The sequence below is a fragment of the Labrus mixtus genome, chromosome 10 (genome assembly GCF_963584025.1).
Source record: "Labrus mixtus chromosome 10, fLabMix1.1, whole genome shotgun sequence".
NCBI lineage: Eukaryota > Metazoa > Chordata > Actinopteri > Labriformes > Labridae > Labrus > Labrus mixtus.
In genome coordinates, this window is record NC_083621.1 from 2,942,412 (window position 1) to 3,014,500 (window position 72,089).

Below are 72,089 nucleotides of genomic sequence, written 5' to 3' on the forward strand. Positions count from 1 at the left end.
AATCATCCTGAACTGTATTGCATCCATCGCTCTGTGATTCATGGAGCTATGGAGCCCTCACTGCACGTCCATCTGCCTCTAAACACCACACAGACACTGCCATAAATAACACGTTTGCGCCCATCACGTGAATGAGAGCATTTCTTCTCCCCTGCCGTGACGTTTCAGCGTTTAGCAGCCGCTCTTCTGTGGCTCACAGTGGCTGTGTCTTTAGTCAGTGGAGGCGGGGAGCGGCTGTCCACGGTGCTGATGGGAGGACTGATGATGCTCTCGGGCTCTGTGCAGCCGCTACTGCGCATGTTGCATGACAGGTACACGCAAGCCTCCATCTTGGGCTTCCCGAGCTGAGGCGAAAGGGCAGCAGCCATATATACACAGTAATTCCAAAAATAACAACAAAACGGGGCGCGGCAATAAAAAAAAAAAAAGGAAAGAAAGAAAGAAAATTGGCAAATTGCCGAGATGTAACTTTTGTATTTTCTTCAACAAATAGCTTTAGAGGCGAACTGAGCGCGCAAGCAGAATGGAAGAGAAAGACAGCGACTGGTCTGGAAGCCTCTTTTAACGACACTTACACAGTCAGCTTTACTCGGTCTACTTTCCTGAGGATTTGACAGGTGACAAAGCCGAAAGGTAAGTGGGACTTGGTGAGGGAGGGGGGGGGGGGGGGTGTCTTTTTGATTAACGACTTCCGCGTTTTTTTTTTATGTTCGTAATGTGAGCGCTTGTGTGGCGCGCTCTTATGTTCTGGCATCTTCTTCCTGCATCCCCCCTCCCCGCGTCATGGTGGTCGCTCGCTTGCTTCACTGTGTTTTTCTATCTTTTTCTACCCTCTGCTTCTGCTCTCCTCGGGCTCGGGATGAAGCTGTGGTTCGAGTGTCACTTACTTTTCTCTTGTTCCAAACAGACCTGGAGCAGCCACAGGTTGTGAGAGCCCCGGTAGTCCGCTTGTTTGGCTGTGTTTTCTAATGGACACGCTGATAGGTGAAGCGCAGAGGAGGCCTATCCTTGTGGTTTAAAGCATCTGATAAGATCTAGGACGGTCTACAATAAGCGGATCAGGTTATAAAGAGAAAATAACGGGAAATCCACATTATTTACTCCGTGCTTTTTCCACTTTCAATTCCATTTTAAGGAAAAACAGTCATTTACCTCCATCTGATAGCATTGTTTTTCATGGAGCTGCATGTTCATGGTGCAGAATCTATCCGAGGAAGCTGTGTGTGCACACAGCAGAATTGCTTATTGACCTCGCACCCTAGGCTGCTTGAGTCACAGTCAGCCAGCACCCCACAAAGGCTCTGCACAGCTTTAACATCCCCGGGAGTAAAACATGGGCAAGGGGCAATGTTCTCCAGTGGTGGCAAAGAGTTGAGTCAGGAAGTGTCATGGTCAATTGAGATTCTTGTGCAGAGAAATATATATATATTTCTTTTTTCAGTCTCTGCTGAACCCACATTTCTCTGCACAGAGATCGGGTTTAAAAAGTGTGTGCATGATGTTCCTCTTAAAGTTTTCAGAAGTGAATTCAGTGATGTGCAGTGTGTGAGATTCATTGCAACCCCGACATTAAACTTAAATCATCCGATATATGTTAGGTCCTTCATACTAGGGGTCGACCGATAATGGTTCTTCAGGGCCGATACAGACAACGGTTATTAGTAGTCCATGAGACCGATACCTGGTATTTGGGACAAAAATGTAGAATTTGGAATATTACAAACTCAAACACAAGACTAGTGGCACCCAGGTTTCAGTGTTTATTGGCTATTACTTGCGGGTATTCAAGCCAATCAGATAGCGTTGTGGGCGGGACAATAGGTGAGACAGGGTGGTGAGTGTAAACAAACCAAGAGGTAAAGACACACCTGCAGTGAAGCCAAAGTCGTGCACTTTTTAATTAATTGTTTAGATGTGCAATCAGTAAAATAAAATGGTGATACATGATCGGCCAAAAGCTGAATATCGGCCCTCGATAATCGGCCAGGCTACAACGTTTGTTATTTTAATGAACCTATTTATTGATGTTTTTATATAAACAAAATATAAGTATTCGTGATTTGATTCTACATCATCAAAAAATGCACAAGACCCATAATTAACCCTTTTGACCCTGGAAGCTGTAGCACAATTAATCGAACAGTTTCTCACATGATAGTCAAGAAGAAGAAGAAGAAGAAGAAAAAATTGGTTTTCTTCAGCACTTTTTCATGTTCATGCAAAGTCATGAGATCTACCTCGTTAGTCTCCAAAAAAGAATACACATTTAAAAATATAAAATCACAGCCATAATGTCAGCCTTCGAGGCGACCCATTACAAAACAAATCTTGAATAGTGAGACCTCAAGATGTGAGATAATTCACAGTGGGAAAGCAGAAGACAAATTGTTGGTGCCAAAACCTTTTCTATGTTTTTTTTCTTGTGAAATGCTTAAGATGTTTAGGTCTTTAAAGCCATGAAAACTATGAAAAACTTTTCAAACATTGCCGATTACGAGACAAAGTGTTGGAATGGGACATTGTTTGCTTTTAAGGGAGCACAAATCCCAAAAGTTTGGGAAACAGTGCCATGATGAGCTGCATGTCTATTCCATCTGGCAGATTATAAACAGTAGGATCAATACTTTAAAATTATGTTGTAATACAGTTCATTGAATCTCTTCATTTACATGCTTTTCATGAACACAGCCCGAGTCTTCCTCGTCAGGAACACTGGAGATGGGAGATGTCATGTAGAGAAATGCTGGAGGAAAGATGAGAATCGCAGGTCAGATAAGAAATGAGCTGGTCAGCTGCCAAGTTAAACATCCCCCTTGACTCCAGCTGCTGCCACACGATACGTCTTGGTCAGCGCTGACGATGCATGTTGGCCGCTTTTGTCCTGCATGATGGAAACACTGACCGACCTCCCGTTAAAAAAAACTAAAATTGATTAAACTATGTTGACTTAGGTGTTTGCATGCAGACAAAAGGAGCTGAGCGGAGCTATGGAAATGATTTCCAGCGGAGAAAATGATGATCAATGTGCAGGCGAGGAGCAGTCAGGGAGTTACTGGGCCAAGGCGAAGAGACAGAGAGAGAGAGAGAGAGAGAGAGAGAGAGAGAGAGAGAGAGAGAGAGGGAGTCTAGACAATAAACTGCTTCATTTGATATACTGTCCTGCTGCTGGCTGGGCGGGGAGGAGCAGACAGTTGGCTTTGCTGGAGGTTTTGGTGTCCCGGTGTAACAAAAGGGCAACACTCTTCCTAGGTGGGGGGATGAATCACACAGGTAGTTTGGCTGCTGGCTGATTAATGTCACCGCCTGTGTATAGAAGTGTTCATTTATGTAATGTAGGTATTGTGGTGCTACTGTTGGACTTTCAATGTTCTAACAAGAGAGTTATCTCCTGCATTTTAGTGTTTGTGGTGTGAGAAACAATTGACCCCTAAAGGCCCTGACACTCCTAGGAGATAGTCGCTCTAGTTTTTGCCGTGTGTCGGTTGCTTCCCGTCGGCCCTTGTCTGTCTTTTTTTTGGGCCGATTTGACATGTTGAATCGGCGTCGGCCGTCGGTGAGGGGAATCTTTCTGATTGACTGTTGGGAGGTTTCATTTCTCTCCAGCTCTCAGGTTCAGTAAAGCCCCTTGAGCATGCCGCTGTAGTCTCCACGCTTTCACCCATTAGTGCGGTTTCTCCTTATTTGTCTCCTCCTCCTCTTCTTTTCTTTTTCCACTAAAAGACCAAGGGCTGACAACACCAGCGCCATTTTCAACTTTTTATCAGACCTTATTCTCCATTAGTAGACTACCTATAATACGAGTGGTGACCGACAGCGGTATCAGAACAACGGACTACTGCCCCCTGTTGGCATGGAGGGTTATTTCCTCTCAAGCATGTGCAGAACATACGTGGTGGTTGGCCGTCGGCTGTAGTCTTTGCAGTGTGTTCTAGAGCAACTTTTTGGCCAGGACGTGAGGTGAAGCCACAGGCAGCTTCTGCTTGGTGTGTCAGGGCCTTAACAGCCTCCAGCATTGATCAAACTATATTATGCATTTTAAAAAGATCACGATAAACAACTTAGGCCATGAAGAGCTGCACGCAGACACAATATTAAGTCTTTTCTCTGCAGCGTCTAGACAGCTATATTAGAGGTAATATTTCTTTCAGAGGTCACATTCACCTGACCGTTCCCGAATAGCCGTCGTTACTCCGCTGCACTGATTGGTTTATGCTTGAACTCGCACAGCTTCATAAAACCTCGTCAGATTGACTCATTAGCATTTTATACATTTACCTTATGTGATCCATAGAGAAAAAGGAAAACATTATGTCAGGTTGGTAAGTGGATAGGTCTCAATGTGCAGGATATGAAGTGGGCTGTATTTGCTCCCACTGAGGGCAGAGCTTAAGTAGCCACTTTCTCCTGTCTCCATATGCAAATGAAAGCTGTGATTTGTTGAACGTGACGAGGAAACAGGTCACTACGGGTTATTAAATTGCGCACCATTAAGTGTCTGTAATTCCAATGCTACACATCGACCTCTTCATTTAAACTGTTTGCTTTTTCGTCCTCCGCAGGCTCCACTCACACCAGAATGGGAATCAAGACGCTTACCATCTTTCTGCTCGTCCTCTCGCTTTGTGTGGAGGGAGCGTCTGCCAAAGAAAAGGGAACAAAGAAGGGGAAGAAGAAAGGGAAGCAGGTTTACTGTCCGTCGTAAGTATGGGATTTACAACACTCTCTAGCACGTACAAAAGAGAACGTTTTTATTGTACTTAAGTCATTGTTTTCTTCTATGATAAGGACAAAATGATATTGCTGAATTGATTGAACTTCACAGTTTTCAAGGTGGGTCTCTGCTCTCTCCGCTTTTTACTGTCTGAAATACGTGACTGGTGTTCTCATGATGTTATATTTACTGCAAGACTCAACTTGTTTGAAAGTGTTCCTGCCCAGCGATGCGGTGCGGCACTATAAAGCTGAAGGATTCACAAGACACAAATTGATAAAGAAAAGAGAAAATCGATGCAGCAGACGATGTAACATCCTGAATTTCAGCCCCTAAATGTTCCGTCCCCACAATCCAACCATTGATTTAGATTTTTTAACAGACTCTACTTGTCGGGAACCAATGTGTTGACCCGAGCTAGTATTACGAGCTTCCTGTTCTGAATTTGTATTTTCAAGTTCAAGTAGACATGGCAATGACATCACCAAACTTGTTTGACATGGCTCTTGAGCAATAGATGATATTGAGTAACTCTACGGTATAACTGGAAGAGACAAGTACATATCAGTAAAATAGCCAGACCTAGCTTGCATACTGCTGAGTAGATGCGGGGGTAAAGTTCAGTTAATCACCTCCGGGATGAAATCGTTTAAAAAAATAGTTTAAATTGGTAACCAGAGCAATGCATAACCACATTTAGCACAGGTATGTGGACTTTACCATGCAGGGACGACTGAGGGGTGGCGGTGCTAGCACTGCTAATGTTAGCCACACTCTGCAAACTAAGGGCGTTTTTCACACCCGTAGTTCGTTTGCTCTGGTCTGATTCATGGACCAATGTTTTATATTGTTGCATGATTACCTCAAGATTGGTCTGTATTCACATGGGGACCTGTAAAGGTGGATTCTGTTGAACCCATGTATGATAACAGAATGTACATGAATGTGTCCTGACATGCCTCTCGACTGTACATTGTCTCTTTGCAGAACAGAGGTGCACACTCCACTTCCTTAAATGGTAACAAATGTCCTGACAGTGAAGCTTCCTGAAATGAGCGAGAAACTGTTTGATGTAGTTCAAGTATTGGCAAGTGTAAGCTCTATGACATGTTTCGTGTGTGAGTGCTGTGGATGCCTTTGTGGATCAAGGGAACCACTTGGTTCCAGTTTAGCTGTTGTGCTCGAGGTTGTCAGAAGGGTCTGGTAAAAGAGAGGGAAAAAAGAGGTTTAGTGGATAAGAATTATGTGCTTCGCTTTGATCAGAGGAAACCGCAGAACATACACACACTGCGCTGCATTCCTGCGGAGCACTTTAACTCATCCTCAGTGCATGATAAAGTTTACATAATGATATGTAAAGTGCTTTGAGAAGGGGGAATTCTTTGGCAGGAGAATTCATTGCCACCCACGAGGACGCTTTCTCCTTTTGCCTCCTGCCAGATCCTGGTTTCCCCTTTCCCTCTCTCTGTCCCATTGTTTTTTCATCAGTCAACCTCAGACAACAAATGATGTCTGGCACAATGCCTCTGAAAGCCACCACTTTGTGTTCTGCTGGTGATTTTCAGCAGACAGCTGCTTTTTGCCACGCTGCAGGATGGTTCAATGGAAATCCTCGCTCTGGTTTCAATAATAGCGGAAATACACTGAAAAGAATACGCTGTTTGTCATGACAAGTTAAATACTCTCTCCCACCCACATGGCAGATCTATTGACTCGTCTTTACAAGATTTTTCTAAAGACAAATACAAGAACACATGAAATATGTTTGTCTTTGGAAAGAAAGTTGAAGACTATCAAGAAAGTATATATTTTCATCATAGTTGGATTACAGATTAAGTGAGTCACCAGTTTATCATCAAACAACACAAAACCAACTTCCTTAAACAAGCTAGCCTCAGCTGTGTTTGCATAGTTCGCCAATGTTAGCATGCTAACACGCTAGAATGGTGAACATGTAAACATAACAAGTGAGTAAACATGTTGAGGGGTTTCCAAACGTTGCCATGCCAAGGATCCACATACAGCATCCCCCTCTGGTGTAGACCCCCTTCAGCTTATTTTCATTAATTCCTTTTACTTTACGATACATCAGCGTTACGTCATAGTTACAGTTTTTGACAATATTATTAATTTTTTTTTTTGTTGCGTTGTTTTATGCTATTGAAAGATTTTCATAGATAAAGAGAGCACACATTTGGATATGCAGTGATCCATAAAATCTACAAAAAAACATAAATCAAGTTTAGTCAGTTTTGTGCCAATTGAATGTTCTGGTATTTAAAACAAGAAGTGTCTCATGACATGGTATCCCCCAAACCAGCGGTGCTTGTGGAGGGGAATACTGTAAAAAAAGGTGGAGGAAAACTAAATCCCAAAAATCATTGGTATTAATGATCCAGGTCCAGGCACTCAGGATGGTTTGAAAACGACACACTTGTCAGTTACATTTGAAATATTTTTAGCGCAATTAATAAAAAGACCTTTTATACTTTTCAAACCATCCTGCCTGGACCTGGATCTTTTCTACCAATGTCTTTTGGTTTTTAGTTTTCCTCCACCTTTTTTAAGAAGGGTCTTGATTTGGGGGATGCCTGCGACGTCTGTTTCTGTTGCCATGTATCAACATATTGTGTTTGATTTTCATTAATATTACAAATCTGGTTTTATGACAACTCACTTCCAAATGTAAAAGCCTCATTTTCTTTGTGACTTTGTCCTCCGGGGGTTGAAGTTTAATCAAAGAGTGCACTGAGGAGACGTGTGTACTGTACATCTGCTCTGTTCATCTGCCAGGAATTTGACCTGCTAATGTAATCGTGCCTTCAGTTGCCTCTCTGTCTTTTTTCTGTTTTCTCCCCCACTGCAGACAGCTGTCACCGGAGGATCTGGCTCGAGTCCCTGCCAATTCCACCAGTAACATCTTGAACAGGTTACTGATCACCTATGATCCCAGAATAAGGCCCAACTTCAAAGGCACGTCTCGTTCCCTCCTCATCTGTCACTGTCTACGTTTCATTTACATTTCTGCTGCGGCGCTGTCATGATAATTAAGGGAACAAGTAAACTATGAATATTCACCTCCAGATTGATTCCACTAAGATGGTGCAGGAATCTACTGGTGCTTGAGACATGAATGAAAATGAATTTCCTCTGATGCATGCTATTGCATACATGAGATGTAGGAAAGCAGAGTTACAATAAGCAGATGTTCACAGTTTTACTGTCTCAGCTCAAAGACGGCTCAACATGGTGTAGATTGATGCACAGTCATAATTTAAAACCTCCGACTTTAAACGGTCGTAAGTCTTAGCAAACAGCATACGGTGGGAAATTTGTGTTTTAGAGCTTTCGGGGAAACTATTGCTGCTTTATATTCCATGAAACTCATTTAGATTCATACACTTAAAGGCAGGATTGGTAATTTCCTCCAGATACTCTTTTTAAGATTTTGGTTCAAATTGTCTTTAGGTCCTGACAGAAATTACTAACTCCAATCTGATGAACCAATCAGACGCCTCCCCGTCTCCCTGATTGTTCTCTACCCCTTGTGTGCACTAGCCCACACTCAAAGCGCGTCACCGATGACGCATTGGCTTAATTCTTCAAGAACGGCGGTTTCCGCTTGATCAGCACTCATAGACAGCCTTCTGTCCATCAGGTTGCTTGTTCAGAACCAAGCAGCAATCCTCTTGTACTCATGTACTTTCACATGCAGAAGTGCCAAATCCTGCAGTTTGTCGAGCGTCCACTAGAGGCTGGTTCCACAACAGGCAAAAAATAAGTTTTTACAGCATGAACAAACATGTTTACAGCCTGGTACTAAACACTAAATAGGTCTGATTAGTTATTGTCATCACTGGCACACACTGTGCGGGGGGTGATTTATTTTAAATGTCTGCATTTTGATTTCAAAAACGATACGTGTGATCCATAGTTAGGCGTGCAGCTGACATGATTGACAGGTGGGTGCGATGTAACGGTTCATCAAGAGGCTTAAAACCCGCCTCAGCTCCAGCTCTCAGTCTGTCGTTAGGTTGACTGAAAGTTAGACTGAGACAGGATTTCCAACATGGCGGCTGCTGCTGATGAGCCCCCTGCAGGAACAGATGGCTGACGTAGCTCAGGCTTCAAACATTAATATTTACAGTTTATGGTCAGAACTAGACATTTAATAGTAAATGTAATTGTTATGAAGCCTTCTGTTTTAGGAAAAGAAGAAACAGGTTGATTTATTAGGGTTCTTCTCGTTGATGGTATTTGATATCCTGGAGCCATCAGCGATACCTGATACTGTATTTAAGGTTGTATCACAGGCATTTGTGATACCTAATGATGTCGGTAGCTGAACATGATAATGCTCAAAAAAATTTTGCCTTTAAAATCTGCAAGTTTCTTTTATTCTTTACTGTCTACCAATATCAATCTTCACAGTGTGTAAATGTCAAACTGTAAGGAGTGATCAAGAAAGAGCCATAAAAATAACAAAGAGGAGTTTGCCAACCTCTCAGTACGCCTGACTGATGGTCTAAGCAGTCTCCAGGTACACCCTCAGTTACTTTCCATGCTTTGGCACTTGGCAGCAGTAAGCTGTAAGCGGGGACTCTGGATGTTTGATGTGTTTCGAGCTGAATCAACTCCCTCATCGACAGCCTGCAAAACGGTGCAGCGGCCAAACATCTGCTCTTGATTTCAGGGTGGGCCGAGCTCTCCGTCCATTAACATCCATGTCATAATCTCCCAAATTACATCCTCGACTGTGCCGTGTGCGTTGCTCTGCCCAGGCCTATAAAACAGTGAGCGGCTTTTATCGCCCATATAGGGAGTTAAGCTAACACCAGAAGTGTTTCTTGAATATTTGTACGCTTGGTTTCACTAATGCATGGAATATGTGATCCATATGCGACCTCCACATTATTCACATTTATTTTGTGAAATGCTTGATGGGGTTTTATCCTGTGAAACTCCTGAGCCCCCAGTAAACACCTCAAAGGGAATTATTTATTCAAAGCAGGTTTGAGCTGACTGCATTCATCAGGGCTTTTAGAAGTTTATGTGTAAAGCTGAGTGCAGAGAGACTTCAGTGTATATGTTTACAGTGTTAGCTTAGCGGAGGAGATGAGATGGGGTTTTTTTTAGAACTTGGCAATGTTGATGAAGACTTTCACAAATCCTGGTCAGCAACACAATCAGTTTAACCACCAGGTACAGTTTGAAGTTTAGACTTGCAGGGCTTTGGGGACACTCACATGTAAGCATGGTAGCATTTCATTCTCATTACAAACACACTTTTAAACACCCCTGGACTCAAGACTACAATCTATTCTTCCCCGTTTTTTCAAATGCAGGAATTCCCGTGGAGGACCGAGTGAACATTTTCATCAACAGTTTTGGCTCCATCCAAGAGACGACCATGGTAAGAATTCACTTCCCATTCCACTTTAGCCACCCAGTATTTGGTAATCAATACTTCTGCCAATCAGAGGCAGAGGATCAGAGCTGAAGAACTGCTTTGTCACACAAGTTTGAGGAAGAAAGCCAGAGCATGCTTTGTAGACGGTATCAGACCATTTAACTGAGAATCATTATGAAGACTGGGTTTTTCATGCCTCATTTATCTGATGGCTTAATTGCTGATAAAGAAGCTCAGCTTGAATGCGAGAGAACCGATTAAAGTCAAGGACGGCGCGGGGTCGACTCTTGATCATTAGGAAACAACACAGAGAAGATTCCTGAAGGTTTCTAATAAACACGGCTTAGCAGTGTGTTTAAAGTCAAAGCAGCTGGGCGGAGACGACAACACACCATGCGTTTCTCTCAGTAAATGTTCCTTAATTGTGTGATAAGATAATGGCCAGTAATGCAGAGTGACAGAATCCAGAGGTTGATTTGATTCTGCCTCATCGACTCGTCTATGCAGCTCAGTTTTACGGGTGGCCATCTGGAGAGTTTAATTCTGACCGACCTGAACTCTCACAGAATCAGTGAAAGAACAGGAACAGAACAAGACTGCGACATGTTTCTAGGAAGTCATTCATGACCTCCCTGAATCCTGTAAGGAGTAGTGTAAACACAGAGGACACTTATTCATTCTTAACTTCTAAAATACTTAAATATGAACAGTACAATGTGTGGGCTTTAGCCAGCTAACGGAGGATTTATCAGAAAAAAACTGACCGGACCTGAAAATCGAAAGCCTTCATTGTTGACGACGTTGTAGTCTTTGAAATGAAACAAACTATGGGTCTTGAATATTTGTATTGTCTTAATTGAATTGACTGGCAGATCATTAAAGGGATACCGTGTGCGTCTGTCTGCAGTTGTGCAGGGTGCTGGCATGTGATGTGATCTCGGGCATTAGAATCGTTCCTGAAGTGCTTTACTGTCATTTTGCAGACCTTGTGTAATGAATACATCGGGTAAAGCTATGCAGGGGGTTGTAGAATCCAAAGTTTGCCCAACGTGTGCATTCAATGAAGACAGGACAGGCTTAATGTCTTGCTGCTCCATAGACAGTAGAGCTTTACATTACCGAAACTAAGAGCTAGCTATGTTAGCAGCGCAACAGATTCGCCAGGATCGTCACACCTGATGCAGCATCGTTGTAGGAGGGTGGAAAGGATGCATGTAAGAAAATGTCAGTAGCAGGTTCAGCGTGCTCAAACTGGCTGCTGGTGAACATTTACTGAGGCTGAAAGAAAGTAGGTTTTGAACAGATTTTTCTAACCCCCCCTTACTGTTGACTGACTTTTGCCCATTGGCCAGTAATGTGTTGTGCACTGATTTGTCTATTTGTTGTGTTGCATCAGTTTGATAATGGCAAGCTTGATTACATAACTGCTGATTCAGGGAAGAGTTTTTTTTATTTGTCTGAAGAAGTCACCTGTTGCTCAAACGTGACAGAAAATGTCGGCAGTGTGGGAGTCTTACACCTTCTCTGGGAAGGATCAGCAACATGCATGTCAAGCATGCTCCAGTGATCGTTCAGGAGGAGGGGGATCACTAACAACAGTTTAAATACATCAGATCTTATAGAGATTTATGAAGAAGTCTTGAGAAAAACATCAATATCAGAATGGCCCCGCGTGACGGTAGTTCAGCAGTATAAAAAGGCGGTGTTAAAAATAATGGAACAAATGATTTTTAAGATTAGATAAAAGACTTTGATTTTTAAAGATGAATAACTATTTTAATATTCAAAAATCAGAATCAGAATCAGAAAAAAAATCTTGAGTCATCCCTAATTAGGAGCACAAAAGAGAAACTGAAGACAGAAACCAGACGGGGTAATAAAAGATAAGATCTAGAAAAGCAACAGCAAAGAGCCAAGAGTGAGATCGGGATAATGGACTCTCTGGTGGCAGCCTCTGTCTCCCCTCTTCCACCCAGAGGACACCCAACGAGAGACAGAGAGAGAATAAAAGTGACCAAGCTTCTGTGTGAACCCGGGAGGAGATGAAAGAGACAGCTGCTCACCTCTGCCTCTCAATTAATCACTCCGTGGGGTTTCTGATCCCAGGAAAGCCTCTCCCTTCATTTACACCTCCCTCGGCCGAACACCACCCTCACTGTTAGTTAACACCTCTGTTTCCACTTCATGATTGTTTTCATCAGGAGGCGACGTCTAATCTGATGCTATAAAGTGGAATAAATTGCGAGTACTTTACTGCTTCTCAAATTGTGTTTCCCTCGTTGATTTAAAGCGAGAGTCCGTATTAAATCTCTCCAGAATCGAATGCAGGACAGGCAGCTTGAAAGTGAGCCAGAGGGAAGATACATTTCCTCGTCTGTTTTTTTTTTTTTTTTTTTAGACAGGCGAAAGTGTGGGAATAGGCCTACGTCTGTGTCAGACAGGGGGAGAGCCGGCAGCAGCAGCAGCTCATCATGCTGTCGCTTCAGGACTAGCTGAACACGCTGTAGTCTAAGATTAGCTTCTGGAGACTTGACAGCTTCCTCTCCAAAAAAAAAAGAGACGTCAACATTTTGACCACTGCTCCCCCTTACGGAGATGTTCACTGGCAGGGACATAAAGCACCTCTTCATTTATAAACAATCCTGAGACCTTTGTGTACAGAATGATGTCTGCTGAGATTTTGAAATAGTTACTGTCTATTTATAATGCTTCAAGGATTTTGGTGCATCAGCATGTACCACCCAAAAAGCACGAGACAAATGTTTATTTTCTGCATTTTTTGCCATGAAAGGGATCCATGTTTGTGTCCTGGATGAAAACTGTCTCATATTTAGTTTCATGTGAGACTCATAGTGTTGTAATCAAGACCACAGTAACCGAGACCAAGACATCCCAAGACCAGAGTGATCCAAGACAGAGACAAGACCAAGACATTTAGGGATCGAGACAAGACCAAGACCAAGACCAAGACATTTAGGGATCGAGACAAGACCAAGACCAAGACCAAGACCAAGACATTTAGGGATCGAGACAAGACCAAGACCAAGACCAAGACCAAGACATTTAGGGATCGAGACAAAACTAAAACCAACGCAGGGCGAGACCGAGTCAAGACCAAGAACATAAATACCAATGAAAAATCATCAACTTGTATGCAGCAGGCGTGTCACTCACTTAGTCACACCGGGAAGTTTGCAGACGTGACCAGGGGATAAAAATCAAACTACAAATGTATTGAAGTGAATTGTTCTCTTGGAAAGAGGCGTCATCCTTCTAATCACACACTTCTATAAACAGTGGTGGTCCTGACCGGTCTGGATTAAAAATCCAGAGTCTGGTCCAGACCGAGAGCGAGACAAGACCGAATAAAAATGTTTTCATTCCCAGACCGAGACCGAGTCCTTCAAAAAGCATTTCGAGTAATACATCAATAGAGAATCTTGCCTTTAAAATGTGCACAATGCTGGGCCTCACTTCGTGGCAAAAACAGTCAAATGAAACTTCAAAACTCCCTAAGATTCTAACTCCCAATTTCCACATGCTATGCACTACGCCGCCATTCGCTGACACTCTAGTCAATGACTGAGTTTCTAAAGTGGGCGCCGCGGGCCGTCTCCGGAGCGTGCCAGTAGCGCCACTGCGCTCTGCTCGTTTTTTGCTGGTTCTGTGGCAATAAAGTCAACAACTCTGAAAACTGACAACTATGATCCTATGGGACTTCACAACATCAAGAAAACTGTCTGTTCTCTTTGTTTTTATTAAACGATCCTTAAAGGCAGCACTTCCATCATTCAGATTCTTCTACATGATCAATTGAAAGCACATCCATGAGTAGAAACTTAACGTACCCACTGATTTAGAGAACATGTTGTTGTGGCTCCAGAGGAAGAGTTTTAGTGTGAAAGTTTGCAGAAAAAAAAAACAAGACCATTACGTGTCTGGCTGTACTCGTTTGCAGTTGAACTTCAAACATGTATACATACAAAGCCAGCCCAGTCCAGTGGGTAGCAGGATACAGTTCTTTAGATAAAAGGTGATGAGCCATCAATAAAATAAATCACACATTCTTTCATGAAGAACAGATGATCTATGAATCCACATTTAGGTCACTTGGCCGTCCCTCAATCTCAAAGTTGGCTGTAACACAAAGACTTTTCCAGTAGGAATATTATTTTTGCCAAATGCGTGCACCATGTTGCCAAGGATACCGTCCAATAGAGTGGGCTTTCTGTGGCCTTGTGTCCCACAGGGGGCTCATAACATAGTTCATCGTATGTATGTTGGAGGTTCACTGAGTTGTGGAAAATAAGTTGTGGAAGCAGCTTGTTCAGTATGGATGTATATCCAGAGGTGTAGTAGTGACTGAAGAAATGGGAATACTATTTTTTTTTCAAGTGTCCCCGCCGAGAAACGGCCTCCGTTATAAGATAAGATTTAAATTTCAGTTTTCACACTCTGTAGTCATGCAACACACACATAGGCTGAAGTATATATACGCACATGCACACAAACAGGATCCTATGGACATGCACTAATGGAGAGAAGCCAGAGTGACGGAGACACAGCGCTGCCCACCTGAGCTGGTGGTGGGGAGGGGCTTTGGTGCCTTGCTCAAGGGCACCTCAGCGAGGTGATCTGGCACCTCTCCAGCTACCAGACCAACTTCCGGCGACCCTCTGGTTCCCAACCCAAGTCCCTACAGACTGAGCTACTGCCGCCTGTGACATGTACTGTGACATGTAAGACTACTCTTGCATAGTCAGTATGTACGAGCCAATCAGAGACAGAGTAGGGAGGGTTATCACTTCACCATCCGAGGAAAACAAAATGCAGCATCCTACTGATCAACCATTGGTTTGAATGAGAGGAGATTTAGAATTGGGTGTACAGTGGGCTGACTGTTTTGTTGCATACATGAAGTCTCCTTTATTCTATATTTCTCCCCATGAAATCGTCAGGGTTGTCTGTCTTTGCATGTGCATGTTATCATGGTCCATTATCAGCCCTGTGTAGCCTCAGTATACGAGGAAAGTTGCGCTAATTGTGATGTGGAAATACAGACAAATGTTGATTTCAAGCAGACCCCATCGTACATCGGGGAAAAAAAGAACCATTATTATGAAGATTATGAACAATGAAGGGATGGATGGTGGAAGTTAATCCCTCACCCAGAAGCACGCACGCACACACCAGCACCTACACCCCCGAATACAGCTGGTATTTTGGCGGCTTTATTTGACATGTCATCCATCTTCACACCCTGCATTAACAGTCCTTCCTCACACCTGGTCCCAGAACAGCTTGAGGCACGCCATCAAAGCGCCCCCACCAAAAAAAAAAAAAGAAAATCCCTAAAGCCTCACTGAGTTATATTTTCCCACCAAGAAGAATGTGAAAATGTTGCTAATAAGCTCTCTAATGAGGCGTTGGCCGTATCACATGTTGCCGTGGTGATAGCGTTTGACCCTCGGTCTGAGCAGTTTTCTGTGTGTGTCGACGTCCTTCAGAAGAGATGTCACGAGTGTTTCGGGTGCAGCTGTAAAATGTCACTCAGCATCTTCAAGTGCTCTGTTGAAATTGTTGTTGAACTGTTTGCTGTGAGAAAACTCACTTGTCACTGCTTGTCAATGACTTTAAAAAAAACATCTTGAAAGATGAAGAAAATGTAGCTTGTCAATTAGTTTGAACTGTGGTATCCTGAAACAAGTTGTGGTAAAAAGCAGCATAGGAAACCTTTTGTTTTCACTCCTTGGTTTTTAACTGGACAAAAAACAATGCAAGAAAAGTATCTTAAACTTAAGTAGGGATAAAAATGCAACGAGTTCATGAGAACAAAAAAGTTGCCTTTCTTATACATGTATTTTTGAGCTATTTGTGCCTTTTATTGTAGAGACAGGACAGTGGATTTAGTCTGAAATCAAGGAGAGCGAGAGAGAGAGTAAGGAATCACATATGGGAAAAGAGCCACAGGTCAGATTCAAAACCGGGCTGTCCACTTAGAGGACTATAGCCTCCAACATTTGGCTCACGCACTACGCTACCAGCGCCCAGAAAGAGGCCATTTTAAAAGTCTGATTGGGCAACTCCAGTTCTGTGTATGACAAATCACAGTTAACTGTAAATACAGTCAATCGGTGAATTCCTCAAAGTATGCTGAGATCATAAAGGTAAAGGTTCTCATGCTCACTGAAACCTTCCAGCAGTGTCTACTTCTGTCTAAGTCAGCAGCAGCTTTAAATCATCCTTGCTGCATGTTGGGGGCTGTATTCTCTGGCTCAAATAAATATGGCCTCATGTTTAAGTCCAAAATATTTCAACACATAACATCCTCTGCACCTTCAAGATGCCATCATCTCTGTTCTTAGCGTAGTCGTGGAGCTATTTTGTAAAAAAAAAAAAAAAAAAAGCAAAGGTAGAGGGCTATTACGACATCCAGTTTGATATAGGATACGATATGAAATCACAGACACTCTTTATTGTCCCTTTGGAGACATTTGTCTTGGCCTCCAGTGTTGCACACATTTAGCTTCCTCTACAGTTCAACCAGTCACTGAAAACAACAGAAACAAACAATCAGAATGTAAACAAAGAAGCACTTACAGATGGAAACTACAAACAACATAGATTGCATATTACCCATAGTGCACAAGATTTGCATAAAAAACAAAAACATATATAAAAAGATAAGAACAGGGGGCGCCATTAGCAGAGTGGTTAGTGTAGGCACCCCATGTATGGAGGCTGTACTCCTCCAAGCGGGCAGCCCGGGTTCAAATCCGACATGTGGCTCCTTTCATGCATGTCAGTCCCCACGCTCTCTCTCCCCCATTTCCAACTCTGTCAACTGTCCTGTCAATATAATAAAGGCATGTAAAGCCCAAAAAACAATCAGCTGTTTCTGTCTTGTTTCTGTGATAAAATAATAACAGATTTGACATCTTCCTCTAAGAGGCACATGTAACATCTGGAACAACATCAGGGCATCTTTGACATCCATTTATTTAACTCATATAAGGTTAGAAATCCATAAACACTCCCTTCAAAGCTTCATGTAAAATGGGACTAAGAAGTAGTCATACAGAGACTGTCCTTTAGTTCATGTATACTCAAAGCAAACAACTTGTGCCCAAAAATTTAAAATGAAACCAACAACAGATCTAAACCATGTTGTCTTTGTATGTTTATGTAACAGGACTACAGAGTCAACATCTTCCTGCGACAGCGGTGGAACGATCCCCGGCTGAAGCTCCCTCAGGACTTCAAGTCGGATTCTCTCACCGTCGATCCAAAGATGTTCAAATGTCTCTGGAAACCCGACCTGTTCTTCGCCAACGAGAAGAGTGCAAACTTCCACGACGTCACGCAGGAGAACATCCTCCTCTTCATTTTCCGTAATGGAGACGTCCTCATCAGTATGAGGTAATGGACGTCAATGATGCCAACAAAAGCCTTGTCAACAGCCATTATGGCATGTTTGGGACTTTTACAAAAAAATACTACAGGTGATTAAAAGACCAATGAAATGTGCTAAACTTGTTGTTTGTCCAAGCAGTAAATGTTCCAGGAAAATGTCACATAACTGTTTTTTATAATAAACCATTACTTTACTTTTTTGTCAGGTAGTGACAGGTCTCTTTCCACATGAAATCTATTTATATAATTGCTCCAAGGGGAAATTTGAGAGACATGCTTCTCACACATATAGTCCCAAATGACACCCATGCACAAACAGGACCTGTGGACATGCATTAGTGGAGAGATGTCAGAGTGGGAGCACACCAGAGCTGTTTGGGGGCTCAGTGCCTTGCTCAAGGGCACCTCAGCAGTACTTGGGTAGGGACCTGGCACCTCTCGAGCCACCAGACCAACTTCCATTTTTTTGTCTGCACCGGGACTTCGACTGGGAATCCTCCGGTTCTTAAGTCCCTACAGAATATACATTTTATTTGGAGCCATACAGCTAGGAACATGTCCTGACCTGTCAAGTCTATGGATGTCACTAATGTATTACTCTCCCTCCCTGTGTGTGTGCTAGGATCTGTTGCTGTTAGGAGATCAGTGAGGGTTTATTTAGATTGCTAAAGATGGAAGGGAGATGAAGTTTCAAATGCAGTTTGAATGGTTAAAATCTGTCACTGCTGAGATTTGGATGTTTAAACTCAAGTTAACTCTCTTGAAGACAAAGTTTTCAAGAAGTATAACAGTATATATAACATTAGCTTACTGTGGGTGATTTCAACATATTGATCCAGAGGGAAAAACAGGGAACCATTGATAAGAACATGATTCTCCTCCTATCATTACTATGTGTGTAGCATAGTGAGCGTGAGAACATATGACCCAGGAAACGTAGATACAATCCCCAAACTACAAAGCTACATGGATACAAACTGTGACAGACGTTTTCAGTACACAGCAGTGAGACCAGTTACTAAAATTACAAATCCTAAATCGACACATTTCTTCGATCTTGATTAACCAATAAGTTGACTGCTCATGGCAAACACCACCATCTGTTCCAGGTCAATAAAGAGGCTGAATGAATGCAGTCCCATGTGAAACCAAATGGCTATTGAACGGCATCATCAGCAAAGCAAAGCGTGCCCAATGTAGCTTTCAACGCTTGTTTAAAGGAGATTAAAGAAAAGCATTATAGCAGTCAAGCCCCAGGTGCACAGGACCATCACCCACAGACCTTGATATGATAACGTAATAATTAATCGTTTGTGTTTAATGACCCTGCAAACCTGCAACTTTTAACAATTCCTGCACATGACTCTCCGGGGTTCATTTCTTCTTTTTTCACTTGCTGGGTCAAACTTCATTAACGCTGAGTGAAATCTTGAAAGCCAATGAGACTGTTTACATGCATAGCATTCGATCAATACACTTTTTCATGTTCAAAGGGGCCTAAATGGTAACTTCTTGGGGCGACATATACATCGTGCTCTGAGATGATCCTGGTGAATTTGTCTTTCACTTTGAGTGTAACATCATTTGTTTATCCCCGCACAAATGCATCTCTAGTAAAAAGAGACATCTGGGTAAACCCTTCAATCCCATGAGATTTCACGACTGAACTAGAGTCATGCAAACAAGGTCTGAGTGTAAGACTGACTGGATATAAGAGGGGGAAATTATAATTCAATTATATCTGTCTGCGTCCTCCTCCAGGTTGTCCATCACCCTTTCTTGTACATGCATAGCATAAGATCAATACACTTCATCTTCCATGGGACTACAAATACCCTCTAGGTTTCAATCACCCCTAGAGAGAGAAAAAAAAGCAGAGCATAATAAAAAGCTGAAATTGTGATTTTTCTTCATCCTCCTCCAGGTTGTCCGTCACCCTTTCTTGTCCGCTGGATCTGACGTTGTTCCCCATGGACACACAGAGGTGTAAAATGCAACTAGAGAGCTGTGAGTTTTTCCTTAAATGATATCACCTTACACCCCATCATCAGTTAAAGTGCAACTTGAATGACATTGCATTGCTCTTGTCTGCTACAGCATCTGTATCTGTTTGTAAGCTGTAAATGGTAAATGGACTTGAGCTTGTATAATCTGACTACTCAAAGCACTTTTACACTGCAGGTCACACCTACACATTCACACACTGATGACATAGGCTGCTATCAGAAGTAACTTATCCCATTCATATGTACTACTACTACTACTACGCCGCCCACACTGTATTCTGAAGGTTAGCTTGTTGAACTCACAACCAAACATTTACAGTTGATAAGAAAACGGCTAATGTGATACTGCAGGCTAGCTGTTAATTAGCTGCTCAGCTACATCACTTAAAATATCATGGGACTGTGCCTGTTAAAGCCACTTTGGTTTGTTTAAAGTTTGTATGGTCTTCAATACCACCAACAACACACTGTGGGGGTAGACGTGGCTGTGGCTCAGTGGTGGAGTCTGTCGTCTCTCAACCAGAAGGTCAAGGGTTTCAAACCCCAGCTCCTGCAGCCACATGTCCGATGTGTCCTTTGTGCAAGATGGAATGACCTAATACTGATGGACACTTAGCAGCCTCTACCATCAGTGTGTTAATGTGTAGGTGTGACCTGCGGTGTAAAAGCACACACATTTATGTTATCAACAGCTAAGTTTGCTAGCTAGTATGGTCTCGGTTTTTTACACCGTCAAAATATAGCAAACTACTTACAGCATTCAGGTGACTTTTCATGCTTGTTGTGCCACCAAGGTAGGCCAGTTTCAAATTGCATATTTGGCACACTGCCTTTGTGTGTGTTCCCCACATTGTGTACCAATGCTTGTGCTCGTGCATGAACTGTATCGTGCAGAAGCACACCTCTTCCAAGCATGCCAGGGCCAAGGAAGTGTACCGTGCTTGAGCACAGATCGGAGGTCTCACACTAGTCAAACAAACTGAACTTTGAGGTTAAAGCGTGCTTAGGCATGGTACGGATTGTCTACTGCTTCATGTGTAGGCTACAGTAGTACTTGTTTACTTCGTCCCTTGTTCCCCTAAGGTGTAACACCAGCTCCGTGGCACCCTGCTGTCATTTAAACACACCAACATGCACCTCCAGTCTCTCTGTTTATCATGTCTGCCTAAAGTCCTCTTTTCTGCCTTTTATTATACAAATGTATTAACAACATATTTAACACACCGTGAAACATTATTCCTGACACCAAAGGGAGACTGGACTTTTAACCCGTCTTCTTGTTAGTATGAGGAAGATACAGTATTAATGTGTTGGGAATCCATTTGTTGTTTTTTATAAAATAGTTGTTTTGGGGGTAAATGAAAGCTGTTTGCTTGTGTTTAGAAGCCATTTTCAGTGGCGGGCACTTAGAGCAGTGGAATAAATCATCATATTTTAAGGCTGTTGTGAAAGTCTCGCAGCTAATTGAGCTCGACTGTAGTTATTGCATCTTGTTTACAAAGCAGTTTGGACCTAAATAAGCAAAATAACTTCAAGCCATTCCCACTAATGCTAAAGCTGACGGCTGAGACTTAATGCTTTCTGCTCGTCTGTGTGCGTTTATATCATGTTGTAAGTTCCTGTTTATGAGTGTGATAAACATGCGAGCAGATACTGTGGGCTTTTATATGAATATAAACATGCATGTGTGAGCACGCTCCTTTGGTTTACACGCTATATTTGCATGTATGTGTGTGTGGGAGTGTTTCACTTTCTGTGTCGGTTTGTGATTCTTTCGTTCAGTTGGATACACCACGGACGACCTGCAGTTCATGTGGCAGACGGGAGACCCCGTGCAAATGGACGCCATCGCTCTGCCACAGTTTGACATCAGACAAGAAGATATTGATTACGGGAACTGCACAAAATTCTATGAAGGAACAGGTACGGGTCCTTGTTGTAATTTTAATTATTTGGAGGTCTTTTAAGTTTTCTGCAGGAGGTTATAAACCTCAAAGTTCCTGACAGGAGTGAATAATACTATATTACTGATTTAATGTGTATTAGGGGGGTTTCACATTAGGGACCCGGGCCCGGATCTGAGTACGCGGGATCCCAAAGTCTGGTTCATCTGATCAGTGTGAACACAAACATACCGTACCGTACTTGGGTACTGTGCCCGAGTCCGCTTGAAGAGGTGGTCTCGGGTACAATTCATGTGTGCTTGAGTACTGTCCTCGGGAGATGTGAACGCAACTGTGCTCAAACAAGGAAGTGGACCGCCATAAGACGCGATTCTAAACGGCTCCTGTCGCTTCAAAATCCGTTGTATCCACGCAGCACGGGCCCGTTTCATCCTCTGAGCTGCACGGTAGATGTGGAAGTAGGAAGAGGGTCGTTGTTGGCGTCTCAGAAATAACAAAAACATCCACAGTTAGCAGGATGGACTCAGTCTATGCTCAGTCTGTGAATGGTTGCCATGGTTGCTTCTTCTTCTTTCTGCTTTTTGGCAGATTTGCAAACCAACTATGTGCAATCTGCCACCTGCTGCATCGGACTGTGTTCATACTCAAGTGTACTCGTGTAATGAACACTGTTACTAATGTGAATGTAGACCAGCGGGGGAGAGGGGGTGGGGGGGGCATTGTGCTTGGTACGAAACAGTCATGCCTAATGTGAACAGGTGAGATTCCTTGCAAAATGGTGATGTACCATCTTGTAATGTTAACACACGGAACGCCACCACCCCGTAACGCAGTGTCATGAGGTCGTTTCAGAGGCCACTGTGAGATCAAGTTGTCCTTCCCATAATTTCCATCAAAGACTATTTTTAAGGCTCATCAAAGTTTTGACTTCTATTCATTTTTTTGGCTTCTCTATCTTCCATTCATTAATAATTCTTTCTGGAAAGTGAACATTATGTTCTGGATCGGCTCAAAGCTTTGAAAAATGATCTTGGACACCAGAAGTAAGTCCACATGCCCGGTGCTTGTCCTGATTATTAATAACTTGGCCAAGAAGTTGATGTTTTCACTTCATCATCGAGTTTGTTTTTCAAGTCAAGACATTTCAAAATCTGTCTTTGGACACAACTACAAACCTTTTTTATTTGTTATCTTGATCTTGTTGTCACATCAATTGACGGACGGGCCGTGTTTTTGAACTGTGTTGATTTGTTTTCTTTTCCATTGTTGCCATCGTACCCGCGGTTCTCGAGGTCTGAGTTAGGATGTCAGCGGTGGATGATTGGCCTTTTTGTTAAGCTACGAGTATTTGGGTTCAGTTGATTGAAAGATGGAATCTTTCAGTCAGATCCTGGAAGCAACAAACACGCTTCAAGTGCACGTTCTTATCTGACTCCAGGTAACCATCTGTCTATCTTTCTTTCTGGTAAAGGCCGGAGGATTATTACACCTCAATCCTGGCTTTGTTCAGAGAAATTAGATTGAAACGTCTTGATAAAGAAAGTGTGCACTGTGGATTATATTGCAGAGGGGGGCAATGCCCAGACAAAGTTGTTCTTGGATCATTTAATCAACTTAAATTGATTTTGAAATTCTGAAGAACTCCCAAAAAATGTTCCTCTCTGCTCTTATACAAAAGAGAGCTAAAAAAAAACACAGCACATAAGACCAGACTTAGTGCTAAAACTCCATATCAGTTATATCTACTTAGATTTAAGACTATTATGAGGGTTAAGTGTGGACAAACAAACATTGGTAGTTCTGTGGTAAGATTCAGCCCACAGTTACATAAAATATCTATAAAAAAAATAAGAAACACATGAATAAAAAACTTGCCTTTGGTTAGAAATTAATCCACGCATACATTAAGAAATTAAAGCTGCCCTGTGTAAACTTCTGTAAACAAATACAAGCTAGTATTACATTCAGTGTAACTCACTAAAAAAGCAAAGTGTGTCCTTCAGGTCCAACAAAGCTAAACACATTTCTGTCCACATCTGCAAAGCAGCATTAGATTTTTAACTAGAGCATTGTTTCCATCCAGAGGAATCTGATATCCTATGTACTACAGGTAGCGTATTGCATCACTTCCTGTTCTGTTCTCCGCTGCTGCAGTGTTGTTCTGTGCTGATTGACAGAGCTAAAGCTTCATTGTTCATTTTTCTCCCAAGTTCCTTACAATTGTTGTTTCTAAAAAACTGTACGTTTTGAAGTTATCAAAGAGCACTCTTGCTCTCTAGCGACTAATCTGCTAAACAGTTTCCCTTATTTTAACTACCTACTCTCAGGCTAGCTTAGCATTTAGCTTCATTTACGATGGCTTCTTTTTCTGCCTCTCCCTCTCTTGTGTTCTCTTTTGCTCTATGTGTCAGATGTTTAGTTACTCCTCGTCCTCCTTTACTGGTAATGGTACATGTAAGAAATGTAGTTTATATGTGTTAAATTGTGTATAAATTAAGTTTATATCTAATAAACCTGGACCATTAAACACGCTGCACTGGCCACATTCTCCACATATTGGTGGGGCTAAATTATATTCATAAAATAAAAAGGAATATAAAACGTTGAATGAGTCTTTGAACTGAGCCATCCACACATTCAGACCAATATGAGTACCAAAAACAGCAGAGAAATACAAATGAATGGAAAAACCTCTATCAGCCAACAGAGTCGGTATGACCTTAGTGCTCTCACACTTTGGAGGCTCAACACTGGCAATGAGTCAGCCTTTTTAACAGGTTGTCATGGCAACTTTGCCAGACACAAAGATCCCCTCTGTGTGCGAACGGTGGGAGCCGGCTCTGCGACACAGGCGAACCCTTATATGCTGTATTAAGCTCACTGCAGAGATCCCTGGGCTGGTTAAATATGACTTCAGCTCATCTACTCCACCAGTTCAGACTCACAGAGCAGAAACACAACGCGGCTGTAGGAGGTCTGAAGGGTATCGGTGCTTTCTCCATACTGGTGTAAAGCCGACTAATGGAAACCGTATTTCCAGCAGAGATGGATTGGAAAGAATTTATCATTTCTGAATGTTGCACTGTTGAAAGAGACATGCTCCAGTCTACTTAAAGTCATACATGATCATGGAATCAGAGATTTCTGGGGTGCTGGTCTGGGTGCTGAACAGGTCCCACAGCATTAAGTTAGCCAAATTGATGTTGAAGGCCGCCTGCCCATTGACCTTTCTCTTTCATTATCATCTCTTTTTCTTTTACAAATGTTGTGTTCAGCTTCGCTTGGCTTTGCACTCACACAGAAGAAGGTAGATACAAAAAAACATTTGCTCACACGACTTGATTATTGATTTATCATGTTGCCTTTGTTCTATACCTCGGTATCTGTTTAATTCAGAATATATTGCTTTGGCTTCTGAGAAATAAACTAAAAAATGCCAACATTGCATACAATTCATTCAATGACTACATTAAGTTATTTACAGCTGTTTGGCTAAAATGCTTGTTGTACCACTGGCAATAACTCATGAACGACCCAACATTTTCCACAGCCCTTCCCATGCTGCCAAGCTTGCACAAATGCATTCATTTGAGTCGACGTGAGTTTGTCGGGACTTAGATGAACTTAGAAGAAGCCCCACTTTGTGATTCCAGTGCTGGATATACCAATGCCTACCTCTCATCTTTAAATCTTAAGACTAACTGGATGACTAACTTTGGTTATTTAATGGTGTTTGAACTTGTTCTTCTTGCAGGGTACTACACTTGTGTGGAGGTCATCTTCACTCTCAGGCGACAGGTTGGCTTCTACATGATGGGTGTTTACGCCCCAACCCTGCTCATCGTAGTCCTCTCCTGGCTGTCCTTCTGGATCAACCCTGATGCCAGTGCCGCCAGGGTACCTTTGGGTACGGATGACTTAATCAATCCCACAATCTGCCACTGACGTTTACCAATCCATTTGATCTGTAGATAGTCCTTCTGGTGTTCAACCAGGGCAGATAGAGTGTATGGTTGGTGGGATAAAACAAAAGGTGTATGAAAGAGTGTGGATGCTATGGCGGTAAGGAAGTGTGAAAAGTATTGTTGTAAAAAGCCATGGGGAAAAGAAAATGGTCGATAAAACGAAAACCATAGTAGGATTTATGGTTTTTTAAGGATCACTGACACTGTGGCCCCAATCATCTCCATCACGACATTATCAATCACTTTGACATCCTGAAGGACTTTTATCTATCAAGCATGGAACCATGTCCAGTGTTGTTGTATGAGTGATAAATCACTTCATATAGCTAGTTTATTTTTTTAGTCATTGGAGTGTCTGAAATCACACTTGTTGACTACTCACTTCTCCATTCATAAGGAGTTCTCTATAGTGGACCACATAGTGAACTGTCCATCACAATAAAGACACCACTGTCTGTCCACTGAGCTGCAGATGATCGCGGATGGAAACAAGCAGTTGGACGATGGCTGTTCTCTTAGCAATGTGGCTCCTGTACTTTCTGATCACAACTTCCTGTTTCCAACTCCATGTTTTTTTTCTTAAAGGGACCGCTACTTGTCATAGAAAATAACTACTACCTAGAAAAAATATTAGGAACTGAACTACGGTTACAGAATAATGACACTATTCTCCATCGTGACAACCACTGATAATGACTTCACTGCGGATGCACGTTTAAAAGGTGCAGCCGAGGATCAATAATACGGTAAATAATGGCAAAAATGTAATTAATAACTAATATTATATTGAGCGTATTTTCTTAAAATAATCAAATATAATACTAAAAGCTTTGCACCGCAATGCATGATGGTACATATTGCTTGATTAGTGACCATTGGTTGCATCCTTCTTTTCACAGTGCATTATGGGTAACAACAGATTCCACTACATAGGGTATAATAATCCTCACTCATAATTAAGACAGCACAAAAAATGTCGACTGCCCTATAGTTCACTATATGATGAGTGGTGGGTGATTTCAGGACCACCCTTGGACTTAACCCTAATAGGTTTGGTGTTCATGTCGGTCATTAACACACTCAGTCATATCTAATAACCAAGTGTCTAAAATATATCATACTGCCCCTTTGGGTTTGGTTTACTAGCTAGCCACTTTGCTGTTCATCTATGTTTTCATGCCTGTTAGTCACAGACACAGTTTTCCAAACTTTAACAAACTTTTTTATAGTCAAGTTTAAATCATGCAGGGACAAGGCTTTGCTAATGAAAGGAAAATGACATCAGGCTCTTGTCTCTCTGGTAAATCCTTATGCAAATCACTGTGGGCATCAAGGGTTTTTCAGGAGACAGGGAGAGCCAGTTGACACTCAGGGGGCCAACGAGGCACACCTGATCCTTTTAACCCAATTAATGAAGAATATGCTGAGGGGCATGAGGAGCAGGGCTGTTTTTCCCTCAACCACAGAGGAGCACAATTTGCCCGAACTGAAATAGGTCGAGCTAGATAACTGGACTGTGAGCCTGAGGGGATGCTGAAAGGGTTTGGGACTACTCCATGTTGAAATTGCAGGTATAAAACAGATTTCCAGTGTCCCTCTCACTTTCAGTTTTCACTTCACCTTGCATGATGGATAAGGGGAACAAACCTCTTAAACAAGGTTCATAAGCTAGTTGGAAAAAATGTCCATTCCACCTCCTACTTCTCCTCCTCCCCGATAACTAAACCTGTGTGTAATATGTCAGTGTCATCCACATACAGCATCACACGGGCACCATTGTGTGTGCAGGGCTGCATGGCTAAGATAATCAATTTTTTATCCCAAACCAGTCTTCCACCACCTCCTTTCTCTCCATCCTCCCTCCAGTTGTTTATCACCACTTTCATCCCATCATCACTCCGATTCCTCCTGGAAGCCTCCTCTGACTCCTCTCTAAATGGGATCAGTCCAGGTCAGTCGACACCCAGGTGTGGGCCTACTCTCATTTATTGCTCTGTGCTGTGCATGTGTGTGTGTTTCCCTGTGTTAACTGGGAGTCTGTGTTTTTATGTGCTTACTGTTTTCTTTCCAGATAGAGGAAATATTAAAGGTAACCCCAACAATGGTTTACAATTGCATTACAGAAACAGTCTGAATCAAAGAGCAAGTTTATACATGCAGCTGAGTGTGTCATAGGGGAACAAGGGAAACAAAGCTATTTCAGTATCGCCACCTTTCATGTTTCCCTCTGTTCATACATAATAGGTGGGTTTCAGACTTGACGACGCTCTCTTTAACGCTCTGTTCCAGAGAGGAAGGAGCCGTCTTGATTAGAAATCCTGAACCCTGTATGAACTCTTCCTTGATGAGTGACCATAATGAGGCGTGGAGACAAACCCCATCGGTCATCTCTTTGTATTTATTATCTCTCTAAAGAATCATTACAGTAGGTGAGGGGAGTGAAGCCCGTCATTTGTGGTCATAAAACCCTCAGAGGAGTCATTGGAGTTTCTCTGATGTAGCCGGCGCCTGTGCAGGTCAGAGGGGATCGCTAACCTGTAATCGTGTTAGCAATCAGAGATAAAAACAATTTACATTCACGATCATTAGAGACTGTCTGAGCTCTTGGAGATGACCTGATATAAGAGGTAAAGAACGGTCATGGAGTTGTAGTTGTAGTCCTCTCTGCATGGATCGGATTCTGTGCAGTTTTTGTTAAATATTTAAAGATACATTTGGTCAGTATCTCGAGCTCTAAGTAGGAAATTAACCAATTTTTTCTCCAATCAGTGGATGGATTATTGGCTCCTTCACAGTGGAAACAAACATTTAGCCGACACAATAAAGACTGACCAAAGTTAGCGGCATATGTTGGCGATTATCGTAACACCATCAGAACTATCTGGAGCTGGATAATGATCAACAATACTCCAAAATGCATCCAAAGCACCAACGATCCAAAACTGGAACATACAGTTATTGGGGATGACATTGAATCACTGGTCCAAGTTGTTGTTGTCCAGTGTAAGTCATTCAGATAGTCAGATAGTCTTTAGTTTTTTCCTGTATCTCTGCTCCTGTTTGGATTAGAACTAGCACATTTTGGTAAATTTCTCTTTGGCTTCTGTTTGTTCATACCAATCAACACCATACGATATGATACCATAGCATAGGATACACTTCATCATCCCCTTAGGGAAATGTGTCCTGGACTCCAGGGCTGCTCACATATAGCTGCCTCCACAGTAGACCCAGTTATTAAAGAACATGCTTAAATTCCTCTCTTGCATTGTTTCAAAAACCACCCAGAGAAACTACTGGTGTTGGTGGTAGTAGTATGAAAAATATCACAGACAGCGATTGAAGTTAGAATTGTGTGTTTCACATCCAGCTTCCTCTTACTTTATGACTGATAAGGTCACTTGTCTCCTCTCCTTGTAAAGGCATCCTCTCAGTGCTCTCCCTGTCCTCCGAGTGCACCTCGCTGGCTTCAGAGCTGCCCAAAGTGTCCTACGTCAAGGCCATCGACATCTGGCTCATCGCCTGCCTGCTGTTTGGTTTTGCCTCGCTGGTGGAGTACGCCGTGGTTCAAGTGATGCTCAACAGCCCTAAGCGTATCGAAGCGGAGAAGATTAAGATGGCAGCCAAGGATAAAGCTGCGGGAAAGATTCCTGCTACCAAGAACAACACGGTCAACGGGACGGGAGGGACGCCACTTCATGTCAGCACCTTACATGTCAGTACATCTGCTTTGATAACTTTTGTATATGTTTGCGTGTCTTTATTAGTGGACTATAACGATAGCTGTCTGTATGCGCTCAAGCAAACCTGCTCTTTTAAGATAAATAGTTATGTCAAACACACCACAACATTTCATTGCTGGTGCTTTTTTGGACACTTTGTGTTCACTTTGCAGTTTGACATGAATAAAAAGTACCATCTAATCTACAGTAACTTTAGCCCCGTTTCCACCAAGCGGTCCGGTTCAGTTGTGTTTGGTACAGTACGCCTTCATTGATCTTTCCACTGTCAACCAATTGGGAATGAAACCAAAATAACCAATCCGTACGGTCCAATTATTTTGCTACCCTTCTTTTGGGTTACTAGGTATACTGATCCTAGCCTGAAGGCTGGAGCGAGACGCACTGCAGTTGGTTGATTGGTCTAAACAATCTTCACTTCCTGTTTGACAGTGTTTAAATACCCCGTGGATTTCAAGGCTGTTGTTTTTTTTGCGACTAACGTCAGTCGGTAGCACCGCCCCGTGGACGACCTCGGAGGTGCAGACCTCTGCTGGACGTCCTCCATTGTTGCCCTTTGGTTAAAGGTTGAACATTGAACTTATTGTCGACTACACTGTGTCTCACTGCTCATGATGTTTACTGCTAAGACTTCTACTACTTTTACATAGTTGAAGCAGCTTTCACCATCGGGCTTACACCCCGCCTACCTATTGAGGGTACTGTTGGCTGTGGAAACGCAAGCAAGGTCAGGGTTTACGGTACCAAACTTTACAGAACCAAACCAGACCGCTTGGTGGAAACAGGGCTATACTGTACTATGACAAAATGCATATTTCAGATCTGACATCAGGCAGGTATTTAACAGCGAGGCATACAGATCTTATTTACATTCAAAACACGCCAAATTAGCGATTCATTTGTGGAAAGAATAATTCCTTCAGTTTCAATAGGGTCCTCGCTCCGAGGTCGGTGCTCGGGTCTTAATTAGGAAGGATTTAGAAATTTTAAAAATGGTGGCTGTCATGTTGGGTTTTGACTATGGGTGCAAGAGGATTTTATGTAGGTTACTTTTAAATTTCTAGGCGGCACCCATGAGATATTTAGCCAAAACACTTCCACACGTAAATTTCACTTACTCTTGAACTTTTTGCAAAATTTGGTGAGTTTTCAAGCATGTTAAAGCCCCCAAATAATCTGTGCAAAGAATAATTCCTTCAGTTTCAATAGGGTCCTCGCTTCTAAAAATGTAGAGAAGTCTGGATCACACACTAACAAAGCTCGGACAGAACTCAAGTCAGACACTCACAGGAACATCGGGCATGCTGTAAGTCGTCAGCTCTTCCAACTGTTGGCCTAATTGGAATTAATTTATCTCTAGCTCTGTTAGTCAGGAGCACATTTGAGTTTAGAGGATTACGTTATTCCATTGAGGTTTAATGGGTTTTCTTGTCAAAACCAAATCGAAATAATGAAGCCTTAATGAGCTTAATGACTTCAGTGAGTAAGCAGCCATAGTCTGATTAGATCCTGTTCACCCTGCAGGCCTTCAGGGACGTTGATGAAAGGGATTTTTGGATGACATTAAACTACATCCTTCTGTTGATAGATCTAATAAGCACCGGTTGTCCACTGGGATAGCATGCAGAGTGCAGATGGGCTTCAAGACCCGGGCATAAGAGAACATCCAAATTAGGCAACACTGTAAAGCACAAAGTACATCTAAATTTGGCTCCGAAGACCGGCCTTTTTTCTCTTAAAATAACAGTCGTTGTTTCTGTCCAAGCTTCAGGATCAAACAGATCCTTTACTGGGTTTTCAAAGTGGAATCAGTTTTCAATCCAACAATCCTAAAGGGCCTCATTTAAATGTTTCACACAGTGAAGGTGACGCCATGCTTTCATTGCTACTGTTTACACACACACACACACTTTTATGCATCCAACAGAAGTCGGACAAAGTAGAGAATTCAGAGGGCTCTTGTATAATTGTAGAGTCAGAAAAGTCTCTACACTGATTTGTGCAGTTTGGTCGACCTATAAAGAATCTAAAAAGAAAAGACATTAAATGTTAACCAAGCACAAACAAACAGGGATTGTTGTTTTGTGTCAATACTCAGTTCTTACCTGAGTCTGAGCTTTCTTGTCAGAGAAACTCAAAAAATATATTTTTGACATTTCAAATGAGACTTTAGCATTAAACAGAGGTATTGAAAAAGCTGCACAAAGTCAATATAAATAGTCAGCAGTGGCTGTTTGTTGTTGTGGTGTAAAGCTATCATTGCATCTGTACCTCTCTCTAATCCATCTCAAGCATACACAATAGACTCAAATATATATGTAGCTGGGGGAGGGGGCTTCTCTCTCCTCCCAGCATATCCTGTACCTCCTGTCCTATCCAATAAAGACAAAAAAGGCCCCAAAAATAGCTTAAAAGTGAAGTCTACTGAACAAACCAGACTGCTATCCAATAATTAAGACATGAAAGAACTCTTAGGCACTCTCTCTTTTAAACAATTAAAGAGCCTTTATTTTCATGGCATGGTCGTGAAGAAGATTTGATGCCAAACACGTCAAAGTTTGCTTCAAGAGCTACAGGACAATGCCATGAAAATAAAAAGCAATTTCAGTTTTAAAAGAGAGACTTGAAGTGTTGTTTTCTATGACTGCATGTTTCCCTATCCAGAGTGACTAAAACTAACACTGCTTTGAGTCCAGGAAGTGCTCCTTCCTGTGTATTTAAAGATAACGGTTCGATTAGTATTTGGATGATCATCATTTTTAGTCTCGGCTCTGTGCGCAGTAATCCCACTCTGCTCCTCATCAGTTCAGATTTTAAGAACTTTGTTGAGGCTGCACATCCTCAGGGGCAGCCGGCGGCACGCTCACAGACTTATCGTGTCCTGGTGCATGGATTCCAGATAGTAGTAGATAAATGCACTGCTGCAGACTGTTTTTAGTCCATCCTGTTCACCCTCATCTCTTTAACACCCAGGTGGCCGAGACTCGCTGCAAGAAGGTGTGCACCTCCAAATCGGACCTGCGGACCAACGACTTCAGCATCGTGGGCTCGCTCCCGCGGGACTTTGAGCTGTCGAACTTTGACTGCTATGGGAAGCCGATCGATTTGGGCGCCGGTGCTGGCAAATCCCAGTCGAAGAAAAACAAGAAACCCCCTCCTCCGAAACCTGTGATCCCCTCGGCGGCCAAACGAGTCGACCTGTACGCCCGAGCCCTCTTCCCCTTCACCTTCCTCTTCTTTAACGTCATTTACTGGTCCGTATACTTGTGATTACCTTGAAATTACCTTGTATTTTTAACCCTTAAAACATCACACACGTGGGTGCTTTGATGATCTGAATATTTTACAAAAGTTTTACTTAAAAGTGAATATTGAAAAATGAATAAAAAATATACTATGAATTATTATTATTACACTTTATATGAGAAGATCCACTCATCATTGTATCAAAATGATCACAACTTTCTTTTCCTTAAGTGGAAATATAGCATCTTGTATTGAAAAACTTGATTTATTGATAATGGTACTCGAGAGGCTCCTACAGGATTGCAGATATAGCTGTTGTGATGAATGGTGTGTAGACAAATCCACTAAGATTGATTGAGTAACGAGCGAGCAGAAGACGCACAGATCTATAAAAGAGCATTTGTAAATAGCTTTTTTCATTTCCTGCCCTTGCAGAGCAGGAGTTTGTCCTAAAGTTCTATGAGTTAAAGCATAGTTTATTTACGCTCTAAGTGTATTTTTTGCATGTTTTAAAAAAAAAAGCATGCATATGAAGATAAAGCCTTTAAAAAAAAGTAAATATATGAAGTAATTAGATTGATTATTCTTATGAGTTGCTCTTGAGAAGATGAAGAGGATTATGTGAAACACTGTTTCCCAGCACAGATGGTCATGTGACACTGCCGCACTTCTTAACTCATGTGATGTTTGCAACACTCTGCTCCTGTCCAGATGGTCATGTGACACTGCCAATCCCATCAAACTGTAACTTTTGACATCCTCCACCTTGTGTAAATGGGTCGCCCGTGAGGGGCGGCCATGTTTGTGAAATTTACAAGCAAAGAATTAAATGACTTTTCACCGGTTGTTGTGACTGAAAGTGGATTTGTGACGTTAAAAGGAATAAGTCGGAGTGCAGCTTTGACTGACTAAAGCTGTGTCCGACTAACATGACTTAAAATCAGCCACAAAGTCAGTAAAGTAGCTGCCTTGTTCTCTGTGTTGTTCTCCAATGAACGGACACAGACCCTCTTTTTTTAATTTCAAATCCGCCTGTCTTGTTTAGTTTAGTTTATTTGTTTATTGGAATAAGGGACAGTGTAGTCTCAGAAGAGAAGAGATGCTTTGTACCAGATTTAGCTAACTAGCTTATTTCCATCTGGTGTCCCTGGTTCAGATGGCAAGAGTAACACACACCCACACATTCACACACACACACACACACACACACACACACACACTAATAATTGGTTTCAACGTAGGTCCCACCTCTGACAGGGTTTATAGCCACACCTCACAGTTTAGGATTTTTGGGATTGCAACTGGGGTGGCTAATCAGATTCTAGGGGGGGGCCCATGCCTCCCCTGGCCACCCCTCTGGACACGCCCCTGAAGAGGAGAGGGACCATCAGCCCTCAGTTCAAGAGGCGGCATCCGCAATGGTAAGGTGGTGCATTGGTGCAGGGATCCAGATATTGGGGACCCCCACTGTCTGGGTGGTCATGGCTATATAACATAGCATTTGTGAAGGCCCCATATATCCACACACATCTGTATATTTTGATGCTGTTTTACTTAAAATCGACCCTCAGCATCTTCTCTGCTCGACCCACATGTACCCTGCACATCACACAACAACATAGCTGGATCCTCCTCGGAGTCTTGACCTCTTCTAATCTACCAAACCAGGTCATTTATTATTCATGCAAACCTGCTCAGGGGAGAATGACCCCTGACTACCATTGCAAGACTTCTCATATGAAATCTGTCTCTGGCTTAATGATGCAAGATAGACGCTGATCTAACGCCATGACAACAAAGGGTTAAATATGAATAAGGTTTGAGACACATTGGCCTCAGGATTGCATAAGGAGCAGAGAGCTAAATTGTCATTGTGAGGGTTTTATTTTGGTGAGCACAGAAAACAAAACTCTCTCTCTCTCTCTCTCTACCTCTGCTCTCCATCTCTCTCTCTCTCTCTCTCCGTTGCTGCCATGGTTACAGACGTGGGAATGAATTTTTGTCTGTCACTATAAACACCTGCCTCAGACACAAAATGTGAGTCAGACTGAACCAGGCTCGAGTGAATAAGGCCTCAAACATCACAGATCAGACATGAGTCATCGCCAGAAGTTTTTGTTTTTTTAATAGGTTTATGAAAAATACATTTACATGAGGTTCTTTTTGAGCGACCTAAAGACTGATTTCAGCTCTGACTGGACCTCCAAGGAGAGAGATTCTGCGCCACAGTGCCCTCTAAAGGCCAGATCAATATTTGTTGGATGTAATAAGGGAGTGAAATACACTCCTGGGAGAAAAAACAGATGAAGGAGCAGGCTGTGTGTAAAGAAGGATAATGGTACAGCCAGAAATGATTTGTGTTATATGATCTAAATACAAAATAATTCAAACTTAGAAACAATTTGAATAAGTCTAAAGAAGAGAAAATTATGTTACTACCTTGTTATATCTGTTATCTAATGTATGTTTTTAACTTCCTCAACTACTGACAGATAGTTGTGTTATTGTTGTCAAGGGATACGAAAAATAGCCTAATAATAAACTTCATCCTATTTCTTTTTGGAAGATTTGTTGCTTTGTAAATAGTGTTGTTTGGTTTACTCACAAAATCACATTTTTACTTTTTTTTTTGTTGGGTCATATTTTTACTATTTAATTAACATCTTTAAATTTTCTCCAGGGGCGGTTCTAGAGTCTGTTGGGGCCCTTTGCAAAGATCAATTGGGGGGCCCTCAAACCAGAGTTCAGCATGTAACAAGAGTGAGTGCTGTCAGATGGGGCCCCCTTTTTGCAAAATGTGTACATTTTCCGGCAAATAAACCTTAAAGTTCAGAGTTTAAAATGACATTTAATTCTTAATTTTAACCTGAAGAAGCTATAAAGTGATGAAAATCATATTAGTGATAAAAATCTATTTACATTTCCTGTTTTGATCTGACGAGTTATGGATACAAGAAATATTTCAATATGCATCGGCTAAAAGAGAACTGATGATGAAGGAAAAATAATTCACAGCACCATGACGGTGGATTTCTTAAAAACACACTCTTGTCACGAGTATGAGTCGTGTGTGTGTGTGTGTGTGTGTGTGTGTGTGTGTGTGTGTGCGTGCGTGCGTGCGTGCGTGCGTGTGTGTGTGTGCGTGTTTGTGTGTGTGTGTGTGTGTTTGTGTCCGCCCCCACATCTCAGCACCCTGCTAGTATCTCCGTGCAGCAACCTATATCACACAGGGTGCTTTCTAATCCAACACGACCTCTCACGACGCCACCCGGCCCGGCGAGAAGAGCACCCTGACAGTCAGCCAATGATTAGTGGAGGAACAGTGGGGGAGGAGAGGCCACAGGGTTTATTGGAAGCTCGTTTACTGTGAACAAGGTTTTCACACGTCACTGCTGTGCTTTTAGATCCTTACCCTCAAGTCCCAGAAATAGATAAGGACAGAGTAAACCTTTTCGTTTTCTCAGTAAAAAGCAGAATAATACACCTCTTTAAATGAAATGATCTTATCAGAAAAAAAAAAAAAGGATTTCTCGATTAACGTGGCTTAAAAGCATCACATCATGATGTGATGTGTGTATTTCAGAAACTACAAATGTAAGTCAACATCCAATGAAAAACGGGCTCTGCATAGGAGGAGGTTTGAAGTAATGGGGTGTCCCATTTGATCTCGAAAGTCGGAATTTCCAAGATGACAGTCGGATACGTCATCCAGAAAGCTGCCTGAAGTCAGAACTCTGACTTGGGAACTCTGAGGAACTTCAGTAACCCGAGCTCAAAATGTATTTATTGGAATGATCCACAGCCACCCCAATCGATTTACGTTTACATTCCCCGGCGCAAATTGCGTCTTCACATTGACTTATGTATGGTTTTGCAATGTGCAAGGAATTTGCTTCACCTTGGTCCAAACACACCATTACCTGTCCCTAACAGCAAACTGAGTCAGCAAACTGTAGCAGGTGGAGCACAGAAAATTGTTTCAACGGAAGTACAAAACTAAAGGAAGAATGTGCGACGTTTTACACATAAATAAGCAGGAATCCTGTGTGAATGTGTCTCTGAGTCATGACTGTCTACAATGAGGGAGAAGCTCGAGTCCTGCTGGCTGTGTTGTTGTCAGAGCCGTGTTTACATGGACGGGACGGCCGGCTCCTCCCCTTGTGTATAAAAGCTGTTTTAGTCAAGAACTAGAGAGAAGAAGAAGAACATACTCACTGATTATTTGGATGTTAGTAAGAGTTTTTAGATCACGCTCATTCTGTCAATTTATGTGCTCTATGGAGCTACAAGCTAACTAAAGAGCGCAAACATTAGCATGCTAACACAACAATGCAGGACACAGTTGATTGCAGCTCGAGCAAAGGACAATTTTGTGTGCTTAATGGTGCTTAAATATGGTGCGCTCTAATTGATAACTCCTCCATGTGAATACGAGTGTAGAGGGGTTGGAGGTGTGTCTCTGGAGGAGAGCGGAGGCTTCAGTATGGAGGAGGTGTGGCCAATACGGAAGTTTTTTTTGGTTTCATGCTGGCGCTCAAGGGCGACATCTACTGGATCAAAAAGTCGCCGATTATTCCTTTAAGACTGCCAGAGTAAGACTCGTTATTTGGAGAACAATAAAACAATGTGGTTTGATTTCCTTTGTATGACTTTGAATAACAAATCTACGGGTCCAGAGAGTCCTACAGGTCTTTAGGTACCTTTGTATCTGTTGGCTGTTTTTTTCTTCTTTCTTTTTTTGTGTTAACTCCCTGTCAGGTTATTACAGTTTCATCAGGACACATTCACGGTTTTATCTGAAACCTGACACACAACAAGTTATTTTTTGTGTGCCAGTGTGGATTTTTCGGCCGGCCACTATTTTCACTTCACCTCCGAGGCTGTGTGGCATTTTGTTGGCAGCTTTTTTGGCGTAGCTCGAAATGAGAAAGTTGGAAAAGTGTGGAGGATGCTATTTCTCTGTCGGAGGTCAAGGTGGAGAGGAGCTCTCTCATTTGGACTGAAACAATCTGTAAAATAACCGTGACCCTGGGTCCTGTCATTGCAGTTAGTTCTGCCCCAAACAGAGAAGAGATAGAATGGAGACAGACAGGGTGATGAATTGGTGAAGGTGAACTAACATCAGGTCTGAGAAGCCTGACAGTGGAGGACACAGAGGAGAGCGGACATGGAGAATGGAACAGAGGGACCATAAAGACCCCCCTTTTAAAATGTTACATGTTCAACCTTCAGATCTAATTAGATGTTCAATAATTAAATCTTTTTTTTATGCATCCTTTATTTCCAAACAGAAACCACAAGGCAGAAAGAGTTCCAGAGGACGCATCATTAGTAGGAGAATGAGGGGAATTAAAATAACTGGAGGAAGGGGAATAAACAACGCAGACAACTGGAAACTATTTAACTGATGAGCAAATATATCTGAATTAAGGATGTCAAAATGTTCGTTACTCTAACACTACCACAAGTTCTAAAACAACACAATCTCAAGTTTTTGAATGATTTAGTTCCAAGCATTGGTTCCCAACGGTCTGCAAACCCCTATAGGGAGGGGCGACAAAAATATCAGAGGGGGGGCGAGGCTTTCTCTGCTTTGAGGTTTCCAAAAATTCGATTTTCACATGTTAACTTAAACCACGATGATCACTCGTTTTTCATAGAAATGTCTTTTTGTAAGAAGTGTTTGTAGGCATATGTTGGGAGTTATCAGTGAAAACCATTTAAAATGTGTATTGATTTTTGACAGATTGCTTTCTGTTTATGGGGTAACTGGGGGGGCTTAGCTTTTCTTAGGTACAAGCAGCTGGAGCTCCAAGAAAAAAGGTTGGGAACCACTGTCTTAAAGTACCAACCTGTAATAAAAGCTGCAGATCTTCAGTCAGATTTTGAACCAAAAGGCGCCACAAGCGAAATGTTTCCAACATGTGTGTGAAAGTCAAACAGTGTGCAGGAGCATGGATGCATTTTTGGGTTATCATAAACAAAATGTACCCTACTATAGGATGCCTTGGACTTCTATTTTCTGTCGCCGTGGTATCAAATCAGGTACGGATCTCATTTGATTTTAAGAATTGCACATAAGTTTAAAATTCTGGTATTGTGACAACTCTTCACTAAAAACGTTGCCGGATAATTTATCACATATTCCTTGATCTATGGAGCCCACTTTGAGAAAGAAACATCGACTAGTAATGCTTAAAAAATAATAAAGTGAAATCTGCTCCATTTAATTGTTCTAATAGAAGTGGTAAACTAATAATGGCGTTTACAGCTACAGACACAAATTCTAAAGCCAACTCCAAATCCGTCTGTAAAACTTTGGGTTTGTAAAATGAAAAAATAACTTCCTTTGAGACTTTTATTACTTTTAAAACATAGAGTGTGTTTTATGTTATTAGCTCTGGACCTTTGATCTAATCCTGGGCTGAGACTGTGTGCTCGAGGTCAGATATAAGAGGAGCTTGGTTCCACGTTGGTACAAATGTGATGCTCCTGACGTAAGCTGATGCAGCCAGAGTGTCCGCTCTCAGCACTCTTTGTGACCTTGGGCTCGATCCCTGCAGGTTTTAACTCCACCAGAAACTCTTCTAATGGCAGTAAACGCTTAGCTTAGCAACTTATGTGTGTCCGAAGGCCTTGTTACGTATTCACATCGCCTCTTTACTTTGTGCTCGATCAGCCTCTGAGACACTGTCACGTCAGCAGAGGCTGTAAGTCACACACACACACGGCTGTTTTCAATTTCCTGATCGACTAAAAAACGCAGAGCGAAACATGGAGACCTTGTCCACATAATGTTCTGGGAACATGGAAAATATTCATGATCAGTCATGCTGTTGATCTGACATAATCTGTATGAACACATATTTACATTTGCAAAATTTCAGACAAGAGTGTTGGTGTTGGGAGTGACCTGGTCCCTGTTTGTAATCAGAGTACAATCATCAACGAGTGTTTCAGAGCGCCATGTTGAGATTAAAGATTGAAAGTCTTCATCGTCCCTGTGTGTGGTCGAGATGGCGGCTGACCTTGTGGAACTTTCTGAAAAGAATCAAAGCAGAAGAAAAACATGACTCAGCTGTGAAGTCTTTGAAATGATTCCTCACATCATTGTAAGATGAAACATTCTGATTCATTCTTGAAGAGTTCCTCTCGGCCTTGTATTTTTTTGCATCCTAATTGGATTGAGTGTTCGTCTCATTTCAATTAGTTTTTTGATACAAACATGTAGGGTGGTAGATCTCTTGAGAGACGCTACAAACCCAATTTTTTGAAGGTTGGACTAAACATGGAAGATCATTTAAAAAATGTGGCATGAAGCATGACTTGATAAGAGAAAGACGTTTAGGAAATTGACTTCCTGTTAGGCCGCTTAATCGACCTCTGTATCTTGGGCCCATACCCTGAATATTTATGACATGAAACTATAGTGGTTGATTCATGCTAAACGTCTCATTGCTCTCCATTAGAAAAACATGTCATGCCCCCACATCTGCATTTGGCTCAAAGAGGTGTCATCATGTCTTCCACTGGGCAAATTAACGTAGAGCCTAATCCACATGTAGGCAGGTATTGTTTTTTTTATTTTAAATGACGGTTGAGATGTTGTCATATGCACTCTGTAACTAAAATGTGTTGGATCAACACAACGACAGTAAAGTGCTTTGTTGCACTAAACTTCTAAGTCCTCCCTTTGTAAGTCCCTTCAGGAAAAAACACCAACTATAAAAAAAAATAACTATTTGAGAAACAGCAAGAATTGAAATGCTTTCCAGGAAGCAGCCTCGCAGGATTCCTGGAAAACACAAACTTTAAAGGTTAAACATTTCTCAAAAGGTCACTGACTCGGTTTCAAAGTGTTGCATTTCCAGTAGGACCGAGTGTTTCCATCAGCACGTCTAAGATCTCTCTCTCTCTCTCTCTCTCTGGTGTTTTATTTCAATAAATTAAGTGAAAGGTAAACACCCACCCACAGCGGCGTCGTGATTTGATAACGAGATCCTCAAATTTCAATCCTAAAAAGTCATTAGAATGCTCTCCTGCGTTGTGATGGTTAAATCATCTCGGGGCCTGCACATTCAGAACATTACAGAACGTACTGTTGGAGATAATCAGACTGAAATTACATTTCAATCCAGCTGCAGCAGAGTGAATCCATGCATGACATGAACCTTTCAGGCAGGGTCAAACAGATGAACGTCTGTGACACACAAACAGCTGAACATGTCGTTTACTCGATCACACGCGGGACTTCAAACAGGAAGAGCGCCATAAAGCGAAGGGTTCAAATGTGCTTGTTCATGTAGGGAGCAACAGGTCGTCTCAGCCTGTTGTTCGGGGTAATGTACACTACAGTACGTTTTAGCGTCTGAAATCAGGGCCACAGTTTAAACGACAACATCTCCAGAATTTAGCTTAACTACTAGCAGCATTTCATTGAGCATGTCCATGATTTCCACATCATTTAGCTTCCCTGAAGAACGGGCACCGATCAGAGTGAGAATAGAGTCAGTCAGTTTGTACAGTTCCATCTCGTTGCTAATGTAAGCTCGTGATTCTATTAAAAAGAAGTTCAACTGAGGCATGCCTTGAGGCATGTGACACTTTGAGTCTGCAAACAATAACACGATTATTCTTTTCCAATGTTGGCACAAAGATCAAAATGTGTGTGTCTTTGTCTTGGTTTTTTTGGGTCGCTCACTTTGACACAAAGCACCAACGAAACAAATATGTGATTTTTAATTATGAGGACAATTGTTAAGTACTTTTTTCCTGTGACCAACACTTTAAAACAAATCTAATCAAACCATGAAAACAATGTCCTAATGTATAAGCAGTAGAAACTGGTTGTTAAGCAACCAGTTGTTTTTTTAATTAAGATTTATTTTTTTATTTTTATGCCTCTATAAGAGAGACAGGACAGTGAATAAAGTCGATTATCAGGGAAAGAGAGAGAGTGGGGAATGACATTCAGTAAAGGAGCCACAGGTTGGATTTGAACCCATGTCACCCACTTCAGCCTCTGCACACGGGGCTCGTAAAACCTACCATTTAGCCACCAGCGCCCTAATATTTCAGAGCGTTTAACACACTAAACCATGACACGACCTTTGAGGTCATCCAGACTGAATCTCCTGGCTGTACCACCCTTGAAACTCAAAAGTAAAGGTGACTTCTCCTTCTCTGTTTTAGATCCCTGACTCTGGTTTTAAAAATGCCTGAAAAGCCACTTTTTTAACTTTTCAGACAACTCACACCTTTGTTTTCTGTATGTTTCTGTATGAGTCCATGCATCCTTTTTTAGTATTTTTTAAATTGCTACTTAGAGTGATTTTCTGTTAATTTTTCAGAACTACTAGGATTCTTGTTGTCATTTGTTGTATATGTTGTTGATGCTGTAAAGCACTTTGTAACCTGGGTTTAGAAAGGAGCTAAATAAATACATTTATTAGTAGTAGTAGAAGCAGTAGTAACAGTAGTAGTCGTAATCCTCAGAGAGGTAAAGAAGTCTTTGTCGAGCAGCCATGTGTTACATGTGTGGTGCTGTCCATGGTGCTGAAATCAAACAAACACTGTTGCCATCTATCTGCATCTTCCTTCGACTCCGGCTCCCTCTCAGCCTCATTAGTTCACTCTCAGGCTGCTATCTCACAGCGTCCAATGATTAATACAGGTCTGTCTGTGCGAGCTGAGATATGCATGTCATAAAAGCGAGGGACGGGAATGCCATTTATTTCCTGTTGGCTGTGAGGCAGCTCTCCTCCATTTAACCCGGTTAAGAATGGCAGATACAGCCGGCCGTGGATTTGCATTGAATCTGTATGCAGAGGGAGGGAAATAAGCGGTAGATCAAAGTTAAAGAGGAGATTCACTTGATGGTTATTCCTGCAGGGCTTGAGTGATGGCCTCCAGCTGATGCACTTGATGAGTTTTCTCAGTATGAGATGTTGGCCTTTAACATGCTGGAGAAAAGACTTGTTTTCCAAATGACCTAAACACATTTCAAGGTTTTCCATTTAATTGGATATTCAATATATAAACTCACTAATTTGATGCCTGACTGTCATTCGAACAAAAAGGGGTTTCAGGGGTTGTAAATATCCTCAGTGACCCTCAGTCCCATTGTGCATGCACTCAATACTACAGAAGAAATGTGACATTTTCCAGATTCAAAATACAGATTTCTTGAATGTCTGTAAACTCCTCACAGCTTAGTGAAACATATTCAGCACATTTAGTCACTTAAAAATTAAGATTAAGCTGTTTCATGGTTCATTAAAAACTGCAGAAATCCTATGTTAAGTGTTTTTTTCCTGTTTTAAAGAAGGAATGAGCAACATTTCACACCTTAATACAGCAGAAATCAAGTCTGTCCTGTGTAAATGTGTCTCTGAGTCCTGACTGTCTACAATGAGAGAGAAGCTCGAGTCCCGCTGGCTGTGTTGTTGTCAGAGCCGTGTTTACATGGACGGGACGGCCGGCTCCTCCCCTTGTGTATAAAAGCTGTTTTAGTCAAGAACTAGAGAGAAGAAGAAGAACATACTCACTGATTATTTGAATGTTAGTAAGAGTTTTTAGATCACGCTCATTCTGTGTAAATTTACATGCAATGTGAAGCTAAGAGCTAACTAAAGAGCGCTAACATTAGCATGCTAACACAACAATGCAGGACACAGGTGATTGCAGCTCGAGCAAAGGACAATTTTGTCCACCGCTTGCGCTTAATGGTGCTTAATGTTGGTGCATTGTATTTGATAACTCCTTCACATGAACGCGAGTGGAGAGGGGTTGGACGTGTGTCTCTGGAGGAGAGCGGAGGCTTCAGAATAGCGGAGATGTCGCCGAATAGCAGCTTGTTTTGGTTTCATGCTGATCCATCAACTGGATCAAAACGTTGCACATCCTTCAGTTAAAATGTCAACATCACACATCAGAGGTATGTTTATGTTTGCCTGATCTACAGCTGTCTCTGTGGATCTTCTAGCAGCAGGCTCATGAAGGACACTTTCATCATATCTTAAGCTCATTAGTCTGCCAGAGCCACATTAGGTTCAGAATCCATTCGACCTGTTAGAGTGATCTACAGTGACCTTTATGAACCGGCTCACTCATTAAGAACCTCAAAGCGGTAACTATCAATTGATCAGCTGATTGATGGGAAATACCTTTTTAGAATCCATTCGATGTTTTGGTTGTTTTTTATTTTTGCAAAAATGCAACAAATAAACCCTCAGCTGGTTCTCGTCACTGCATCTGCTGCTTCAATCATTGTTTCTGTGGCATCAAGCTGTTTAAGTCCGTCACATCAGGCTGTGGAAAGTCGTATTTGCCATTATTCACAGTCTTTGGCTCTTGGCATTAAACCATCAAGCCAAACTGCAGATAGAGCGATCCTTATAATAGACATCGCAGAAAATGTACAAAGGTTTATCAGACTAGTGCACGGATTGAAAAAACATACTCCTTGATTGTACCGAGAGGTTGTCTGAAAGTAGAAACATTCGGTTTGTCCTTAAGGGACCATGAACTGTTTCAAAAAACAAGGATAACGGGCTCAACATGTGGGATAGCTGTGACAAGATGACCATCAGTGTGAAGCACTGTAGTACTGATTTGACGTGATGTCACTTCAACCCAGCAGGTACAGGGTTCAAGATATTTGATCGGGAAATTGACTTAAGTTGGAATGTAAGAAACGTTTATGTTAGCTTCGTGGGGATGATGGTCAGTTCAGGTTCTTGGTGTTTGTTTGGAGGGATTTGTGACGATTTAATGAAAGTAGAGTGAACTTCTGAATGAAGGACTGTCATGTTTTGGTTTGTACTCACCGGTCTCCATCACAAACAAGAGCTAACTGCACACACACAGGGCCGACTATAGGCTATGTAGGCGATCGCCTATGGGGCGCAGCCCTGAGCCCCGGACCTCTTGAATGTAAAACCAACCGTTGGATTGTCAACTTCCCCGTTCCTCTTCTTCAGCTCTGCTTGGTTATGCCTCTTTCTCTCTCTCTGGCTCTGTCTGCACAACCTGACAGCTGGAGGAGAGAATATTCCGATCCTGGCGGAAAAAAAACATCAACTCAGTCTCTTCTGATTCTTCCAAAACAGAAGTGGAAGTTAGACCCTGAAGCAACTTGAAGAACGTTGATTAATGACAATACGTTTCTGTAGTGATAGTCGGCACTAATATTAATAAAGGTGCTGTGTAGGTGATCACATAGAATACATTCATGCAATCTATTCAGACAGACAAGTTAGTGTTGAAGAAAGAAAAGCTACTCTAACATCAGAGAGTATAATTTCTGGACTTTCTCCACGGTGGTGATGAGATGGTGGGGTGGGGGTGGGGAAGTCCTTATCTTGCCTAGGGTGCCAAAATGGCTTGAACCGGCCCTGTGCACACACATTGGGCCTCTGGGATGTTAAGAATCGATAGTGTTCAATATTATTATACCGTAATACTCCTAAATATCCTAAAGCTTGTAATGTGTAAAACAAATCATGGACGATATAGGCTACTTCAGACAGCATGTTTGATTAACTGAATGTGAAGTGTGCACCCTTGTCACCAACTGGTTGCAACTCGGCACTTTCCGTGTCTTTCCGCCTTCTCATTAACATTCCTCACTTGTGGGTGTGAAGCTGAAAGGATCTCCGGCGCGCCGAGCGGAGGCGCGCAGAGCCCCCTGTGCGTTCAGAGAGGAGGAGGTATCAGCTGCCGGCAGGAGGACAGAGCCGAGGAGGAGCGGAAGAAGAGACAGCAGACCTTTGCGTTACCGGCAACCATTCCTCCAATTAAGAGCAGAAAACGGTTCTTTTGCAACAGATTATTTTGGTTTTCTCACCAAGGCTGACGGTGTCTAAACATGTCACGGATCTAACGTCTCCGGAGCAAAACAAGGAATAATAAGACTCCCCTGGTGGATGTGGACACCTGAACTGTGGACATGGATAAGATAGTGAATTTATCCCTTTCTGTTGTGCTGGTTTTATGGGGATGCGCGCATGGAGGCTCGCCCAGTGTCCAGATTGGTACGTATAGCCTATCCATGATTTCAAACGCACACAAAAAAAAAAAAACATCCCCAAATTGGCCGAAAAGCAAACCAAAATGTGCGTAAAATGTCCAGGAGATTTGTCTTTTCCACAGAAAACTATGCAAGTGTAACTGTTTTCTATTGTTTCGGTTTTCAGGGGGACTTTTTCCAAGGGGCGCGGATCAAGAGTACAGCGCTTTTCGGATAGGAATGGTTCAGTTTGGCACCCAGGAATTCAGATTGACGCCTCACATTGACAATCTGGAAGTGGCGAACAGTTTTGCTGTAACCAACTGCTGTAAGTGCCAAAAAAAAATATCTCTAGCAGATCTTTCGAGAAAGTGTTGATATGTCATCTATTGAGCTCTCCCATGGCTGAGTTTGGGGCTTGAGCTGATCTGAGCTGTGATGTTTTATGAAAGCCTGTGAGATGCTTAGTTGAGGATAAAAAGCATCGTGTGGGCAGGAGAAAGTTGGTTTCCACAGTAACAGTCACATCCATCCTCCTTTTTCATTCCCTCGGATTCACAGATCAAGCAGGACTATACACTGCAAAAAAAATATCGATCCAAACTCTTCTTTTCAGCCAAAACCCAATCATTTATTCTTCGGTCAGAGGAAAGGCGATTTGGAGTGAGATAACTGCAGCTGATTCAACCTGTTTCCCCAAATTAAATGTCATTTATATCTCCTGCAAAGTGTGGAGATGTGACTTTTTTCTTCCTCGACCCTCGCCATCAGAATCCCTTCACTTGATTCAAACAGATTTAGTCTGTTTCGCCACATTATTTGCAGTGTTCTTTCATGTTTGGTGAAAGGGAAGACAGACGAGATATGGACTCTTACATATTTTTTTTTTTTGCAGTGTGCTCCTCTGTCACGTCTTTTCTCAGCTCTCAGGAGGAGCGGGGTTCATCCATTGTTGGCTCCTATAAGACAGCCTGTACATGCACAGATTTACGCGTGATGTCTGGGAGACGCTGTAACATATTTGAAGGATTAATATGAGCCGAGGCTAAATGACAGGCAGCAGCTCCTGCTTTTCACCAAATCACGACTCTTGATTCAAAAGACAGTCTTGCCTCCTCCTTGATTCTTTGTGTCATGCAGAAAGCGCAGAGTTTCAGTTTTAATCAAGTGTTTCTTTGATCCATAGAGTCGAGGTGGGGACTATTTTCTCTTCATATAAGCCGCAACAGGAGGAAGTGAACGGGATCTAAGGTCGCTGTTTTTAATAGCCACGGCTCCAACATTTCATTAGGCGGTTGCCAAGCGACTACTCTTCTCAATAGTCCCTCACACATAAATCAAACGCTTCTGATTGGTGCGCGCATCGCTCCAATCGATTTCATTACCATATAAAAGCTTCCTGCTTGGAGAGGCTCTTTGCTGTGTGAGGGATCACAGCAGGAGCCGTGTCCATGTTCAACATACAAATGTCACTGTGCTCTGGGTTGTTAGGAGACACCAGAGTCCAGTGTACACCCAATTTAAGGAATATGTATTTACTGAGATCTAAGAATTAGTTCAGGAAAATTATGACTCTTTATTTAAACTTGACAGAAATCTATATTTAACAGTTAAAACCACGCCAAATGCAATGTGCCTGACTGTCTTAATAATATCCCACTTTCCCTTAAAGGCAAGTTAACCATGTAGGCTACCCCCAAATATGTTCTGCATGTTCTTGTCACATGTATTTCCCTATTTTCTACCTGCAAGTGTGAGTGTGTGGTCAGGCCAAGCCTCGCAAAGTGTTGTTTATGAACAGCTGAAATGTCAATTTCAATCCATTATGAGCAGAATTGGAGAAATCCAAACCTGAATAACTTCATCAGCTTCGTCTCCTCAGAGTTTAAAGTATGCAATCAGTCGCCTCGGTCACATTTTTAGTCTTTTTTGATTCTAAATTTTGTGCACATGCTCCATTAAGGCCGGGGATGAAGCCTGATGCTACAATGAGGAGTAGATTATGATAGCTGGCTCCCACATATCCTCCTAGAAATTACCTCAAAGCACCTGCGGCGCCCCCTGTGGACAAAGCGGTACCTGTAGTCTCTTTGCTGATCTTCTGTTTATGTGTTAACTCTGAACATGGGATGCGCAACATAACAACCAGGCTATTGGCTCTTTCCATCTTTTAATGTTTAAATGTGTTATTCAGCATGAATCTTCGCTGTCGATGTAAACACTGGCTGTTTGTGCTACAACTCACTTCCTCTGACACCTACCCTGTGGCAGTGGTTACAAGCGTTAAAAATAACTATGTAGAAATGATCCGTGCTGTCGTTCATCGACTTTATGTTGTGTAAGTCGTAAAAGAGGCATCAGTATTCATTTAAATCTGTTTCATAATCAGCCAAAACTCCACGCAGGAGCTTTGATTACAGAGCAAATCATGCAAAGTCAGAATGTTGATCATTTTCAGGTTATGCAATCCTTAAATTATCGCTTCAATCTAATTTTCTGGTCGAGTAGAATATTTAATGTGTGTATAATGAGCTGAATGAATGAAGGATTTAAAGCAGTTTTTCAGTGTGGCGGCTTCTCAAATGGTCAGACTGGTTCACCTCCATTTCAGCAACACAGCTCTGCAATAACCACGACCAGGAGCAAACATTAGAACAGTGAAAATCCCGCACACTGATATCCATGAGCGTGGGTCGAGAAAATTGGACAAATGATTGGCTGGATGCAGATTTGATTAGTGATGTTGAGCCGAGTGGATGACCGTCACGCTGGAAATCAAACAGGCAGCAACTAATGGGAGGATTTTTTTTGTTCCCTCATCATCGCAGCAACCAGACTGCCTGTTTAGTGCTTCCATGTGCATGAACTGTCTCCACTTCCTCTTCTCGACTACTTGAGTGGGAGTTAAAAGTGTGTGTGTGTGTGTGTGTGGGGGGGGGGGATTTCTCTTAAGCCGGTAGATGGCAGTCTGCCTCACAATACTCCTCCGTTGTAGTGGCTTAAAAAACCAACACACTGCCTTTCTTTACAATGTGCTTCATAAGGCAGCAAACAGGGGAGAATGAAAGGAGAGAAATCTGGAAGCTGACGCGGCATATTGAAAGCTAAAACGGCGTGACTACTGATTTTTTTGTGCTTCTCCGTTGAGCTGCAGGAACTCTATTACCAAAAAAAGCTGCTGCTCAGAGGATCCCTCCTGGTCGCACAAAAAAAGCTGCTTTTACTTCAACATAGAGAGAAACATGAGGAATCATATCAAATTCAACACATTTTTGTGAAGTGGAATACTGGAACTGAGGGTCAGATTTGCCCGCTCTTTATTTCTTTTAAAAAATATGGAAAAAGCAGAGCCAAGAGCGAAGAACTTAATATCGTTATTATTGAGCTCCTGAACAAACCGGGCCGGCAGCACAAGATATTGGAAACTTTTATTCACAAAGGATTGGAGCAGAATCTTGTTTATCTGATATTTGCTGAATTATACACCACTGTAATCATTTTTAAACGTATTGGTGTGATAAAGTATATAACAGGTTTATCTGTGTCAGTTTAATCTGATAAATTGTGTTTTTTTAAATCTTATTTTATAGAAATAATCCACCTGAGAACATGTTGTGGATGTTCAGTCCACAGACACATCACACTCGGCTTGTTCTCGGCCTGTGCTACAGCGTACTCCATCAATGCAGTGTGTCAGAGACAGTGGGAGGGGAGGATGATGCATTTCTCCATCAATAACAGTTCATCTGGACAGGCCTGCATCTGCTGCCAAGACCAGGGGAGTCATTGGCACTGTGCGTGTGTATGTGTGTGTGTGTGTGTGTGTGTACAGTTATTATGCCATCCGACCCAGAGCAATAAGTCTAAAAGATTCTTGTTCAAAGCTCCCGGAATAGAGACACCTGAGAAACCCGACATGGTTTTATGACTAATAACTAACAGCAAGAAACTGCTGTTAAAATATCACGTTTACGATGGAGGTTGGATTTCTGGTATTTTCTACTTTTTTTTCCAACTTTACTAAAAGAAAGTCAGCCATAAAACATTTACAAAATAGCCTCTGGGTTGCCAGATCTATATTGCATCACTAGGGGTGTGCACTTCCAGCAAAAATGCTTTTTTGTAATCAATAGGAACTATTCAGTGATTATTATAAATATGCAACATACACACAAACACACAGACTTAACAAGAGGCAGGGGCGTGTCCAGACTTTTTTAACTGGGGTGGCCCACCTGGGGTATTGACTCATGCAGGGGTGGCATGACGTTTGTGGGCACACGCATGCAAATTAATTAAAAATATTTCACCCTTTCTATCTCTGCTAATGATATGAACTTGTAAGAAACACAATTTGGCAAAATATAAATCTTCTAAGCTTGATTCTTTAGGGACTGAAAAACAAAGATGAATGTGCAAGGTGATAATTTTAAGTACTTAGAAGATTATATGCTAACCCTTATACCCTGTGTCACTTAAAATACATTTATTGGCAATTAAGTCCATTGCAACTTAGACAAGATAGAAGTACAAGTTAAACGTTTGGAATAGTTGATTTGCACTGATGTCCCGCCTCTACAAAGGCAAATAGCCAATCATAGATTTGGATTTTAGGGTGGCACCTGAGGTGGCCAAAGAGGTTTCAGGGGGGATCCCATCCATAGGCAACCCCTCTGGACACGCCCCCTGAAGAGAGCCGTAGTGCTCTACTCTAATGCTGCCAATGTGAGGCAGCACGGTGGACGGATGGCATCTTGTGGTGCTGAGTGGCTGGTAAGCATTTTGATCTAGAAAATGGAGATTAAGTTGGACACAATGTAGGCTTTGCCACTCAAGAGGAGCAGTGTGTAACCGAATCAGGTGTGTGGATGTTAACCTGCAAGAAGGACCGGGCTGGGGATTGCGAGCACTGCAAACAAATACCCTCTGTCATCCCGTCTTTGGGTCGTGTGTTACATAAATTGTGCTCAATTTTGACGTCAGGTTTTCTTAACTTCAGCCTCGTCGACTAGCCTGAATTTAAATTTTTGCGTTTAATCGACTTAGTCACCTCTGAACTTCCCGACTGAGAACCTCTCTAAAGCCTACATTGTACAGGATTTGTCCTATAATCAGTCTCTTCAATGCTGAGCTGCGACAGTTTACACTTTCGTCATCAGCAGTATGACACCTTTGTTGAGAAGGTTTTGGTGTTAGTGGCACCACTTAGACACACATCACAATGTTGCACCTTTCTCTAATTGGATAACCCACCTACACAACTGAGGCGCAGGATTATTGATGATAAGAAGAAGAAGCAGTGTGAGCTTGTCTACAGCTGAGATTGGCTTTTCCTTTTAATACAGTGAAAATGTCATCTCTGCACTATAATGTACCTGGCTATGTTTAAAGTAAGTGCGTGTTTCTGCTTAATTGGACGCTATATTTGGCTTTAAAATGTACCCAAGTTTTTATATCTGACACCAACCTTCTTTCAAAGCTCCCTCCTGTGAGAGCAGTTTGAGGTCACTCGTGGCCGACTGGCGATTTAACACTTCAAAGTTCTAGTTTGTCATGCTTGAATCACGTCGGAGTGTAATTTCACACATCCACATGCAAACAGTATCTCAGGGAGGCACACACTCAGGGAACCTCACTGGCTGATCAAAAGACCTTAAACCGAGCGTGTACACGCGGCACAGCATTGGTTATAGCCAATTTATTGTTCACACTTAATTAAGAGCATTCTCCTCCATTTCAGAGGGAGCTGTGAAATATTAAATAGGCCTGGGAGCTGGCCGGTCAGAAAATGAGGCTAAAGAACCCTCTGTGGATCTTTGCTTGCCCTGAATACAGCCCCCAACCAAGCCCTCAACACTCTGTCCTCAAAAAACACAAGGCTGAGATGGTATCAGTTACAGAGGGATTCAAAGCTCTCCGCTGGAAGTCGGCTTCGTCTCATATCCAGTGACTTAGTTCATTCAGTGGCTCCGAGGCAGGTGGCCCAAAGCTAAGCAGAAAAACACTTTTGTCCTCCACTGACAGTGTTTTGTCCAGATTTAGCCAGAATTAGACTTTAATAATGTGATTTATTTAGGAGAAAGACAAATCCAAACTTTCACAGAATCTGACCGGTGGCTTGTGTTTGTTTTCCTTCTGGTTTACAGACTCACCAGAGTTTGATGGATCATTTTCAAAGTGCACCAAACTTAAAGGAGACATATGAAAAATCCACTTCTTCAGTGTTTCTGAACATATATCTGGGTAACCTGAGAGTCTACTGACCCACAACATGTGAAATAAACCATCCAGTCCTTTGTTTGTGGTCTGAATAAGTCTTACAACACAGAAAATGCTCTGTTTCAAATGTGCTCTCCTTGTGATGTCACAGTGGGATTCTGGTAAAAAAAAATCCTCTCCCCTCCCCTGGTTTCTCCACCCATGGACTCCACCCCCAGCCTGGAGCAAAACTTTAGTGCAGGTCCGCCATTTTTATTCTCACTACAGAGGAGTGATGTCTACTGGGAAAACTCAGGGGGGGTCATTACATTTAAAGAGACACACACACCAAAACGGAGCGTTCTGAGAGAGCTGGTTTATACAGGGTCACAAACCTCCTCTGGTGCTTGATTCATGTTATATTTTGACCAAAGCACAGCACAGATGCTTCATTTAGACCACAGGGGGACTGTTTGAAAAGGTGGAGAAGGGGGATAATATGTCCTCTTTAATGCCGGTAACACATTTAAAAAGATCATAAACATGACCATTGAGAATATTTGTCTTTATATCAATGTTACGTGTAGTACAACAGAGTGCAGAAGAACATACTGAAGAACTGAAAACAGAGAGCTAAAGTACATAGTTTTAGTTCCTCTAAAGTTGTTGTAAACTTCATTTTTGAATGTTAAATTTAGTCACTTGGGCTTTACTCATGTGGACGTGAATACCTGGGAGTTATTTCTCTGTGGAGTCACCTAACTGGTTTAAGAAAACAGAGAGAGGGTACTTCTTTTGTTGTAAGGAAAGCAGGAAGCCGAGAAAGCAGAATTGGGTTGCAAAATAAAGATCCAGACTGAATCCTCCGAGCACAGATCGTTATCCTTAAAAAGATGTAACCGAGGCTTTATCCTTCGTCCTCTATCGAGACGTCCCCTCCCATATCTTATGTCGGAGAAATAAAAACCAATCATTCGTTCCTCTGCAGCCCTTTTATCAACCTCTAAACGCTTGTACACTGATAACAGCAGACAACAACAACAACATTTCATCCCCCAGTTTTAATATGTGAACAAGTCAAGTTTCAGAGCCGGCCTGTCGCTGCGTCAGAGGAAACATCTATCATCAGAGTCAGGGCTCGGTGGGAAGCTAGAATGATTATAGATCAGCTGTCAGCCAGAGTTCATTACTGATATGATGAAGGCCGTCATTACCACTCTGCATCCCAGAGCTTGAGGTTTATGGTACTTTTTCTAGAGTCAGGAGCAGCAAAAGACACTCGAAAACATTTAAGAAATTAGATTAGAAAGGAAAGAAACTGAACTAAATCTAGCTTAATTTCTGCTGATAACATGTCAACACTCCTGCACTTTAACTTATGTATCACTGATTGCACAGCTCTGGACAGCTCCCTATGTCAATACTGTCCATTTACAACTCTGTTTTTACACATTTACATTTTAATCTTTCATATTTAAGACTAGTAATGCTTAGTTAAATCCTGGTTGTATATATTCTCATTCTTAGTTTTGATATTTTTAGTGCTTATTTACTTTGTATTTAATATTATATTGTGTTTAAATTTGCTAATATTGTGTGTTTGGACAACCTGCTGCTGTAACGCCACAATTTCCCAGTTTGGTATCAATAAAGTAATTCTATTCTATTCTATTCTATATTAATTTGTCTAAATTTAATTCCATCGTTTTGGGGCGTCGGTGCCCTGGCGGTTTAACGCCTCCTGCCGCCATGAACTTTGCGAGACTCATCCAGAACCTGACGTCATGGTAACGAGGTATGAGAGCAAAAGCATGGAGCAAAGTTTTAGGACACGCCCACCTGGAAGCTCAATCAAAAGTCCCTGTGACTGCAAACAGAGCTGGCCAATCAGAGGAAAGTGGTCACATGGGGAGGGGGGCTGAAATGAAGCGTTTCAGGCAGAGGCTGAAATGAGGGATTTTACTGACGCCAGTATCAGATAAATAAGGAGGTTTTTGAGTAACACATCTCATAATGCTACTCAACACGTGTCCCAGACTGACATCATTAAAGGTGACAGTGAGAATAATAGATCTTCTTTAAAGTTCTCTTAACCGAGGATGACCAAAATGTCCTTTTAATTCACTTGATTAACCTTCCTGACGTCTGACGCTCATTAACATGCAGAGAGGAGAATCTGTCCTTCCATCGAGGTGTGATTAAGATTTGATCCGGCCGCCTCGTCTGGTCTAACAGGGTGTTCTTGTCAAACTTATTAGGATGGAAATACGTGTGTGGTGTTTGTGTGTGAGTGTGTCAAACGAGAGAGAGCGAGAGCGAGAGAGAATGGGAAAGATAAAGAAATGGGAAATGATGAATGAAAACGACAGGGCAGAGCAGAACAATGTCTTCACGGTGCGATAAGCAGAGAGCAGAGAGCAGCGAGCAGACGGACGTGTTCCTCCGCTCGCTGTTATTGTAGCGTTAAGTCTCACGGAGGAAAAATGTAAATGTAAGAGCGAGTGTCTTTAGGCTTGCCGTGTCCTTTGGTAAAGGGCAGGAGGACTCAGGTTTAAAGGTGGAAAACAATGGGGGAAGAAATCTTTGGGCGGGCGGGGAGTCTTTTAACCTGCTGTCACGCAGGTTAAAGTAACTTACCCTGTGAACTGCTGCTTCACCCCTTTAGGGAGGTGTCACTCTTTTTCTTTTTGTCATGTTTGGTGTAGATTTATTGTTGTTGTTGTCGTTTGAGGTTTTTGATTTGGGTCGTGATTTTATCAAGATTTTGCCTCGTTTCCAGTTTGGGTTTTCTTTTGTATCGACCCCAGGAAGAAAAGTTTGTACTGTTTTTTAACTAGAAGAGATACTACATAAATAAATACAAATACAAAAGTATATAACACCATTAAAGGGATATTTCACCCATTTACATTAATCTTTGTATCATTAGAAACCTGGTAGTATTTTTGAATGGTCGTGCATCCCGCCCTCATTTTCCCCTGAGATGAGAAATCTTTGTATTTCTGAGTCTGTAAAGGAGCTTCCACTGGAAGCTGTTGCAGTTAGCAGAGTGAAACTACAACGCTAGTTCCTCATATTTTCGACCACTGAAGCTACAGACCAATCACAGATCAGTTGGTGGGAACTCACTCCCAGAATCGAAACTTAACGTCCGCCATATTGCTTTGAAGCTATGCTAACAGGCTCTATGGAGAAAGCTGATCATGGCGAAAAAATATAAATATAGCGGCGAGACAGCTGCTGCGGCCGCCGTGAGCCGTGAGCTCGGCCGCCACAAGCCCGGCAGCCGCGAGATATTTAGATTTTCGAGTAGTTTCCGAGTTATTAAGTCGTTCTTCCGACTTCAGTTTGTTCACGTGATTTCAGTTCAGGAAGTTGGAATTTTGTAACAACTGCACAAAAAAGCGTTGATGCTACGAAGAAGAAGAAAACATATTTTGCCCCCCAGGTGATGACGATTATGACGTCAAGTCGGGAAGTCGGGCACCTAATTCTTTTCTGAGTTTCCAACTTGAGCAGGTGTTCATTTGCATTTTACAACTCGTAAACTCGTTTTTCCGATGTGTCCGACACCACATGAATGCAGCATATACGTCAGCCCTGTGATTAACCAGCGACCAGTCCACAGTGTTCCCGCCTCTCGCCCAATGACAGCTGGGATCGGCTCCAGCCCCCAAACGGGACAAGCGTGATAGATTGTGATTCATAGATGTGTGACATGTGGCCCAGTACTCCTTTATGATCGTTGGGAGGCAGAATCATAACTGACATTGAGACTCGATTCAATTCCCAGCCCTACTGCTGAGTCCTAGCTTGTAGTTTTTCCTGCGGTGTGATTGGCTGTTTGATCTCTCCATATTTATGAATTTATTTTATGCATTGATTGAATTGTGACTGTGCACATCGGTCAAAAAATCAGCAAGATGAGCAAATGTTGAAATGCTGGAATTAGCATGAAAGCTACATTTCATTCGAAGTCTTATAAGGAAGGTACTTACAAAAACAAAATAAAATCATGTTAATTGTGTTTTTTTAACTAACAATTACTGATTCTCTGTTGCATTCTGTCAAAGTAAAATGTATTTTCTCGCCTGTCAACCCTTTGGATTTATAATTTCTGAACAATCAACGCCCCTGTCACCCCTTCAACATCTCAGTAAATCAACACTGACGCCTGGTGATTTTTACTTTACTTCAGTCCTGTCTCTCACTTTGTTGACTTCATTTCGAGCTTGATGCAGTTGAAACATTTCTTTATCCTGTCAGCGGTGCTTGTAGAGCAGCGTCGGTAACTGTCGACGGGGCTTTTGTGCTCCGGTAAGAACTTGTTCCCTGACGGTCTGCTCAAACAAAAGGTCTCTTCTGGACCAAAGCCAGCGCCTCTCAGCAGCTGTTGGCTTGTCACTTGCATTTTCAAAACCTGCAGAAATGATTTCATGCTTCAAAAGGTACAAGCTGTGAGACCAATATGACTCAATTATAATTTACTTCAGCGATACATTAGAGCCCATATAGATGATGCTCAATTAAACTAAACGTGTACGAGTAATGTCTGAATTCTGAACGCGCATTGTTTTACCTTATGTAGCGGACTCAACGACTGTATCCCTCAAATCGTTGTCACAAGTAGTGAACAACCAATGGTCACAAACCCAGCAATATATACCATCATGCATTGCGGTGCAAGGCTTTAACGAGCAAAGAGGGACGTTTGCCAGCTCTCATATGTGACAGACGGACGAGAGGAGTGACCAGCATGAACACAGACACACTCAGGGTTCATACTTGGGGGTATATTTGTCTGAAAGCTCGAGGCTGTTTTAATAAAGAGTAAAGGATTTATGAAGGAGTAACGGTTCATCTTTGATATCTGACACCACAGTCTGTATGCACAAATAAATGAGCTGTGACGAGCAAATATGTATCACTAAATATTAGTCTTTATTGTGAGAATACAATCAGTACAACATGAGTTATTAGTGATGTTGTGCAGTTATTTGTTATCCCTGGCTGTTGTTGCTGCATGCTGTAATTGTGCAACGGCTATTAACGTCATTACCAGTGGATTTCGTCAACTTTAGCGCCCCCTGTGGACAAACTGGTACACCGTATCTCTTTGCTGATCTTGAGCTGAACATGCTTAAAGGGATACTTCACCCGTTGAAACATGAATCTGTATTGACGTTGGGTCATATATGTAGTAGAAATGTGAAATAAATTTTTATGGTGCCTTCTTGGCCGAGAAAAGGCAGAAAGTGTCTTTTTGGCTCATGTGGATGAAAGACACCAAATTATATTATATTTATATTTTTCCCCCATCATCAGCTTCCTCCATAGAGCCTGTTAGCATAGCTTCCAAGCAATATGGCGGACGTTAAGTTTCAATTCTGGGAGTGAGTTCCCACCCACTGATCTATGATTGGTCTGTAGCTTCAGTGGTCGAAAATATGAGGAACTAGCGTTGTAGTTTCACCCCACTAACCGCAACAGCTTCCGGTGACGCAAAATTACGATGTTTGCGTCACTGGAAGCTCCTTTACAGACTCAGAAATACAAAGATTTCCCATCTCAGGGAAAAATGAGGACGGGATGCATGACCATTCAAAAATACTACCAGGTGTCTAATGATACAAAGATTAATGCAAATGGGTGAAGTATCCCTTTAAGTTGTGCCAGTTGTTTTGTGTGACAGTCACCTGGAAGCTACTATAACAGGCATTTAAGAAAACTAGAATAAATGTTCCTGTTAGGTCATATAGAGGCATCAAACATTATTCCTGTATGTTTTGCAACCAGCTAAAAACTCATCCTGGGCTTTAAAATGCAGATAAGAGCGATGTTTAGTACCAACAGAAACGAGTGACTGAAGTTCTGAGGGTTTTAGCATGAGCTCTCACTGAGAGAGTTTACTTGATTTCCAGCCATGTGCTGCCTGGTCTCCCTCCCCTCCCCTGTGTCTCTGTGATGTTTTCATCCGCATTAAAAGAAGCCTGCATGTCTCACCGTGTGAAGGCCTGTAATGCCACAGTCTGTGGGCGGATTCTTTGATCTGCCCCGTCTCCTGGGCTGCTTTGGGATGGATCAAGTGGAACCTACAGGGGACTGCAAACAGGACGGTTTTGCTGTTTTTAGTGAGGCTTTGGAGTGGATGCTTTATCCTGTCTTTGTGTTTTGGAAGGTATGTGTGGAGGTGATGCTATTCTCTCTTTGTTTTGTGTGTTGATTTTATTTTGTAGTTTCGGTCTATTGCCCCGCTGCTCTATTAAGAAACGGAAAGAAAAGGGGTACAATCCATCTTCAACTTGCGGGGTTATTGCTACAGATATCAGACAAAGGGAACAATAACAGCAAAGGTGGAAGAAATGACTTCAGAGCCACAGAAATTGTTTCCATGAATAAGATTAGGAAAGTGTTTACAATAGCTGCAGGATAAAAGTGCAAATAAAAACTATCCAGGAAATGAATAACTGTCTTCTGTTAGTTGAAGCTTATTGGAACTAACAATGAGAAATAACAACTTGACATTATAGGTGACAAAAAAAGAGGACACAAAAAGTAAAAACACAACAAAGTAAGAACGTCATTTTGGAGCGATGACAAGAAGACACAGTTCCAGTTTCTGTGTTTTCTTCTAGTGTGAGTCTGTGACGATTTTTGTCGCCTGCTTTCACCATGTGAAGTCTGTCTTTGATCTGGTCTCATGGGTCTGTTAGGGATGGATTCAGAGGATGCTAAAGGAAGGTCAGGGTTCCCAAACAGGGCAGTTTCTCACCTACACATCTATGCTGCAGAGCAAAACAGCGTCTCTGTGCGTTGGTGCTGTTGCGTATTTAATTGAGCCATTACGCAGTGAAATAAAAGACAGGTATCACATTCATAAAGACTAACACTGTCTGCTGCAATGTTAAAGATCCAATCTGTAAGATATCTACTGAATTAAATGATAAAGTGAGCTTACTATATGATCAGACGTTAAGGAAACATGCTATGTTGAAGTGCTGGCTTCTCTGACAACAATGCAGCAGCCAGTATGTTCTCCTTCTAACTTTAGATTCTGCTCCTGAATGATCTGGATTTGTTTGGACCAGAGAAGGTAGGCGCTTTTAAGTCACCCCCACACGGCTGTTTTGGACGCCCCTCGGTTTTGTCAGATATGAGAGCAGTTATCAGGTCAAACCAACAGGTGTTGCAGCGATGGAAGCGGGTAAGAGAAGTGGTTCAGATAGAAGTGATTGTACCCGACCTAAAAAGCCTCTGCATGTTTCTAATAAGCTCCACGAGCAGAAACGTGCTCAAACTAGGATCAATATTGGAGATGCTTTTGAAAAATGGAGAGAGGTTAGAACACAGAAAGGTTTACAGACCCATGCAGAGCTGGATAAACACTGAAGCTTCAGAGTCCACCACATGGTGACCTGAGTGAGCATGGACTCTAGAGAGGAGGAGGGGGAGACAGCTCTCTATGATGTTTAGAATTTGGACTGCAGTACCCGTTGTAAACACCAGGTGTCAGAGTTACCTTTTTGCTCCTTTAATTAACTGTATTCAGAACACCTGGCCGAGGTGAAATGATACACGTTGTGAAAAGTCCGATCGATGTTGTACTCCATGTCAGCACTCACTGAATGTCTCTTGTCCAATCAGACTCCTCCGTCAGAACTAACTGTTGCGTAACCTGTTACATTGCACCTGTCTTGTCAGTTTAGAGGTTTTATGTTTGACTCTTTTTTTTTTTTTTTTCTAACACCAGCTTAAAAAACGCTGTCTGTTCCTGGCTTATAAACTACAGTAACAGATGAAAAGTGTTTCTTGAGATGGCAGCAGATGCCCATGCTAGCTCAGCTGTCAATCAAAGACATGTACCTGCTCGCCCACTCAGAGGGTTGGAGGCTAAATAAGCTCTCTGGTGCACATCCAAGCAGTCAGCTTGTTTTCTGAAACGGCAAAAAAAAATGAGTTTCATAATATTTCCTACTGTATCTGTAGTTATATCTCACCGTCTTGCAGACATTGTTTGGTTTAATTAGTCTCCTTGACCTCTTAAAGCTATAGAGAGCAAGTATGATCATCCAGACAAACAAGGAGAGGGATGTTAGGTAATTGTTTTGCTGTGAGCACTGGGAATATAAATATACATTTCCTGTTGTGGTTTTGAAGTAAGAGAAGAAAGAGGCGACATTTTGTGAAAAAGCTGGACACGGCATTACTCCATATATCAGTAAAGAAACATGTTTTTTATTTGTTTCTGTAAAAGTTGGGGGAACTGACCCTCCATGCAGCATTTAGCAGTTTTTATTTTATTGTTTTGGACTTCCACGTCTTGCAGTTGAGTCAGCAGAAACTGCCACAATGCAGCGAGGAAGGCACTTAATCCCCAAGATTTTGTTGAAGTAATTGTCTCCTCACACACTACGAGATAAGGTCAAATCCCTTAAGAGTAAAACCCAATTCAGTGCGGGGGGTGACCACAAGGACAGCCAAGTACGTCTAAACAATAAAATGAAAAAAAAAATGACACAGCCAATTAGAAGAGGAAAACAAGAAGAGTAGTTTGAAATGAAAAGGCAGAGAGGGTAGACTTCAGCCAGCGGTGTGTGTCCACTAAAGCTGGGTCAGCACCCGAGCCCTCTGGCAGGTGAGCTCACTGTGTGTGACAGGTCTCTGACAGAGAGGGCAAACAAACAGACCAGTACATACACATGCTCGGGCCGAGGTATATTCTGCCGCCTACACACTACAGGCAGACAGAGGTTGGAATGATGCAGAAGGGAAGATGCCAACTATCCCAAACTTTCAACACTCGGGACGCTTTGAAACATTTAGGGTTTGGTGTTGAGACCGTCTATACAGAACATGTAGCAGTCAGGTCCAGAAACAGACATTTCAAACTGACCCAGGATGTAGAAAATAGCCCTCACATCTCAAAACAGCTCCCCCCCTCCCCCCTGCTGTGATCAAACAGCAGGAGAAACACTGGGAAAAGAGGACAGCTGCATACATTACCAGACATTTTCTGATTCCTACATTTGCCCTCGAGAAGATGTCAGAGCACAAACATTACCTCAAATAAAATACATTTAAATCCCTCTTATCTCTGCCTACATTAATGGGATTTAGCAGTAGGCACAGGGATTATCAGATGTGTATCATATTGTTTCGAATTGCAGCCCAGTTACATTTTCTGCTCTCTTACAAATGCAGTTTCTTTTTCTCAGATATAGCAAGGAAGTTTAACGTGAATAAAGGTACACATTCTAACTTTACTCATTAGGCTGTATCTCATTTTGTATTCATGACACCTCAACAGGGGGAAATCTTTATCTCCACCCACCTGTATCAATTATATTAAGCCTTAAAGTCACAGGGCATGGTTGAGTGATAGTATGTACCATGCAGGTTGATACTCTACGTGCATTTTCCTTTCTAGTCATGCAAAAACTCCCTGCTATTCGGATATAACTGCGTCACAATCCAGCGTTTCGTCAACACAACAAGTTCTCTTTTGTGTTGCTCCTGCACAGCACGCAGCGCTCCTTGTGACGGGGTTGATTGTCAAAAAATAGTCTGATTTGCATGAAAATCCCCGGCATTGAGGAAGAGACATCAAATCCTTTGAAAGCGCACAGCTGCAATCTCAACCTTACTTTTTCATGCTCGTTTTGTTTGTGAGAAACAGAGTCCTCAGGAAGGTCAAAAACACTGTCGGCTGTCTTTTGAAGCATTAGCTTTTTTAGTTAAGTAATCTTCTTTTTCTACAGGACTTTTCCCTGGCACGAACACAAAGTGTGTAATTTCTGACAAAGACACAAAATCAAAAAAGTGTTTTAAACATGCAGCTGCAGCAAAGTAGATGAACAAATGAATGTGGCATTCTTGGAAAATCGCTAAACGGTTCCCTCTGCAAATCATGCGACAGTTCCCCGATATGAAACCAAGAGACGGCTTCAAGCCTCTAAATAAGCCCGTATAACCTCTTACCTATAGGCTCTCTTCTCCCAGCACTGGAGAGCTGCAGCCCTCCCCTGGCAGCCCTGCAGCGTTCTGACCCCTTGGAAGGCTTCCATAGAGGGCTGGCCAATCAGCAGAAAGTGGGAAACGAAGGGAAACAAAGCTGAAACGAACCCTTCCAAAAAGAGGCTGAATTTAGAGTTTTTAACAGATGCCAGTATCAGATAAATAAGGAGGTTTTTGAGCTGCTAAACATGTAAAGGGATGTGGATGGAGTAAGGGATGTAGAAAAGGGGATAAACGGAGTCAGCGGCAAATGGAGATGGGGAGCTGATAAATTTCCTTGGGTTGTTTCAAGTGTCTAAGAGCAAATATTTCAAGGTGTTGGGAACTTTTCATTGAATAGGACAACTCCTGTTGCATCCTTAATTCCTCTAAGATAAAAGAAAGGAGAAAATAAATGGTGGTTGAAGAGGAATGATGTAGAGAAAAATGGAGACTAACAGGTGCTGTATGGACTGTGAGTGCTATGTACAAGAAAACCTTTAGATTCAGTTCGTCTGTGATATAAAAGCATCTTGAACAGGGACCATCACACACGGGATCGTATTGTCTCTCTCTCTGAGTCGATCCTGATTCCTCCTCGGCAAACACTGAGTGTCTGGTTGCCATGGCAGCAGCTCTCCGAGATGCTGGATGAAGCAGTGTTTTCATAGATGTTGCTAATTTCACTGTGGCAGGCTGCTGCAGGATCATTAGAAACAGCAGAACAGCAGGTCCAAAGTCTGCGCCGCTATTCCCACTAAAAGGTCAGCACACACACACAATATGTTTTATTACAGCTGAAAGACTGAGTGTGAACAAAGGAGCGGTGTGAGTGTCATGTATTGGTTTCGGACTTTGCAGAATCAATATCTATGATCAGACAGCTGCTTGATATTGAGTCAGAAATCTGGACATCGCTCATGAGGACATTATCTTGCATGAGTGTTTGTGTCTGCTGGAGAAGTTTTCATGTGCATGACTCAACAGGGAACAACAACACAATTTTCAGCGATTTGCATGGAGTCTGGCCAAACTGGAATTTAATTTCTGCACTACAGAGTAACATAGAAAGTCAAGGGCAAAACACGGCTTGCAGCTGGTGATGCAGACTGCAACGGGCAACACGTATGACTCAACAGGAAGTTGCAGAAACCGAGTCATTCATGTAGTTCTGTGTCTCGATGCTGTGATTTCTTGGGAATCCATGAGAAATTATTGTTCAAACCTCCATTAAAAAAAAAAGCATCTTTCTTTTCTCTCCTGCAGACAGTCCTGCCAAAGCATGAATTTCTTACTTTTTACAATTCTGCAACATGATGTTGTTAATGCAGCAAACGTCTGAACAGTTAATTGCGTTAATATCACAAAAATGTATCTTGAATGGTAAATGGACTTGAGCTTGTTTATTTCTTTTCTAGTCTTCTGACTACTCGAAGCACTTTTACACCGCAGGTCAAACCTACACGTTCACACACTGATGGAGGAGGCTGCTGTGTAAAGAGTCCATCAGAAGTAACTAATCCCAGTCATACACATTCATACGCCTCAAACGAAGCAGGAGAATTGCTTGGGGTTAAGTGTCTTACCCAAGTACACATCGGTCATGTTGCAGGAGCTTGGGATCGAACCCCCGACCTTCCAGTTGAGAGACGACCCACTCTACCACTGAGCCACAGCCGCCTCTAACTACTGTGTTCGCAGTACTGTAGTATATGAATATGTTGGTCTGTAGACCTGAAGGGCAACACACCTTAAGGAACAATTCAAGTCCTTAACTTATAAAGTTAAGAAAGTTTTCCTGGCTTCATTAGAAGATATCTACATATAGTTTATATGTATTCAATCAAGAGTCTGAATGCCCTTTTATTGATTAAAGGAGCTTGTTAATCAGTTGTTATGAAGACATTTTATCACCTATACCCCGTGTTTGTGGGTAAGATGCTGATAGAGAATTTTTTTTAAAAGACTAGAAAACCAACATTCTGTTAAAATAAAACTTTCAGTTTGGCTGGATTTGTTTTTTTCTTTACCTAAATTTGAGACATGCCTTATACCTTATGTATTACCTGTATTTTTAAGTCTACTTGGGGATCTGTTCGTATCTTTATCTGATGAAAAACCTGGGTTGGTTTAAGTCTGTTTGAGATCATAATAGCGACTTTGGTTTATCACCATTACAAGTGCAGGTTGCTTCCATTCAGCCCAGTTTTGCACGCTTTTAAAAATATAATTTCAGCTTCCTTAAAGTACGTTTTGTTACTTTTCTTTTTAAGGTACCATATAAGCTGATTTTTCTTCTGTATTGTATTAAAGCTTCTTCCGAGCACCCGAAACTCTGGATCGTACACCGATGAAAGTTAACGGCGTTTGTATCGGTAACACTTTACAACTTCAACATCACAGGAGTTATTTACTTTAAACTTCAAAAGCTTTTCCCAGGATGATACCTCTACTTTAAAGCCAGTGTAGCCCTGATTAGGACGCCTTAATTGACTTTGATGTGTAAAGTAGAGCCGCTGTTGATGTAATTAAGAATATCGATTCAAAATCCACAGGAGAAATACCGGAGAGGACAGTACATGGTTTAGTTAGTGCGACTGGATGTAGCTACTCTAGTCAGTCAATTCCCTGCACAGACAAGCTGCTCATGCTCTACATCGAGCATCAGGAAGTGGGTAGAACACGACAAGAGGAGGAGCAGAAATGACAATTGGACCACGAGAGCAGCCGCACAATGATGGCACACTGTGCCTTTATCAGACTTGATTATTGTGAAAACCTCCATCCTCCATCCAAAGCCATCAGAAAGCCTTCAGGAAACAGGTCAGCGAACAAAGGGAGACAGAGAAGGGGAGCAAGAGAGACACGGAAAACGAGGAAGTGAGGAGGAGGAGGAGGAGGAGGAGGAGGACGAGGAGGATCAGAAGTTGATAAGAACTGAGCTGCACTGTTCTTCTAGAAACCAGCTGCTGGAAGAGCTGCTCAAAGGGACAGAGAAACATTTCCCAGAGTGCCTCGCTGGGCCATACTGACACCTCCAAGAAGTCTTCTCGATCTGTCAGTCAACTGCATGACTAAGAGCTGTTTCCCTGGCAACAGCAAACTTACCAATATACCAATCTTACCAATAGATAAACTACACATGAAGTTTACAGATTCAAGGTTTTTGTCAAAAAAAATTAATAAGGCTGGTGTTGACCTGACTCATGTGATCCTTTTATTGAGTTGCTGGTACCAAATATTGATATATTAATAAGAAAAAACATGGTGCTCACACTGATTTAACCCCACATGTGAGTCACCATGTCACTACTTCCTGACTCTACACAGTGAAACGTATGACATGCATGATGAGGGTGACGTGAACTGAAGTTAATTGGACAATAAATAAGTTGTCAGCGAGATATAAGAAGAAGAAAAAGACAACACAGATGGGCCATGTATCCTATCCTATCCTATGTTTTGTATCGTTTTATCTAGGGGTGCACAGATGCATCGGTTCAACATCGGTATCGGCCAATATCTGCCCTGCTGACAGACATCGCCAAATAACGTGGCCTGTAGCCGATGTTTTTTTGTTGCGCCAATTCAATTTAATGACATCTAGTAGACCTAACTACTGATTCAGAGAAGAGATTATTTTATTGGTCAGATGAAGCCACCTGATCTGTTTTCATTGTCCAACAGGAGAGAAAGTGTTGCATTGTGGGAGTCTGACACCCAAAAGAAGTCATGTAACAAACATCGGTATCGGCAATCGGGAATCAGCAAAGTTGTTATTTGAAACATTGGACTCGGTATCAGCCCTGATTTTCCCAATCGTTGCCTCTCTAGTCGTATCATATTGTGATATAAACGTTATCATGGACCACGTATTGTATTGTGTCATGCCGTATCATATCGTCTCTTATCGTATTGGATCGTGCGTTACCCTGCGATTCCCATCCCTACTCCTCAGTTTGTTTCCTTTCTTCACTTGCTTTTAAAATCACCTCCACACGACACAAACTGATGATCTGAGGAGCAAACATTTTCTTGCAGTGTGAAAAAAAGGGAACATGGCTGAAATATGTTACCGTGGCAACAGTGTACAGAGGGAAAGAGAGCAGATCAGCGGCTGGAGACAAAGCTCTTACATGTTACAAAACAGCGCCCACGCTCCTCATACCTCAGAGCTTATTGATAAATATTTAGCTTTCTTCAAGTGTTAGAGGATGCTCCAGCCTGCTGAATGATATCAGGTCTTTGGGAAAAAAAGAGAAAGATTTAACTAAAGAAATCCTTTGGGAAATGTGTGAAGAGGAATCTAGCTGAGGGCTGAACAGCGTTTTAATTGAGATGAGGAGAAAAGATGAAAGTCTGTAAATTGTTCTCGTGTCATTTCTTCAAGTTAAGAACGTCTTTGTCCCTTTTCTCTTCCTGAGGTTGTTATTTTAAGGAAGGAAATACTGAAGAAGAAAAAATAACACATAGAAACCACTTTGAGGTGTCCTTGCTTTACCTACAGCAGGGCAGGACCGACAGGAGGAATTTAAAAAGGTCCAAAAACTGTGGAGAGCACCGAGGAGAGCTTAAACATGATGTTCTAGAAATGATTGAAAGGCAGAGGCAGACTGACGATATCTGAGGGACAGGGGGGGAAAAAGGCAGCAAAGTTTTTTTTTTTTTACCACAAGGGAGGACATCCTTAAGGGCCCTGGACCTCGTTTTATCTATTTTGATGGGAAACAGAAGTCTTTTTTTCACATTGAGATTTAATGCAGGGCAGTACCGTAGCTCCACTTTCAGTTTGCCTTTTTGCTACTACAGTGATCCCCGCAACAGAAGCCGAGTCGGGTTCCCGGCTCGACTTCACCCTCTACTGAAGGTGCATGAAGAGTGAACTGCTTGAAGAGGTCAAATAGCTCCAGCAACACTTACAGTTTAAAGATCAACTTAAATAGACAGGCAGGTTTTGACTTGCGCCCCTCTTTACCCCAAATTTCCACATAGTCCGTGAAAAATGGTCTGTCAGCGCCACGGTTTTGCTCTGTCGGACAACGCACGCCATGCACCGCTGGATCCGTTTCTGAAACGTGGGCGCAGCCATGATCAGCTGTACACACATCACAGGAGAACTACAAGATCACGCGGGAATAAAGGAGGATGATTTGTTGTCCATATATTGTGTTTTATTTTGAAATTGACGTACGGCGCTGACGTACCGCAGTATTTGGAAATTGGGGGTTAGGGTCCTCAATGAACTCCGCAACTACTTAAAATTGATCTCCCAGTGTGTGATTATGAAGTAGGAGCGCCGTTCCAACCTGCTGGCCCCTGGAGGAGGAGGGGGTAGGGAGTAGCAGAGAGACTCCACCTCCACGTCATCTCTTTTTATTGTTTTTATTGAGAGCCCCCTGGTGGCCGATATTACACTCTGTGCGTTTAAACTTTGTACTGCGGTTCTCATCGTGTTTCTAAGCAGCCGTCAATAAATGATGTATTTTGCATGCTTGACTGTTAACCTTAACATTGTTTTTATCTGTATGAAGCACACCTGAAACATCAGGTAGCCGTGTTTTGGAGCAGTCATATGAGTTGTTTGGGAAGGCAGTGACAAACTCAAGTCTCCCCCAGTTTCTCGTAGATATACAAGGTCACAGTATTTCTGTGCAGGAACTATATATCATCAGTGTTGGCATTAAGCTGCCTGCCAGCTGGTGACAGATCAGTTTTACATAAAATCCCCAAAGTCCAGAGGCCGTTTCTCCGTGGTGAGAACAGGAGTGTCGGAGAGGGTGCGATATCTAACAGGCAGCTCTGTTAGCTGTGACTGGACTGCAGATGATCATCACCACCACAGTGACGTGTGTGTGTGTGTGTGTTAATCTGATTCATCATTTTGCAGATGCAATGCTCTTCTATTAGATATCTTACCACTGTTTATTTTACAAACGAGTCCCTGATCACTGCATTTAATATTAGATTGTTTAACATGTATTTAGCTTGTTACAATTAATGATTTATTGCCACTTTCTGTTTTCACTAACATGGCTGCCAGAGATTCACAAAGCACGGGGTCACGAGGTTGAAATGCTGTCAGGAGTTTTGAGACATTATTTTAATATTTCTAAATGTGCGAGCATATTGATGAATTGACAGTAGGCCAGCATGATATGACAAACTGATGATACAATTTTTCAATATTGCGATGATATAAAAATATGAAATATGAATATGAAATGATATGAATGCTGATGAATACACAAAACTAAACCGAATATTTGAGCTGTAACTCATAACTTCACAGAATATCTGTGTTTGCAGCAAGTCCCTTCTACAAACAAAAAAAAATAGTTTTCCTCGACTAAATTGGCACTTATTAATCTGAGAGCAGCTCATAGGTAGCTTTAGCTTCATCTGACTGGATCAAGTAAAGGCATGAACATTAAACACAGGCCTTCATACAACTGGTTAAATGTTCACATGCTGAGTGAGAGAGCATTGATTGACTACAATCAAAGTGGGCTTTTTAATTGAATGCGATTAATTCTGACTTTTAAGATGTGTTTATTGTGAAGGCTCATATCGCGATAACGATAGAATTAAGGTTAATTGAGCAGCCTTACAGTATGTAAATTTGGCAACAAGGGGGCTCGCAATCAAAACAATAACAAACCAAAAGATGACGTTGAGGCTGGCGGGGAATCATGGGAGTGGTTCTCTCTGCTACTCCACACCCAACCCCCGACCTGAGGACGAGAATATGTTTACAGACGAGCTAATGTATCCGAGTATAATCTACATGACGCTTTATAATTGTATTGTGATCAAACTTTGGTTTGCACGTCTGAGATCAAACTGAGTTCACTCGCAGACTTAAAATTGTTTGTGTAACTAAAAACCTAATACATCGTCCTCACCGTCTTAAAAAGTTTCGCTCTGATGCGAGGCTTATTAGACATCAGCTGAATGAGGATGTTTGTTATCATCAGTAAATTTATGCAGGTTTAATCTTTGATCAGTGACAGAGCAGTGGTGTAAACAGTGGAGGAGATGCCTTCAGTGGCACAGTGGTGAAAAGGAGGTCAGCTAATTGGGACGGCTAAATATAATTCACAGGGAGCACCTTCTCCTCTGAAGGTGACGCTCAGTGCCAGAGTCACCGCTGCGATAAATTTAACACAAAGTGATAATGAGGTGATCAGGACCTTCTGATCACAAGGAGGGTTCTGATTAGGGCTCATTTGTCTGTGGTCGAAATAAGGCTGCAAAAAAAAAAAACCTTGGAAGATTTTACAACAAAACATCGTCCATTACTGAGCCAAAGTTTAGACAATTAACCTAATTACCAGTGCCACAAAGTTTGCAACAGATGTGTTAAATACTTGATTCTGATTGGCCAACTATGCATAGCGACGGTCTACTACCCCTCGATAGATCACCGTTGTTAAGGAAACATCCCGTAACTAAGAAAAGTTCAGATATCAAAGACTCTGGAGGACTAACGGTCATCATATAAATCCTTGATGAGCAATCCTGTTAATTTGATGTTTACTTTGGGAAAAGGACAAAGGAGAGGATGTCCTGACTTCATAATCGGGGGCTCCAGATAGCTTAGCGGTTATGACGTGCGCTATGTAGCCTACAGGGGGTGTAGTAATCGACGCAGCGACCGTGGGTTCCATCCATGACTGCATGTCGTCCCTCACTCTCACCTCCCAACGTTTCCTGTCTCTCTTCAGCTGTCCAATAAATACACCAGTTAATGGATGAAACAATTAAAATGCTTCAAGAGGAGCTTGGAGAACAACCAGCTGTGCGTCCACAAAAACGCCAAAAACAGACACAAGTGTAGTAAAAACGACAATGTTGGGATTACAAGTCCCTCAGGCCGACAGCGTTTTTATCTCATTTGAACAGGCGAGAACTGAATTTTTCCTCATATTTTTATCTTTTCGTAACAGAAAAACATAGCGTAACACAACGTGGTCCATAACCCAGCTTACAGACCCCACAGTGAGCAATAATAAGACGTGTTTCAACATTTTGCTCATGGTGCCTAATTAGAGTAACCTCATCAACACTGGGGGAAAAAAAAAAGATTTTCCTAGTCGCTTGTTTTTTTTTTTTTCTGTTTGAAGGGAGATTTCTGAGGGCACATTCTCCCTGGTTACTTTGAGACGCAGCCAGATGTGACGAAGGCTTAATGACTTTTCCCACCATCCTCACTGTTTCTGAAAGTTACTGTTTTTAGCTGACATTTTTTTTTACCTTAATTAAAGATTTCTAACGCCTCACACAAAAATCTCCAGGTCCTCGTTTTCCTGCCAAAACCTGCCTGAACAGCAGCTGCCTTGAGAAAAGAAACGGGTAATGCATCGCTTTAAGATGTTGAATGAACATGCTTAGTAACATGTTGTCATACTGTAACACTCCAGCTGCAGCACAGTCATACAGATATTCAGTCTTTAAGCATGAGCTCAGAGAGTTTTAATCCTGAGCAAACAGAAGAGAACTCTACAGCTCTATTAGCTTCAAGGCCCGGCATCTAATATAAAAAGTGCTATATTGTATTTATTCTGTTTTTGTGATGCTGTTCAGAAAGGACGTTTCCCCCTAAGAACAAAAGTGAGCTTTGTCAGACACGAAGAGTTTTATACCCAATCATTGTCATGCTCAGCAGCAAGAACTATGACATAAAGCTACAAGAAGGAGACATTAATTCAGCTGATATATGACACATTATTCTAAATAATAAAGGGGGAAGTAATGCTGGAGAATCAAGGCAGCTGAGGACTTAAATTGTCTCCAAGAAATCTGAATAGGACAGAGCACCAATAAAGATATTCATTACTATTATTATGTACTCATTGAAACCAATGCAACAAATACGATATCAGTCCTGTAATGCAGAAATCCATATAATAAGTCTTATTATTATTTTTGCCCTGGGCTGATCACAAGACGATGTCATTTAGTGTTTATGACTTTGGTTAGCTTCTTCCTGCAGCAGAAAACATAACGGGAAGTGGGAAGCATTGCCATGGTAACAACAAGCTCAACAATTCAGAGACGTCGCTGTGACACTCTATGATCGTGGGTAGTGTAGTTCTCTTCCCTGATATCGTGAATAAACCATGTCTTTCTAAAAACGAGGTTGATATCAAATGATTGAGCATAAACCAGCGTTTCACACTCAGGTAGCTCGTGGTCAGTCTACCTTGGAGGGTTATGACATAATGGCTAGTAATCAATTACGCTATGGAGAAAATAAAAGGGGTTTTTACTTCTGGAACCACACTGTTGAACTCTATTATGTTGTGCTGGTGATGTGACGCTTTAATGTCCGTTTGAAGATAAATTAATATTCTATAACAGGGCACGATTGATATAGGAGTTTTGGGGCTGATACCGATATTTGAGGCCGATACCAATATACCCGCCGATATCTTTTTTAGATCTAGTTCAGATATAGATACAAATTTATTGTGTTGATCTATCAAATGCAGTTATCAAACACTAGTTAAAAAGATTTTAAGACAAGATTTTTTTAGCAGATACCGATAATCATGTGATATGCTGACATCGGCCTAGATTATCGGCTGGCTGATTGATCGGTCGGGCTCTTAACTTACAATGTTTTTATTGGTTTATGAAAGAGTTTGTGTCTTAAGTTTCAATCTACAACATAAATACAAACTACAAATGTGTAAGAAAAACTATGGTGGTGTGAAAACAACAATGTGTTTCTCTCTTTAATGGAGTGTGTGATGGCCAAATTTCACCTCCTACATATAGTAACATTTACAGAAAACACCCACAAACACATGTTTTTATAGTAACAGAGAGCAGATGAAAGATCTTAGTGTGTGTTTAATTATACATGTGCATAATCACCTCGTGCATATGCATATTTACTATAGAATGACCCCAGGGATGAGTGCATTGAAGAGCGATCACATGTGGCTCAGTGGTAGAGTCGGTTGTCTCTCAATCTGAGGGTTTAGGGGGGTTTGATGCCCAGATCCTGTAGTCACATGTTGAAGTGTTCCCGCGGGCAAGACACTGAACCCCAAGTTGCTCCTGCTGCTATGCCAGCCATTTGTGAATGTGGGAATGTGACAGCTTTGAGTCAGCAGACTAGAAAAGTGTGATACAAGTCCAAGTCCACTTACCATCAACCTTTTGTATCTTTCTTTATAGCCAACGAGAAAGCAAGAACTTATGTGATCTTGTTGGACCTCATATTCCCTTCATCACTTTTGGTCCGACAGATTTACAGACATTTCCTCTCTTCAGTTGCTTCTTGATACTGGTTGGGACGATTGGTTTCTTCCCCATCGTTTTCAGGCTGCGTTCAGTCAAGTCAGCAGTTATGAACAGATACTTTGCCCTCGCTCGCTGAACGTGTAACTCGACCTCTTTTTTCTGAGGAATGTTTCATTATCCTCACCTAATTGTACGGGGATAATTTCCCCATAAGACTGTGGCAGTTAACCGACGACAGACACT

General features: G+C 42.0%; 2 protein-coding genes across 6 annotated transcripts in view; both read left to right on the forward strand.

Moving 5' to 3' along the window:
* The first annotated feature begins 220 nt into the window (after positions 1–220).
* glrbb (glycine receptor, beta b) lies at positions 221–32,502 on the forward strand. Its single transcript, XM_061047581.1, has 10 exons — positions 221–633; positions 4,560–4,698; positions 7,578–7,684; positions 10,057–10,124; positions 17,314–17,540; positions 19,459–19,541; positions 21,323–21,463; positions 25,199–25,351; positions 28,832–29,124; positions 32,123–32,502. Exons 2-10 carry the CDS (start codon positions 4,577–4,579, stop codon positions 32,417–32,419), a joined length of 1,491 nt encoding a protein of 496 aa, XP_060903564.1. The 5' UTR covers positions 221–633; positions 4,560–4,576; the 3' UTR covers positions 32,420–32,502.
* A 12,589-nt stretch (positions 32,503–45,091) lies between these two features.
* The window catches only part of gria2b (glutamate receptor, ionotropic, AMPA 2b), a 61,757-nt gene continuing 34,759 nt past the window's right edge, over positions 45,092–72,089 (forward strand). For all 5 annotated transcript variants that reach the window (XM_061047586.1, XM_061047582.1, XM_061047583.1 and 2 more), the window contains exons 1-2: positions 45,092–45,429; positions 45,592–45,732. In XM_061047586.1, coding sequence (XP_060903569.1) covers positions 45,345–45,429; positions 45,592–45,732 — 226 coding nt within the window. In that variant the 5' untranslated portion in view covers positions 45,092–45,344. The remainder of the gene's footprint in view (positions 45,430–45,591; positions 45,733–72,089) is intronic.

Coding starts and splice junctions, on each gene's coding strand:
- glrbb (XM_061047581.1), top strand. CDS start 4,577: ATGGGAATCAAGACGCTTACCATCTTTCTGCTCGTCCTCTCGCTTTGT. Junction 10,125..17,313: donor CCATCCAAGAGACGACCATG/GTAAGAATTCAC, acceptor TTTATGTAACAG/GACTACAGAGTCAACATCTT. Junction 17,541..19,458: donor GACGTCCTCATCAGTATGAG/GTAATGGACGTC, acceptor ATCCTCCTCCAG/GTTGTCCGTCACCCTTTCTT.